At 34.9% G+C, this 72,089-nt stretch overlaps 1 protein-coding gene, 1 long non-coding RNA gene and 1 pseudogene across 2 annotated transcripts; 2 read left to right on the top strand and 1 right to left on the bottom strand.

The window, feature by feature from the left end:
* The first annotated feature begins 25,625 nt into the window (after positions 1–25,625).
* On the top strand, positions 25,626–25,728 carry LOC111764738 (U2 spliceosomal RNA; annotated as a pseudogene).
* A 9,595-nt stretch (positions 25,729–35,323) lies between these two features.
* LOC105746337 (uncharacterized) lies at positions 35,324–48,239 on the bottom strand. Its single transcript, XR_001118752.2, has 3 exons — positions 48,029–48,239; positions 39,732–39,867; positions 35,324–36,417 (listed from the first exon to the last, which is right to left on the bottom strand). It is a non-coding gene; the product is annotated as an uncharacterized lncRNA (long non-coding RNA).
* On the top strand, positions 47,569–58,785 carry GMNC (geminin coiled-coil domain containing). The gene is made up of 5 exons (XM_004460839.4): positions 47,569–48,082; positions 49,867–50,041; positions 52,516–52,604; positions 53,494–53,610; positions 54,722–58,785. Exons 1-5 carry the CDS (start codon positions 48,080–48,082, stop codon positions 55,340–55,342), a joined length of 1,005 nt encoding a protein of 334 aa, XP_004460896.1. The 5' UTR covers positions 47,569–48,079; the 3' UTR covers positions 55,343–58,785.
* The last annotated feature ends 13,304 nt before the right edge of the window (positions 58,786–72,089 follow it).

Raw genomic sequence — 72,089 nt, 5'->3', positions numbered from 1 at the left:
TTTCACAAAGGTAGCGGCTTAAAACAGCAGAAATGTATTCGCTCACAGTTCTGGAGTTCAGAATTCTGAAATCAAATTGACGGCAGGGCTGCATTAATTCCAGATGTTCTAGGATAGATTTTGTTCTTTGCCTCTTCCAGTTTCTGTTGGCTGTTGGCATACTTTGGCTTATGGCTACATCCCTCAAGTCTCTTCCTCTATCTCCATGTGGTCTTTGCCTCCTCTCTCTGTGTTGTAATCTCCCTCTGCCTTACTCTTGTAAGAATACTTTTCACTTGATTTAGTGCACACAGAGATAATCCAGAATGATTCCCACATATCAAGATCTTTAAGTTAAGTACACTTCAAAGTACTTAAAGTACACCTATTCTTCAAAAGAGGTAAAAGATCCATTCAGATGTTTGTGGAATTAGGAAATGGACATATCTTCTTTTTAGGGCCATCAGTCAAACCTCTGCAAGGAGGTAACAATACCTGATTCATTCTATGAGGCCAGTATAACCCTGATTTCAAAGCCAGGCAATGACATCACAAGAAAAGAAAACTACAGGCCATTTTATCACTCACGAACATAGAAACATAAACCTTAAACAAAATATTAGAAAATGAACCCAGCAATATAAAAATATATTATATACCACAAAAATGTAGTTTTATCCCACAAATGAAAGGTTGGTTTACTATTCAAAAATCAATTAATATAATACAATATGCCATGTAAATAGAATTAAGGACAAAAGGCACATGTTGAAAACCCTTGGGCATCCACAACAGAAATCAACTATGTCACAGGAGACAAGATGAATATATAAAATTCAATTGTGTTTCTGTATATTAGCAACAAAATATTTGAAAATTTTCATAAGAATGAGAAAATTGACTTAATAATTTAGAAGTAAAAGAAATCTTTAAAATTACAAAATAGTAAAGCTCACTCAAGGAGATTTAGATAAATTGAGTAATTTTATATACATTAAAGTGATTGTTTTTGCAGTTTAAAACTTCCAACAAAGAAAACTCCAGGCCTAGGTGGCTTCACTGGTGAATCCTATCAAACATTTCAGAAGAAATTGTACACAAAACACTTCCAGTATACTAAGAAGGAGGAAATACTTCCCAAATCATTCCATGAGGTTACTAGTATGCTACCATGAAAACCAGAAAAAGACACTGAGGAAAAGAAAACCACAGGCAAACATCACTCATGTACATAAACGCAAAAGATCTTAATAAAATTATAGCATATCAAAAGCAGCAGTATTTAGAAAGGATGACACAGATGAATAAGTAAGATTTATGTCAGTAGTGAAAGGGTTGTTTAACATTTGAAAATCAATCAATGTCATTTTACCATATTAACAGACTAGGAAAAAAGTGATTATTTTAATCAATAGAATAGAAACATTTGACGAAATCCAACACCCATTCTTGTTAAAAAATTCTTCTCTAAACTAGGAATAGAGGGGTCTTCCTTAAGCCAGTTAAGAGTATTTATGAAAAATCTATAACTAACATCATATGTAAGTGTAACAGACTAAATGCTTTTCATATATAATGAGGAACATGGAAAGAATTCCTACCCTAACCTCTTGTATTCAGCATTTTCTGGAGATTTTAGCTAGTGGAATTAGGCAAGAAAAAGAAATAAATGCTATCTAGAGTGGAAAGGAAGAATTAAAACTCTATTTATTCTCAGATGTTGTGACTGTCTTTGCAAGGAATCCTATTGAATCTGCAACAAAGCTACTAAAACTAAGTGACTTTAGCAAATTTTCAGAATACAAGTCTGAATATTTCTAGGCATTGAAATAAATTTTGACTAAGTGAAAAAACTATTGTATTTTTCTAGCATCAAACCATCATAAGTTTATAAAAGTGACACCTTTTTCAACAGCATCAAAAATGTGAAATACTTAAGGATAAATCTGAAAAAAAACATTGTGCAAAACCAGTTTAGTGAAAACTGCAAAACACTGCTAAGTTATTTAAGGAGATCTAAATAAATGGAAAGGTAAATGGAAATCATGGACTGAAAGACTGAATATTTTTAGGGTATCTGTTTTCTTCAAATGATGTATAGACTAAATACAATAAAAAAAAATTCAAAAGGCTTTTTTTTTGGTATTTTTTTGTAGAAGCTGACAAGCTGATTCAAAATTCATATGGAATGCAAAAGACTTAGAATATACTAAAAAGGAGTTCAAAAAATAAGAATAAAGTCAGAGGCCTTACGCTGTTCGATTTCAAGATTTATTCTAAACTAATCAAGGGAAGTGGATTTGGCTCAACAGATAGAGCATCTGCCTACCACACAGGAGGTCCAGGGTTCAAACCCAGGGCCTCCTGACCCATGTGATGAGCTGGCCCATGCACAGTGCTGATGCATGCAAGGAGTGCCATGCCATGTAGGGGTGTCCCCCATGTAAGGGAGCCCCACACACAAGGAGTGCGCCCCGTAGGAGTGCACCCCATAAGGAGAATCACCTAGTGCGATAGAAGTGCAGTCTGCCTGGGAGTAGCTCCACACACACAGAGAGCTGACAAAGCTAGATGATGCAACAAAAAGAGACACAGATTCCTGGTGTCACTGACAAGAATACAAGAGGACACAGAAGAACACACAGCGAATGGACAGAGAGAACAGACAACTCGGGGGAGGGGGGTGGGGAAGGGGAGAGAAATAAATAAAAAATAAATCTTTAAAAAAAAAACTAATCAAGACAGTATAGTGTTGACATAAAAACAGATAAATAGATCAAAGAAATAGAATAAACTATCCAGAAATAGATCCATACACATATAGGCAATTGATACACTCCAAAATGCAAAGGTTATTCACTGGTGAAAGACAGTTGTTGTTTTTTTTTTTGCTTTGTTTTGTTTTTAACAAACAAAGCTGTAACAAATGAATATTCATTTGCAAAACGGTGAATTTCCATCCATATCTATCAACACATAAAAAATTAACTCAAAATATATCATAGACTCAAGGATAAATATGAAACTATAAAATTTCTAGACGAATATAGAAGAGAAAATCTTTGTGACCAGGAGTTAGTTTTCTTAAAAGATCTTACAAATTAATAAGATCAATGGCCTGAGGTAGAAGAGCACAGTGCTCTAATAATGAACTAACACCAGATGTATATTTGCAGCATTATGTGAAAAGTAGACAGCCTTACCTACTTACATGAATATTGCAATACTTTAGAAAACATGAAATCAGGAAGGAGAAAAAATTTGACTGTAAGGATGCATTTTTGTTAAATAGTTTCAAAATACATGATGACTATGTATAAAAAAAAGACCCCACAAATTACACAACCTTTCATAATATTTGCTGTAGGTATCTGCAACATATCTGAGTTTTAAAACCAGCATTAATTAAGATTTGTTTTGTTATAGAAAATTTTGTAAATGGGAAAGTAAAAGAATATTTTTATTTTGGATAGAAATAAAAGGAAAACTTCATGAACACTCTACGAAATTATGTTTTGAATAACTTCTATTTATTATGCTCATAATGACAGGAATATAACACATGTGATTGCTGCCTTTATAAATTCATAAATTCGTTTCCTTCTGAATAACAGAATATAGAGAAACCATCCGTTCCCAAATGCTCTTCTCTCTTTATCCCAACAGGTGGGCTTCAAGCTTTTCTATACATGCAGTTATTGCTGTACAAATCTTTCCCCTCTCTTTAAACCATACCCCCCTCCCTTGAGCCCCAGTTCTTTATGATGAGATGACTCATTAAGCTTTCTTCCCAGCAGGGACCTGATACCCAATTAATGAGCTGACACTGTTCTGTGTCTCCTCTCACTAGTGCAATAAGGCTCTGTTTACAAACACAGGCTGTCGGGCCTGTTAGGGAGGGCAAGTTAAAATCTCCCTGCTGGGCCAGTTTGTTCAAAATCATAAGGCTTCTTTAAACAACGTCTTTGTGCCTAAACATCAGACATACTGCTTTCAGCAGAATGCAAGTCACCCTAATGGCTACATCCTGTTTGGTGGGAATGGACCAGTGGGCCAAACTCTTGGATTATATATAAAATAAATAGCAATAACATTGCAAAGTTGTTTTCGATACTGCTGAAGGGGAGGTAATTGCTTACCTTTAAGATAAAATTTTAAGTTTGCAAGGTATTATATCAGCTGAAAGGTGTGGTTAATTCTAGATTACATCTGTATCCTCCCTCTCCTCCAACCCGGCCACCAAAAATTCTATCTGCCCTCCTCCAATAGGCAAACACCTAGTTAACCTCAGGCCCCAGATGAAATATCACTTTTCCTATTATGCTGTTCTTGAATTCAGCAGGGAAGGGTAACTCCTTATTCAGTGCTCCTGTAGGAGTTTGTAAATGTCTCTGTAGTAGCACCCATCATATTAGCCCTTTTAATCCCCCTTCACTAAAGAGTAAGGTAGGGAATGACCAAGAAATAGCATAGTATATGATACATAATAGATCTGCAACCTAATAACTAGAATCTTACTACACATGGACAATAATAGACTTCGGTTTTTACTGTTTGCTTAGGCTTCCAATTTTATGAATACAGGCTTCCTGTAGCTGTGTTCTGTGCCCATTGATACCCACTATTACTTTATCTTATGCCTAAGGAACCCATTGGTTACTAAAAATATATTCTTTTCTATACCATTTGGACTCCATGTCTATCCCACTTAGCTAGTTAGTTATCCAGGTCAGTCACATCAGTAACTATGTTGGCTAGCAGATGGGTATAGTGCCAGATATGAGTCTTCTCATTCCAACTAAGTTTGGTAGAAATAAAAGAACATGATTCAATAAGTTCAAGGCTATGAATGACAACTAGATATGACCTCCAGCTAACAATGTGGCCTTGATCACATTTTGTCTCTTAATCTTTGAAGCAAGTGTGGCCAGAATTGAGAGAATGAGCAAAAGGAGAAAGCTAAGATAGATAAGTCCCAGGCCATGCTAAACCGAAAAGTTGTCTTAAGGACTTTGGATGGTCTTTATCATAAGAACAATGTGAAATCATTAAATAGTTTTAAATAGGGGTGGGCAATAAGATTATTAAATTTTTTTAGCTACATTGTGGAGTTCGGATTGCAGGAAGATATGGATATGGGAAGATCAGTTTGGAATCTATGGGAGGAGATAAGAAATCGTGGTAATATTTGGGCAAAGTTGTTAGTGGATGTGATGAGTGCCATAGAGATGGAAAGATATGATAGATTTGAGAGCTATTCAGGGGATGAAAATAAAAAAAGTTGGTGATAGATTTTATACAAAAAAAAAAGAAAGGCAGGGAAAAGGAAAGTGTCAAGAATGTCTCCTAAACCTCCAGCCTTCATACCTTGATGGAAAGTGAGCCCATTCATTGCGTGAGAACACCCTGGAAAACGTTCATAACTAAATAGGGGAAAGGTTATGCGATGCAGGAGGTGATGCAGAGAGAGGCTGTGTGGATACTTCAGGTTACATTTTTATATGTTGGATTGGAAGTGCTTTGAAGAAACCGTATTGGAGATACAAAGAAACAGTAGATTTTTGGTTCTGTAACTAAAAAAAGAGGTCTTCACAGAGATATATGTTGACATCAGTAGTTAGTAGCTGAAGCCATGAGCATTAATGAGAAAGCTTAGGCACAGAGTTAAATGAGAAGACAAGAAAATCTACAGCTCAGTTTTGAAAAATTTCAACACAAAACAGTCAGGTGAGGGAGAATAGCAATAACAGGGTGGGCAAGGAAGAGGAGTGGCTAAGAAGGAGGAAAGCAACTCTGATAGTGTGTATCAAATAACCAATGGATGAGAGAATTTCAACAAGAACAGAGTTAACAAACTCAAATGCTGCTGAGAGCTGAATTAAGAAAAGGATTGAAAATACACATTGAATTTAGCAACATGGAGTTTATCTGTAACATTAGTAGAGGCTATTTTAATGGAGTAATAGGAAAAGGAAGATTGGAATGGGTTGAAGAGTTAGTGAGAGCTGAAAAATAGTAATATTGAACATGCAAATTGTTTTAATGGTAGGAAACAGAGAATTGGCTGGAGAAAGCACCCCCCCATCTTTTTTTTTAATGAAAGAGACAAGCATGTTTAAAGGTTTATGAGAAAAATTCATTTATGAGACAATTCATAGTTCAAATTTCCTAGGAAGAGAGAATGTAATGAGATCTAACAGTGGAGCAGTGGAAGAAAGGGTCTTAGATGGGAAAAGGAGCAGTTTATTAATGAAAGAAAGGGAAAAGGAAGATAGTTAATACTACAATTATAAAAATGTGCTTTCATCAATTGTAATAAATACATCACACCAATACAAGGTGTTAATAATATGGTAGTAGATGGGAATCCTGTCTGTTAAGCATGATTGTTTGTAAACCCCTAAATTCTCTAATAAACATTTTTTAAAAAGGAAAGACAGAACAAATACAGATATAAATACATTAATGTTTGTTATCAAGAAACATGGGGATACCCTCTGTGATATTTATATTCTTTTTGTGAATTCCAAGGTAGAGATCCTTAGCCAACTATGAAGGGACTGGGAATTGTTGCAGCTTTGAAGAAAAAGGGGTTGATTTGATAAAGCTCCTATAAATGGTAACAGAAAGATTTGATCAGAGCAGGAGATGGTGCTGAGTTGAGAACAGATATTGCAGCACAAAGGCCCTCCTACATATTTGATATATATACAAACTCATGTGTAGGCAATTTTCTTATGCAACATGTTTAAATGAGCCACATTTAATGATGTACTCTGCACTAGTCACAGGGAATTGAAAAGTATACACAATAGAGCTCATTTTCTCAAGGATCTCATGATTTCAAATAAGATTAAATACTATTTATTCATTCTGTTCTGCCTCTGAATACTAATGCCAGGATCTCTGAGACATTTCTCTGTAGATAGATATGAAAAATGCAGGAAGACATGTAATTAGGTATGGTATTTCCATTGGCTAAAAAATATAAAGCCTAAATATGGGGGTTAGGGGCTTAAGATATTTCTGCAACCAAAGTAAGGACAAGTAATCTGTTTCCTTTGCAAAAATTCTGATATTGACTAGGCGTCAGACACAGTGTTAATGATTCAAACAAAGATATATCAATCATCATTGTCATTGTATTCCAAAATTCAGAATGCTTATTTAATTGGCATTCTGTGTATTATATCATATCATCCTTGCAATAGCCCTTATAAGGTAATTAATGTCTTTATTTTATCAAGAAGGAAACTGAGTGTCTTGGTTTGCCAATGGGCTGCTGATGCAAACTACCAGAAATGGATTGGCATTATAAAGGGAATTTATGTCTGTAAAAGCTTAAAGTTACAAGGTTATGAAATGTGCAAATCAAGGGACCAGCAGAAATACTTTCTCAAGGTCCTACCGTATGGTGAAGCAAAATGGCTGCTAATCTCTGCAGAGCTCTCCACTTTCTACTCCAGAATCTATTATCTCCTGGAACTCAGCTGTGGGCAGCCAAGCACTGGGCTTGTCTCTTCAGCGTTTAGCTGCTACACAAGTTCAGCCCCTCAGGGGCCTCTTTTCATGCCCCTGTGCTCTACTGGTTCTAGACCGCAGGACCTCTGTCAGCCTTTGGGGCTTCTCTATTTTCTCTCTCTTACCTGGCAGGATCAATACGGTGGCTTCCTTTTTGTGTGTGTGTCTCTCTCTGTGTCTCTGTTTATATCAAACCCAGCAAGATGGCAGTGACCTAAACTGGCTCAAACCTCACAGACATAGTCCAGTCAAAAGGCCCCTCCTGGGAGGCAGATGTGGCTCAAGCAATTAAGCTCCCACCTACCACATAGGAGGTCCTAGGTTCAGTTCCTGGTGCCTCCTAAAGAGAATGAGCAAGAGAGTGAGCTGACATGACAGACAGGTGCAGTGAGCTGATGCAACAAGATGACACAGAAAGAGACATGGGAAAAGCAAAGCAGGGTAGAGGTAGCTCAAGAAATTAGGTGCCTCCCTCCCACATCAGAGGTCCTAGGTTCAGTTCCTGGTGTCTCCTAAAAAGTAGACCAGCACAAAACAGACACAGGAAATGCAAATAATGAGAGGGTGGGGAAAAATAAATCTTTGAAAAATTGAAAAAGGCCCCTCCTCACAGGAATGGATTAGTTTTAAAAAATAATTATTTTCTCTTTGGAATTCAAAACACTGTTACATTGAGGCTTTGAAAATTGAACAATTTGGCCACGGTCATATAACTAGTCAGTGACAGAACTAAGATCAGAATAAAGGTTTTCTAAGTTTATGAGTCATGCTCCCAATCACTATAAAATATTTTCTTTCCCCATCTGAATGAAAGAACTTGCATGAATATAGATATGAACACATTTGCAACTAGTATCAAGCATTGTTTTAAATGCTCTCAGATGAAGCTAACAGAACTAATAAATTTAGAAACGTGGTGGTGTATAAGATCAACAAATAAAATTCGGTAGTGTTTCTATACACTAGTAAAGGAAAACTGAAGAAGAAATCAAGAAAAAAATCCATTTATTATGCAACTAAATAAATCAAATATCTGAGAAATAAATTTAACCAAGGATGTAAAGGACTTATACACAGAAAACTACAAAACCTTAACAAATAAAATCATATACTTAGAAGACCTAAGTATATGAAAGGACATTCCATGTTCATGGACTGGAAGACTAAATGTTAAGATGCCAATTTGATCCAAGCAATTTACAGATTCAATGCAATCACAATCAAATTTCCAACAGACTTCTTTGCAGGTTTAGAAAAGGCAATGATCAGATTCATATGGAAAGTAAGGCCCTGAATAGCCAAAACCATCTTGAAAAAGAAAATTGAAGTTGGAGGACTTACAGCTCCCAAACTTAAAACTTTTTTACAAAACCACAGTAACCAAAACAGCATGGTACTGGCAAAGGAACAAGCATATAGACCTGTGGAATCAAATTGAGAATATAGCAATAAACCCTCACATCTATGGCCAACTGATTTTTGACAAGGGTCCCAAAGTCCATTCAACTGGAAAAGAATAGTCTCTTCAACAAATGGTCCTGGGAAAACTGGATGTTTATATACTAAAGATTGAAGATGGAACTTCGTCTCATATCATATACAAAAATCAACTCAAACTGGATCATTGGTTTAAATATAAGAGTCAGGGCTATAAAAATCCTAGAACACAACATAGGGAAGCATCTTCAGGACATTTTGTTAAGCATGGTTTTTTAGACTTTATACCTAAAGCATGAGAAACAAAAGAGTGTAATAAGCCAGAAGGAAAAGGACTAATATTACTGGTGCTGGAGTAGAAGTAGGAAATGGGGAGTTAATGCTCAAACTGTACAAAGTTTCTATTTAAAGAGTTGGAAAAATTGGGCTAATGGATGATGTTGATGGTAGCATAACATTGTGATCATAATTAATAGTGCTCAATTATATTTTTGAATGTGGATGAAAGGAGATATTTAGATTGTATATATGTTTCTATAATAAAATTTATATATATATATATATATATAAAACTGTATCACATATTTAGGAAACCCAAATATAAACCATGGACTATAGTTAATAATACAGTTATAATAATATTCTTTAATTAATTATAACAAATGTACCCTGCTAATTCAAGTTCTTAATAATAGGATGGGTATATGGGAACTCTGTATTTCTGCATGATTTTTCTGTAGGCTTATTATTTCTCTAATTTAAAAAATACAATAACTCAAGTTCACATACATCTAGTCAAGTATGAAGCTGGAATTGTGAACAAACAAAAATACTCAGAGATCAGAGAGGAAGGGATGATTTTTTTAAAAATAAGAAGTTTACCAGGTAAGGTGACAAAAAAGTATTGTACATGCAAAGATGGAGAAGAGGAGAGCATGTTTAGGTGTTAGAGTACTTGGAGTGTGGATAGAGAATTGCTGAAAACTGTGAAACTCGGATATGAAAGCTAAGGCTTGAAAAGGGAAAAAAATTATGAACACTGCACAAAGGAATTGGGGTTTCATTCTTTCCTGACTATAACTATCAAAGCTGTTTAAGGAAAACTTTAGAAAATACCAAAAGTGGATTTTGGTTTTGTTTGCTAACATCTTACCTGCTCCAGCCATGACCATTTCATTCCAGCCAATCTGCTTTACTATGGCAGGCACTGATATCACCTCAAGCCATCATTCCTGTTTTTTAATTAATCTATAACATAATTAGAAAGTTACACATTCACGACATTTGAAATATGATCCTGTATGGTAGTCCCACAAATGGTACAGAAGATATATATGAACTACACTAATTCTGATGCAGGAGGGTACAAGTACTTTAAGGTTAATTGGTTGTAGAAATATGTGTAATGAAAGGTAAAGAGCATGGGCACTAGGATCAGATATAGACTCTAACTCAGTACTAGCACTCAAAATGTGTGTAATCCTGAAGAAATTGCTTAAGTTTTCGGTTTCTTAGAAGCGAAATGGCAATTACAATTAATACAATGTTTAAAATATATTAAATGATTAGTAAATGTTGGTTATGAAAAGTTCTTTTGGATAAACAAACAGTGGTATATCCATACAAAAGAATATTATTCAATGATATAGAAAAATGAATTATCAAACTACATAAAGACATGGAGGAAACTTAAATGCATATTGCTAGGTGAAAGAATCCAGTATGAAAAGACTACATACTATATGATTCCAATTATGTGATATTCTGGAAAAGGTAAATCTATAAAGACAGGAAAACTATCATTGATTTCTGAGAGGTCAAGAGAGTGTGGGAAGAATAAATAGGTGGAGGATAGGGCACTTTTAGGGGAGCGAAACTATTCTGTATGATACTCTAATGGTGTCTACATGGCATTGGGCATTTGTCAAACCCATAACCATACAACAGGAAGAATAGTGAACCCTAAAATATGTGCTTTAGCTAATAATAATTCATTAATATTGGCTCAACAGTTGTAACAAATTGTACCATATCAATGCAAGATGTTAATAATAGGATAAACTGAAGGCTGGGGGTATGGTGGATGTATTATTTGGGAGGTAGCTTCTATATAACTTATCTGTAAACCTAAATCTGCTATTAAAAATAAAGTCTATTTAAAAATATTTCTTAAAGGATGGAAAATTGGTAATAGTCATTGAGGAAGGAAGAAGGAAAAGCAGGAGATAAGACACAGAGATAGGGAAGTACAAGGCTGTGAGTAACTGGGATGGAATAGAGATGTTGGAAAACCCAGGTAGAATTAGATATGCCCAGATAAATCTGAGGCAGCATGGCACAATAGAGAGAACACTGCATTCCCCATTGGGCCACAAAGACAGATTTCTGCCTTGAGCAATTAATCATTCTTCTGAAATTTAGTTTGTTGCGTTATAAAACAGATTGTGTTCTACAAAAGCATATAGGAGTATATTAGTTTCCTTGGCTGCCAAGCAAATACCATGCAATGGGCAGGATTAAACAATGGAATTTATTAGCTCACAGTTTTGATAATGGGAAAAATTCCAAATCAAGTTGTCAATAACACAGTACTTTCTTCCCAAAGACCGGCATTCTGGGGCTGACTGCCAGTTATCCTTGTTGCTTGGCTCCTCTATCACACAGCAATGGACATGGCAGCCTCTCCTGACCTCTCCCTTCTTTTCCAGTTTCTGTTGACCTTCAGTTCTTTCTTCCCATGGTTCTTGTTTTCTTTCTGAATTTCATTCCACTTATAAAGTACTTCAGTAACAGGATTAAGACTCATCCTGTTTGATGTGGGCCACACCTTGACTGAAGTAACCTGGTCAAAAGGCCCTTCTTATAATGCATTCACACCCACAGGAATGGATTATGTTTAAGTACATGTTTTTCTGGGATACATACAGATCCAAACCACCACAGGGATAGTGTATGGCATAGGAAAAAAACACTTTGATGTGAATTATTGGAACATTCATCTTACAATTAAAAACTCTCTGTCAGTCCCATGTGTATCAATCACGTGCACATCTATAACCCTTCACTATATTGGAGGACTTACATGCTCTATCTTTTAACCATTGGGGATAATGCCTTGCCTCTTGATTAGTGATGAAGAACACTTTCCTACTAAAATCATATATAAATTCGAGACTTGAATAGAAAATACACTACCAAGCAAACAGATTGGGAGTGAGATAGCAGCAAAGTTCCTGTTAGCACCTGTTAATGCTAGAATCTATCAGAGCCACCACATGTATTTTATATTAAAGACTTTAAAAATCCTAAAGGAAAAAAGTCCTCCTACCTTTGTTTAATTCAAACTTTTGCAAACTTACTCGACCACGGAACCACTTTTATTACTAAATGCTTATTAACACTCAGTGGAACGTTAATATGGTAGCTTATGGTATGCTAGGTCCTACCTTGGTTAAAGCTATGCCCAGGTAGCAATCACCTGAAGACTTTACCCAGACTAGAAGATCTGTTTCCACATGGCTGTTGGTAGAAAACCTCAGTCCCTCATTACAAGGACCTCTCCACAAGGTTGCCTGAGTGCCCTTATGACAAGGCACTAGTTTCATCCAGAGTGATCCAAAAGAGATAACAAGGCAAATGCCACAATGTTTTTCATGACTTAGTCTTTGAAGTGACCCACTCATTTCTGCCAGATTCTATTTGTCTCAAAGCAAATCACTAAGAAGAGCCCACACTCAAGGGAAACTCTTAAAGATCATAATCCCAAATAAGTGGTGAAGATACTTCAAAATCACGATGTTGCCCTTTTTAATGTGGGTAAGAAAGATCAGAACCGTGACTACTGTCACCTGCTTGTTCGTCACTGCATTTTTTAAGTTTTGCTATGGAAGTTGAGGAGCTCTGACAAAAAGAGTTTTAAAACCATTACTAGCCTAGATAATTCTTAATTTAGAAAGCATTGCAAGTAAATATTATGTACACCTTCTTTTTTCTATTTGGTAATTTTTGTGTATTCTGGAAAAGCTTTACCAAGAAAAGCACTGCGGTCACCCCTCGGGCTGAAGTGTGGTTTGCTGGCCTGGCGGGGGAGCAGCCGCGGCAGGCCAAGCCGCTGCCCCCATAATAGCGTGGCTGGTCGGACTCACCGCCACCCCTGAAGGGAGCTCGGCATGGGCGCAGAGTGCCCTCGGGTCTCCCCTTCTCGGCAGCCGTGCTTCCGCGGCCGCCCCTCCTCCCGGATGGCGCCACACGATGCCTGTAGGGCGGCACCCTTCTTCTTCTTTCTCCCTGCGCAGGCGCAGGGCGGAAAATTCCAGTCTGCCCTTTTCCCCTCCCCCGACAGCAGCAACAGCCAGGCGTGGGCGGGAAACTCAAGTCTGCCCTCCACCCCAGCAACAGCAGCCACCAATCCCTAAACCCTGCCCCTTCCCCCAGCAACAGCGACAGCCAATCCCTAACCACCACCCCTCCCCCGTCCAGTACCGCCCACTGACCTTTCACCGGCAACCAATCAGAACAGGGCGTGGCTTCGACCAATCAGCCTTCCCCAGCCCCTATAAAACTGTTGCCTCTCCCTCAATAAAGTTGGACTTGCCTGTTTACCTTGTCTCCGCGGTAGTTCTTCTGCCGTGCGCCCTCCAGTCCTGAGAGCCCCCGACAAGGGCCTGGCCTTCCCTTGTCCCCAGTTCGTCGCCTGCTTCTCCGGGCGACCCCTTCGTCGCCGGCTTCGCCGGGCGACCCCGTCAGCCGAACCGCGCAACCCCTTGTGAGACCGATCCCTCGTCTGCTGCCGGACGGACCCCTCGTCCCAGGTGGGACCGACCCTTCATCCCAAGCGGGACCGACCTCTCGTCCAGAGCTGGACCGACCCCTCGTCCGCAGTCAGACCCCACCTCTACCGACCGAGCAAACCGTCGCAAAGCACCATTCCTTTAAGAAGCTTTGAAAATATGTGATAGTTTTGTTTTACTTCTCAATTTAATAAAAATTCTGCAAATCATGAGTTCTTGGAATTCTGAGACAATTGAGAGATATATAAAATTAGGAATTAATAGTGGCTTCTTAGGTTGAGACTTAAAATTAGGAAACAGTCTTTGGGCAAGGTTAGAGTGTCATCTTTATTGATTGCAGTAATAACATGATTTATTTTGTTTTCACAAGAATACTGAATATTTTATGTAACTCTTCTAAAAATATAAATATACATATGTAACTTTTCTTACAAGAAATGTGACAGATTTAGATATTCTGGGTCTTGGTCTCAATTGTGTGAATTTGCGCACGTCATACGATACTCATTAGTCTGTCCTTTTTTGTAAAAATAAAGAGTAAAATATGTTGTTGAATTATATATTCTAAAGACTCTCTGGTGTCAGTACTCTTTAGCTTTAAAATTTCTTCTTCTAATTCAAAGTAAATCTTGATAAAATCTCAAAATCTCAATGTCACAAGCTGTTTCTCTCTCTAAGGTAACAAATGAAAGATGCTTGAAATGAATAAAAATTAAGGAAATGATAGGAATGGATATTTTTTAACTTGTCAGTTACATGCAAGACATATAATCTAAGTATTAAATATGATACTAGGGAAAACAGATATGTAATCTTAACATTGATTAGAATGTCTTATCTTATACAAATTTCAAAAAGATGTATTTCCTCTTAAAATAAACTATGCAATAATTGAATGGCTTAATACAAAAGATCAAACAAAGAAGCAAACTATTAGAGGATAAGTGGATGATGAATGTTTATGCAAATAAGAAGAAAAAAAAAGAGCCACATAATGTATCCAGGGAATAAATAAGATACGTTACAGGTTATCATGGTTCACAATTCAGAACAAAGTCAAACAAACAAATGAAGAACTTAGGTGGTTTTAGTGGCAGTTCTGTTCCAAGGAATATGACTCTTTTATAGCTGATCCTACTATTGATTGCTCATAAAACTTCCATCAGCTGAAATGGAAAGAAAATAGAGTTCTTTTCATGGGCAAATATAAATTTAACTTCCACTGTGTGCAGGGTACCATGGCCAAGTGGCACCAGTCAGCAAATCAGACCTGAAACTCAAGTAGTCTCGAGGAGAAGCCATGCTATACTTTGGCCACATTGCTGTCAATTATTCAAGAACTTCAAGTTCTAAGGAGACACAGCTTCCACCTTTTCCACTCAATGTAGGCCGGCAGGTATAGTAGTTGAAGTGACTGACCTTCAATGAACAGACTTTACTAACACTTTGCTCTAGGTAGTTTCTTTACCTTTTGACCTAAAATAAGCTCTGTTTGTAGATTTGATAGAGCCTCATCTTCTTGATTTGGATTCACTCCTTCTGTGGAATTTACTCTGAAATGTTAGATACCTAAAAGAAGATGTTGTTTTCTCTCTCAATTTTAGCAAATATATATTTATCACATAAATTTTGCCATCCTTCTGCTATATTCTTTATGTGGATTAATTCAGTTCATTCTTACACCAACATCTTTAGTAAATTAGATCAGTCAGGTGTATGGGTTAGGACCGGGGTCTAAGGAAATCAGCAATTAGGCCTAGGTCACATTTCTGCTAAGTGTCAGAGCCTGGACCTAGAACTTTCTGGCTATAAATCTCATTCTCTGTAATGTTCCACCTATGGTCTTTCTTATCCAAGATTCCTCTGAGTGTGTTCTCAGCAAGATGTAAGGTGTTGAAAATTTCAAAAATTAATTGTAACAGCTTAAAAAAAGGAAAGTGTGCACAAACCATTTATGGAAAAATAAAACAAGCATATTGACAAACACATATTCACCACATACAAACACTGAGCATGTGTATTCTGTGCAAAAACAGAACATAGAAGGTGTGCCAACTGGGTTACATCTGAGCTAATAATTTTTTCATCTCTAAGTTAACTAATAAACATTGTGAAATTGTGAAAGTCACTACTAAGGGATGCTATATTTTTATATGATCACCAACAATATTTTAAATGATCTGTATCTATATCGTTTATACCAGTCTCAGTAATTAACATAAGAAAATCGGTAAGCAAAAGACAAGGGCCCGAAGCTATTTAGGAAACCTTTCAAGAATAAATGTTTTCTAATAGATAAAGTAGGTTTCCATATGCATTATGAAATATTGTCCATAAAATTTAGAGTTTTAGATTAAGTTTGTAAAATTCAGACAATAGATCTAAGAATCACTGAACAAAAACAAATGATATCCTCAATGATTGTGACATTGTCTTTATGGTATAGAGACAAAAGCACACTAAACATTAGGGCATAAGTTATGGGTCTTAAGAACAAGTATCATATACACATTGATGCATGATGGAAACATTTTTATTTGGCAGATGTATGCATGTGTGGATGGAAAATTCACAGGATTTTCCAAATGATCTACTGGTATTTTTTTGAAAAATTTTCCTTTCTATAAAATATAATAACCACTTCCTTCTTCATTGGACCAAGTCACAAACTAGTCTAATATTTCTCCTCCCAACCTATATAGTTTTGCCTCTTTCTCTAGGTAATATGGGCATAAATAGTATACTTGCATGGCTGTTGCTCAATGCTTTACTGCAGTTCTATTCTCAAGGCTTCTCTTATTCCTTTGATGACAATCACACCAATAAAAGATGACATCTGTGCCTCAGATCATTGTGAGCCATTTCAGGTGGGCCATGTGTTGTACCTTGGTCTAATATCTCATTTCTGTTCTCACCATTGTGGCCAATTAAATGGGGCCTTGTAAGGAGCCAGTTGACTGGTTGTGTGAGGGCTATCACCACAAGAGCTTAAGGGCCACAAATCTCTGTTATTACCAAGCTGTTGCTGCCAGAAGCATGCTGATTCTTGACAAAAAGAATAGATTAGGATCAATCAAATCTCCCCTCGGCTTATCAGTGGGACTTTTAACCACACCTTCTACCTCCAACTTTCCCCTTCACCTCCTTCCAAACACCTACACAGAGGCCAGCTAACAAGGTGTCTGTCAAACCATATGTTCATAATTAGTTAACTTCTTGCCTGTCACTAGAGGCACCACTGATTCTGCAAAAGCCCTCAAGGGTGTTGGGCATCCAATAAGACACCACCAACCAGCACTGGCCCCTCCCTTCAGCGGTAGAAGAAGCATACTTAATTCCAGCTGTGGCATTGTTAAGTGAATTAACTTTATCCTCAATTTAAAAAGCCAGCATGAAATCAAAAGAGACTCCAGAAAAGAAAAGTAGGGAAAAACGAAGAAAAAAAAAAATGCTTGTAGGTTAACTCAACAAGTCTGCTGAATGAAACTCAACTGTTGGCTCCATTTAGCCAATCACTGCAAAGCAGGTTTCTGGCACCGTTGCTACTTCTGGCATAATTCTTCCTTTTATTTCCCAGTTTTGTGGTTAGGATCTCTTGTTACTCACAGAGGGGATTGATGATATAATTGTTTATGAGCCAGTGAAACACATTTTTAGGTGGTAGTGAGGTTACGGGCAATAAGAAATTAATGTTAGAAACAACGGTGTACGATGCTGGCTAAGAAATCCCATCTCAAGGTAAGAGCACACCACATACAAAGTTAAATTTACAATGTCCTCTTTGAGCCTGTAAATGTTTTAGTGTGTGTATGTGTGTGTGTGTGTGTGTTTATGGAAAGAGGGGGCAAAACAAAGTTTTTCAAAAACTTATAGGGCAATGAGAATTCTGAAATCTTTTATTTTTTTTCCATTGGCTAAGGAAGAAATGTCTAGTATTTTGAAAATATATGTACATTTTCATTAAATATGTGTATTTTATTTAAATGAGAATCACCTATGAGTTACTATACTTTAAACAAAATTATTTGTACAGATATTCCAATAAGTTTATAACTTTGCTAAAATAAGCAAAGATTAATACTGAAAGCATATTTTATCCTGAATTTTAGTAAATACAGTTTGACGATGTCATTTGCTATTTTGAAACTTTTAAGATTTTGGGGAATACATTTCTAAAAAAGAGAAATTAAGTATGCTTTCTATAACTTTAATATTATAAACTACTTATTTTAAACTAGTATAAATTACTATAACTAAATTATAATGACAAAAATATTAGTTAAGCAAAAATATGTGTTCTTACTATATACCTTTTAAATAGAAATTTCTATAAAATTAAGAATGAAAACATGAAATTGTATAAACTATATTCATATCTTTACAAACAGAGTGCAAGAGCAAAAATATGTATTCAAGCATGCCAGAAGACACAAACATTAAATTTAAAAAATAAGATTAAGAATTTCTGTCAAAAAGTGTTAATTATAAATTAGAAGCTAGTTTATTATTTTAAACAAGGCTAATCTTACATTATTGTGACTTTGTTGCAGTTGCTAAAGTTACAAATCAGAAGAAATTTTCTTGTAAAATAATCTAAGCATTTCATACAAGGAAAAGAATAGATAGAGAACAAACTTTGCCCAGCACTAAATGTCTTCCAAGGATAGGTCACTGTTCCTTACAAGTTAAATATCAGCTTGAGATCTAATTTCATTGTCAATCACATAATCTCTGCTTTTATATTAAATGACCACTGAGGTTGGCAAGGGATTCAGGGGTCTTGAGTAACAGACATTGTCATGATGATATGTGGCTTAAAGTGAATTAGGAAACAATTGATGTGGTTTAGGACCAGGGAATTAGAAAACATAAGCCAAAGGGAAAATGCAGAAACCACAGATTGGTACAAGTTACAGGCAATTTTCTTAATAACTCCCTTTAGGGTAATGTCAGACAAGCCATGACAAGCGTCTTTCCTATCCTCTATGGAACAAACCAATTAGCAATCAGAGCCAAATGTTTGCTTTCAAAGAGAAGTTTCCTTCTTAAAAAGTAATTCTCTGTGACTTTGTTGCTATTAAGCAAATCACATCTTTTTAAAAGAAAGAATAAAATGACCTACTGGTAAAATACCCATGGATTAATAACATCTTTTTTTCAGTTTAGTCTCTTTGAATTTTTAACTTGTATATAATTTAAATAGATTAAAGCATAGTTCACCTAAAATTATCATCTTGGTTCAATAGTCAATGGTATTATTTACAATTTCATAGCAGGAGGTTTCTGTTTTAGTTTTCTATATGATTAACTTATCATGAGTATTATATTTATGAACATGAAGATATGAAGACTAGCAGAGGAAAACAAGGTTGAGTAGATATTAAGATCTAATAGTGAGAATTCCAAAAGCCTTGCAATCCTGTTGCAATAAAAATTAGTGAATCATGAACCACTGAAGAACAGATAATGATAATCTAATAAGATGAATGGTATCCTTAACAAAAAGGGACTGAGCAGTAGTAAGCAGGGCAGATTGGGTGAAACTAGTGGTTCATAGAAAACTATATTCCAAATTAGTGATGAGCACTTGGCCAAGGGTAGAAAAAATGGGAATGGATAGAAAAAGACAAAAGTGAGAGCTATTAAAGACTGAAACAGATAACTACAGTAAATAAAAGAGGGAGAATTTCAAGATGATGGTACCAAATTTGCAAGCGTGGGCAACAAGAAAGTGTGACTGAGTTAATAGTGATTTGAAGACAGGGAAAAAGGAAATCAGTTTTCTGATAGGAAAAAATGCTGAGTGTAGTTTTAGTGGTTTAAATTTGAGAAGTGATATGGACAATAGCAATATCAGAGCTCTGATGAGCAGATGGAGACAAAGATTTCATTTTGAGTTATGATATTAATGAGGATTATTAGACACCTGGGAATGGATGTGTTCTTCAAGGGAGTGGCTATAAAGCAAGAGGAGCCATGGACAGGGCCTTAATCCAAATTAAAGGGGCAGAAGTAAAAAGTCAGTAATCAGAATAGAGGAACAATGTTAGGAAAAGAATCAGCTTAGTATCCAGCAGACTTAATGAAATGCTAAAGAGCAAGAGAAGATAAAAATATCTTACAAAACATAAAAGTCAAATATTAATATAAAGAAAATCACTAAAAATAACATTGAACCCCATTAAGCATCACAGGCAATGTGCAAAATCCATTTGTAAAACACAGTGATAATGGAAGTCAAACTGTTCAGATAACATGGAGGCAGTAGCAAATAAATACAGGTAACATTTTCTAATGTATTTTTTTTTAGCGGCTTACAACTCAACTTTTATGGGAAATTGGCCAAGAATTCTCTTTTTTTGTGTCAAGGCTCAGATTCTGACCCAAGATTATGCTTTGGAGTGTTTTTCCTTTTTTTCTCTTCTCTGCAAATATTTTCATAAATTGAGATTATCTAGTCTTTGAAAGTTTGACTAAAAACTCACTTTAAAAGTCATCTGTGCCCTGCATATATTTTGGAGGGAGATTTTTTTTACTAAGCATTTAGTTTCTTTACAAGTTATCACAATATCCTGCATTATTTTGTCTTGAGTGACTTTGTTAATTCATGTTTCTGAAAGATCAATCATTTCTTTTGTTTTCAAAATTATATTTTAAAAATTATAGTATTTCTATGATCTTTTCAAAACTCAACTATTTCTAAAGTAGTGTCTCTATTCTTATTTTTAATATTTAATTTTTCCTTCATGTTTTTATAATCAGGAACCTACATGAATCTCTATTTTATTAGTTTCTTTTAAAAACTAGCAGTTGAGTTTACTCAATTTTCTTTCAGTTATCTATTTTAATAACTTTTATACTTTATTGTTTCCCTACTTGCTTCATTCTATTATTTTTCTAGTTTCTTGGATTGAAAAATTAACTAAGTAATATTTGATTTTTCTTGTTTCCCAGTATTTGTATTTAACTTATAAATCTCCTTCTAAATACATCTTTTAGCTCATAAATTTTGATAAGATTATTATATTTTATGTCATTCTAAACATTTTATATGCATTATCATTTTTTTTCTAACCCAGTAATTAGTTAGATGTGAGATTTTAATTTTTTTTCAGTAGTACTGATTTAGATTTATATTACGGATTTCTAATTTTATTAAAGATTCAGCAATTTATCAGGAGGTACTAAGCAAGGCTTTGGATTCCTAATCTCAGAGGTTAGCAAGTCTTGAGACATAGCAGTCAAAGACAAAAAATGATAGAAGCTTGGACTGTGATGGTGAAATGGGAATGGAAACAATTGGAGAATTGGGAAGACATTCAAGATCAAGACTTTATGATTGACTGGCTGTAGAAAATTAAGGTGAAAGAGGAGTTAAGTAAAATTTCACAATTGAATCTTACTTGATTGACAAGATGGATGGTGTTACCATTTCCTGAGATGGGAAAAGTTGAGGATGATGACAAAAATTTATTTCAGTTTTGGAAGTGCCTGTGTTGCCTAAGAGGTACCTAGCTGGATGAAACAGAAATGCATTGAATATGCAAACCTTGAGCTCAGGTGAAAAGTTTTAAGCTAAAAATGCAAATTTGGAAGTTATCCCAATTTAGAAAGTCATTGAAACCATGGCAGTGGATCATTTTGCCAAGTAACAATTGATAGAATAATAAAAGGGATAAGACTAAAAGCCTGAGCAATTCCAAAGTCTGCTAGAAAAGAAAGAGTTGATAATGGATACCCTGAAATCACAGGCAGAGAGTTAAGGAGAAATCCAAAGGGAATGGCATATTCTGACAAAGAGGCATTCATGAGCAAAGATGTCATTAACAATGAAGTTAAGTAGAGTTATTGAAAAATCATATTGATGCTTAATATTAATAATAGGAAATCAAATTATAAATCTATAATTTTCTAACTCAAGTTCCTTAACTCCAAGGACCAGGTAATAATTATACTAATGAGGATATCAATATTTCATGAAGTCCAGTGAATTATACATTTCATATTGATAGAAATGGACAGAGCTGCCTATATTAAGACAGGTAAACAATTTAATAACAAATCTACCATGTATTGAAGGCGTACCATGCTCCAGCAAGTGTGATAGATGCAAATTTGAAATTTTATAGTTTCCATCAGGAGCACAAAGTGGTTTAAACAAATAATGTGTCTTCTAATTAAAACATCAATAAAACCCTAAGTTTTGTTTCGTGACTTGCCCATTGAAAAAGAGGCTAGTAATTAGAATGTTCTGAGTCAGTGACTAGGTCACATTTTGATGGTAGATAAGGTTTCTTTTCTTTAAGAAGCAGGCAAATGCCCTGCTTTCTCTTGTGCTTCTTGCATCCAGGACCTCTGCACTGGAGATTCTCAGGTTAACATCCAAATTAAAACACACTCATACTTGTACAGTTTCTTTTTTCCTTGGCATATTCTTTTTGTATGTATGTTCCCTTGGCAGGTAAACTCAGAAGAGAAACAATTAATTACTGTTCCATATATTACAAATTTTAAAACAGAAGAAGCCCATAGGTCTCATATTTAACAAAGTTCAAATTAATAATAAAAAGTAGATCCAGGATTTAAATCCAGTTCTTCTGTTCATTTTTAGTGTTCTTTTACACAACCTATAATGTCCCAAACAGATATTACATAATACCTTAAATTTGCTTAAGGAAGGTATGTAGCATTTTTCCTTTGGTAAAATATTTTCATAGTTGTATATACTAATAACTCCACTAAAGATAAAGATATCTTTCTATTCTATTCAAAGTCACTAATATATGGGATATATAGATTTTAGGGGAAAAATATTGCTTGAAATTAGAGGAACAGCATTTTGAGAACAAAAGCAAGAGCAGGGGGAGAGAGAACATTATGAACATTAGGGTAGCATAACTTCCATACCTGCATATGAAATGAATATTATTACTCAAGTCAGTTGGCTTGTCATTTTTATACAAGCTTTACCTAAGTGTGGGATTCTGGCTTATATTTCTATACCAAAACTCTGAAATGTCAGAAAAGTCAAAGAAGAATAAATGCAGAGTCATACTTAGTAAATGGAATGAAACTGCAACTATCAACATTTAACAGTTATAGTCTTAACCTTATACTCTCAAGTGAATGGAAATTACTTCACAATAAAATCCTTGAGATTTCTGAGGAGTGTGAATATTGTGAGAGATAACAAATAGAATAAACCATTCTAGAGATGGTAGAGCTAATGGAACAGAAAGAGAAAGTATTTAAAACACAAATATAAATATTCTAAAAGATATAAGGGTGGATATTGAAAACAGGAAGCAAGAATCACTTGAAGGTATTGGTTGAAAATTATAATTCTGAAATAAAGAACTCAAGGGATTGGATGACTAACACAACGGATACAGTTTAAAAAATAAATTTTAAAAATCAAGGTTTAGAAAGAGACTTTCTTATACTCCTACAGTGTGGATACCAGGAATGAAGAAAAAGAACATAAGGGAGGAAATTATTTTTAAAAATAACAGAATTCCCTACAATTGATAATCCCCACAATTGCTAGGCTTATGATAACAGATTGAAAAGCTCGGTATAGTTTCAAGCCTTAAAAGAAAGACAATTGCAACATATAGAGACATCATTCTGAAAGGTAATAATATAAGAAATAATAGCTAACAGATTGTAAAAGGATAAGAAAATAATCAAGAAGCAAATAGATTTACGTCACCCTTTTTTGCTATAAAGATCTTTTGGACTCTACTTTTAAAAAGTAATAATATGAACACAAATTAAGTTCTCTTCTCAACCTATATTACTCTTAGGATAATGGATAAATCTTTGTTTTCTCAAACTTCCCAAACATGCTTTTTTTCGCAACTTAGGAAATGAGATCACAATATTTTCTAATTTAAATGGATCTGTACTAAACTGCATTTGTTTGCTTTCTAAAGAATGCTCTTTAAAAATTGCACAGGAAATCACAGGAGGAAATCAGAAAAAAAATACATTTATAATGGAACTAAAATAATCATATATTTAGGAATAAACTTAACCAATGATGTGGAAGATCTGTGTTCAGAAAACTATAAAACATAGCTAAAAGAAACTGAAGAAGACTTAAATAAATGGACAGACAGTCCCTGTTCATGGGTTGGAAGACAGTATAATCAAGATGTCAATTCTACACAAACTGACTCACAGATTCAATAAAATCCTAATAAAAATCCCAACAGACTTTTTTGCAGAAATGGAAAAACCAGTTATGAAATTTATATGGAAGAGTATGGGGCCCTGAATAGTCAAAAGAATCTTTAAAAAGAATGAGGTTGGAAGACTCTCACTTCCTGACTTTAAAGCATATTACTTAGCTACAGTGGTAAAAACAGCTTGGTACTGGCATAAACACAGAAACATTAACCAATGGAACCAAACTGAGAACTCAGAAATAGACCCTCAGTTCTATAGTTAAGGATTTTTAACAAGGCATTCAAGCCCTCCCAGCTTGGCCAGAACAGTCTATTCAACAAATGGTGCTGGGAGAATTTGATATCCATATCCAAAGGAAAGAAAGGGGACACCTATCTCACACCTTATACAAAAATTAACTCAAAATGGATGAAGGGCCTAAATATAAAAGCGACAATCCTAAAACTCCTGGAAGAAAATGTAAACAGACATCTTCAAGATCTTGTGGTAGGCGGTAGTTTCTTAAACCTTACACCCAAAACATAAGCAACAATAGAAAAAAATAGATAAATGGGACCGCCTCAAAATTCAACACTTCACCTCAAAGGACTTTGTCAAAAGAGTGAAAAGGCAGCTGACTCTATGGAAGAAAATATTTGGCAACCACATATCTGATAAGGGTTGGTATCCATGATATACAAAGAGATCATAAAATTCAACAATAAAAAGACAAACAACTTGATTAAAAAATGGGCAAAAGACTTGAAAAGACAATTGCCCAAAGAAGAAATACTAATGGCGAAGAAACACATGAAAAAATATTCAGCATCACTAGTGATTAGAGATATGCAAATCAAAACTACAATGAGATATGATTTCACGCTGATAGACTGCCACTATTAAAATGTGGGTAAACTATAAATGTTGGAAAGGATGTGGAGAGATAGGAATGCTTATGCACTATTGGTGGGAATGTAGAATGGTACAGCCACTGTGGAGGACTGTTTGAGAGTTCCTCAAAAGTTGAATGTAGACTTGTCATGTGACCCAGCAATACCATCACTAGGTATATACCCAGAAGAACTGAGGGCAGAGGCATGAATTGGCATCTGCACACCGATGTTCAAAGTGGCATTATGCATGAATGCCAAAAGGCAGAAACAACCCGGGTGTCCACCAACTAATGAATGGCTAAACAAATTATAATGTATATCCATGATGAAATATTATGCAGCTATAAGAAGAAATGAAGTCATGAAGCATATGACAACATGCATAAACCTGGAGGACATTATATTAAGTGAAGCAAGCCAGACACAAAAGGACAAATACTATATGATTGTGCTATTATGAACTAAATATATTGTATAAATTCACAGAGTAATAATTACAATATAGGTCACCAGAAAATAGAAGGAGGATAGAGAATGGAAAGCTGACAGTTATTCTTTGCAGAATTGGTAAAAATGATGTTTGTAAAACTTTGGAAATGAATAGAAATGGTCAAAGCATATCAATGGTGTTTGTAACTAGCAGAGTTATTAGATGGGTATGACAGTGGTTGAAAGTGAAAAGTCTAAGGTCATGTGTATTACTAGAATGAAAGCTAAAAACTGTAACATAGAACTGTGTAAACTAGTTAAACCTCATGTAAAACACGAATATGGATGATATTGCATTATAAGACTGTTTCTACAAAATATAAATACAAATATATTAGAGAGAAGGATCATTTCTCGACCTTTTGGCTAAGATCGAGTGTATTATCTGTTCTTATCAGTTTAATATTAGAGAAGGAAAAAGAATAAGCTATGTACAGGAGGTAAGTATAGAGAGATTGAAAGGTGAGTTCATTTTTTTTGTTTATTATTATGATGATGATGAAAGTGCTGTAAGAATGACTGAAGTGATGAATGCACAAATTTGTGATTACACTGAATAACATTTTTTGTACACTTTGGATGGATTTATGCCTTATTAATATGTATCAATAAAATTGATTTGTTAATAAAATGCAGAGAACCATTATCACTCTCCTTTTACAGTATCACCAAAGAAAGAAAGAAGTTGGGAATAATGGCTTTCAGAATTCTCTTCTCATAATTACACTTCTCTTCCATTGATTTCTAAGAGCATGTCCCTAAATCTTCATAAATTTAAAGATAGACCATAGAAAATTCTAGACTTGGTTCGCATTTAAAGCAACTTAAATTGGCCTCGGGCTAGAAAGTCATATTGACACAAATTGCTATAATTGCTGCAACATTTATTCTTTCAGACTTACCTTAAAGTAAAGTGAAATCACATTTCTCCATCAGAAAGTGGATTGTCATTAAGAGACACCTGAGTTCTCTTATTTAAACCCGGTATGTTCGAAAAGTCTTCAGGAAGCCCCCTCTAGTGTCTGAAAAATGCAACAGCTCATTGGCAAGGGATTTGTGAAAGACAATGAGGGAAGGATGTGAGTATTTTGGCTCAGGCTCAAAGGACCATGAAGATCAACAACCTCAATACCCACTTTCTGTGCAGATGGGATAACTAAAGATCCAGAGAAAAATTGCCTGTCTAAAGTCACACTGCAAGTCACTGGTAGACCAATAATGAAACTCAGGTCTCCTTAGTCCCATTCACAGCACATTCCCTATGGACTTGGATTTATGATAAGCAGGGCCAGAAAAGAATAAATGCAGGGAAATTGGAGAGTGTGGGGCTTTTTCTTTTAATGGAATGTGCATAGTGATGAGGGATAAGTCATTGGTATATAAAGGAAAGCCAAAAAGTTAGCAAAAAGAGGTAGGAATCCTTAGTTCTATATTTTAAGAACAGGAACCCAGAGATAGGGGGATTACGATGATGGTTTCAGATTAACCATACTTGAGAGTTTATTGATGGATGATTGGAAATGTTCTTAAATTGAGCATGTGCAAAAATATTAATTTTATTTGTGACTTAGAAGATTAGGTGACTAATGAAGTTCAGCTAAAGACTTCCCAGTTATTCAAATTTGTCACTTAAAGAATGTTCTGTTATTCTTGTCAGTGCCTCAATAGAGATTACCATCAACAATGCAGAACATTAAAAAGTCCTAAAAGATAATAAACCTCGATTTCCTGCTTTGCCTTAGTTTATGATAATGAAATGGCATGCATTTATTAATTAAAAGTCTTTCTGTATTATCCTTTTAAATGGGACATGCAAATTTCGGTCTCCCATGCTTCCTAAAGAATTCATAAAGATCATGACCTTTCTGGAAGAAAGAAAAAAATCCCTCCAAAGACAGCCTTTCAGGCATCCTGGTTATTTTGTCCTTAAGTGCATGACTTTTATCAGCATACTGTTATTAAGAATTATTTTATGAAAGAGTCAACTATATCTTTTAGTGAGTATTGAATGTGAGAGTATTCTATAGGGAAAGAAATGTGAATCAATGTTCTCACATGCTGGTGGGGAAAACAAAATTACAAAAAAGACGGAAATATGCTGTTCCTAGTATCTTTCAATTTTCATCCTTTTCCATGTCTTAATTATGGAATATGATGCTGGTGTAATAGAAAGGATGGGTTTACAAAATGCCGCTGGGTGCTATTGATACCTGGTACATGCTTTTTCCCTCACAATAGCAGTTTAGGAGGTGAGTGAACAAGGAAGATATGGTTTCTTTGTGGCCCTGACAGGCAGATAAAGCTATTTTAAGCAATTAGCTCCCATGTGGAGCAAACAGCATGAGCACTAAATTAAGAAAGTGTAGGGCATACTTGAGGAAATTGCAAGTTAGTGGATGAAAATCCCTGAGTTTTCATGGTACATTTCATGGGTGGAATATCAAAACTCTCCAATACTAATTTGTTTATTCCTTAATTGAGCAGTTCTGTACCAGGCAAAAATGGTAGGGATTTAGAGATAAATAAAATGTACTATCTGCCATTGAATCTGTAGTCATTCTACTCATTTGTTGAGTGGCTGTAAAGTCCCTTTTAAGAACTAAAAAGGCTACAAAGAAAACCCACTCTCGTCCTAATCTTCAAGTCTCATCACAAATGAAGGTAAAATATATTGAGAGCAAAACTTGTGCCATCCACTGTTCTTAGTGCTTTACAAGCATCATCTATTTCATTTTAACAATAAACTTTATAACAGGGGGCAGTGCTATTGGCCCACCAGCATGAACAGCCCAAAACATCAGATCCTTTCTGGGAAAGTTTCTCCTTTATTATCCTTTCCAGCAAGTGGTTGTATTTAAAATAGTAAAAATGATATTATATGAGTTCTTGTTTTTTAGTGTGAAAAAATAGTGAAACTTATTGAACTATACTTAGGGAAATAAATCTAATGGAAATATCACTAAACCTAAAATATTAGTCAAGCTCTAAAATGTCAACACATTCCAATCAGTGAACAACTCTACCCTGCTGCAAGAAAGTTGATGCCTAACAGTTCAGTACATGGATGTTTCCATTGCAGTTCTACTTCTGAATACATAAACATATGTGTGTGTGTACAGATAAGCCTGGGAAAATTATACTTCCTTGAGGATTTCATTTTCCTCCTCTGGAAAGCACAGTGATTTAACCTGTGAATCTCTTAAGCATGTTGTAGTATAGGTGCTAGTTTTCACCCTTGGCACAACTTCCCTATCTTCCTCCCATCCACTGTTCTAACCAGAAACATTCAGTCACTCTGGAGAGTGTCCCAACTCATGGAAAATTATTCTAGAAATGAGTATCCCAAAAGCATGGCTAAAATAAGTCCTGTACTGTATTCAAGAACAGGACATCTTAACCAAGTGTAATAGGTTTGAGATTCTTTCATAACTCCACTCTGTCTCATTATCTGGAAATAATCCTCTAGACTTTCAGTCTTCACTCATTTATTCTCACTATGCTATCCCTCTTCTGTCCATGTCTAATCCCCAGTTCTTCTCTTGGTGGTGAAGCCTTTCTTCTGTCTCCAAAGGTACTTGTTTTTTTTTTAATACTTTTGCTCTTGTATTCACTATATTCCATGATTGGAAGACGCAATGCTATTAAGATTTTCATTCTCCCCCAAGTGATATTCAATATAACCCCAATCAAAACCCCTGTAGGTTTTGGTGGAAGTTGACAGGCTCTTAAAAAAATATATATGAAGATGTAAATGGTGAAGAATAGCCCAGATAATCTTTTAAGAAGAATAAAGCAATAAGATTGCAAGACAATATAAAATTATAGTGATTGGGGGAAAAATTATAGTGATTGGGATATTTTGGTACTAAAGCAAAAATAAAATACAGATGAAAGAACCAGAATAGAAAATACCAAATAGACTCTCATGTATCATCACCTGATTTATGAAAATGGTGATATTGCAATTCAGTGGAAGGAAAAAAACAATCATTTCAATACACAAACTGTTCAGTTGGATATCTTTGTGGAAAAAGATTAACCTTGACTTCTACCTCACACAAGGTAAAACAATAAAAGCTTTAGAAGGGACAATATGAGACTGTCTTTGTGTCTTAGGAGTAGGCAATGATTTTTAAAATAAGATGTGAAAGAACTAATAATAAAGCAAATATTGATAAATTAAACTATTTAAAATTCAAAATTTTAGAATCTTGAAAGTAATCAGTGAAAGTACAAAGAACACACAGTGGGTGAAGATATTTATATTTATTGCAAAATAAATACTTAATAAACTTTTGATGGGATAAATGTATGATAGATAAATTTTGGATTCTCATTATATATTTAAACTTATTACTTGGAAATTATATATTAAGTGTCAGAAGCTGCACACTAGGACCTTTACATTGTTATTTCACTGACTACTTCAAAATATGCAATAATGTAGTCACTTTGCAAATAAAGAAATTGAAGCTTAAGAGAATTTAGTAATTTGCTCACTATCTCACTTCCAAACATGAAGAGCTGTGTTTTAAACCACAGTATGACTTCAAAGTCCAAATTCTCTCTCTACTCTAGTATTAGGTAACAACTCAATAACTGGATGCATGCCTATATTTTGCAATCCAATCAAGAAGTATAGTACATCTTAAACTGTGAATAGAAGAATATTTGAATATAATTTCTATATCACAGAACCCCTTAGAGGGTTCTTAAATTTGAATAATCTACTACGTAAACTACCTTTAGGCAGCGCTGAAAAGAAAGGAAAAAAAGAAAGGAAAATTTGGTGAAAAGGACAAAAAGAGAAGCCAGAAAAAGACTGATGTGAGGAGATGTGGAGACATATGGGGGACATTATATAGCCCTGAATCAGAAAAATACTGTGTAATGGAAAGACTGTGCTGGCCTAGAAAGCAGAACTGTGTCCAAGCTCAGACTCTGCCTTGTCTATAGTGTGTGCTCAGTAATTCTGTGATCCCTCAGCTACTCCAATATTCCTGTCTATAAAATGAGAGAATTGATCCAGTATCTCAAATGTTCCCTTCATCTCTGGTGTTAAATGAATCTCTGTTTCTACCAGAAAGCTAGACATAATAAGCAATATGGGCACAAGGACATACCCAGCTTTTGCCAAGTGAATACCAAATTTGTCTACGCCAATGCTTTTATTTTCCATTTATTTTCCAACATTATTGATAAATCACATTCAAATCAAATCTTTAAAGGACTGAAACTGAATTTATTTAAATTGTAATATATTTTTTGCCTTGTGAGCTTTGGATTTCAGTTCTACAGATGTTTTATATTAAATGGTAATGAGTTCAATATTTCTAGGCCATTGACACTGATTTCAGTGGCTATCTTGGAAATTCTAATGTTTAGTCATTTCACATGTACATCTTGACATACATTTCTTTGTTGTAAATAAATACCCTGTGTAACTTGTCCACTATTTAAGGGGGAAAAAACAGGTTGTGAATCACACAGAATCCCATAGAGGGCAGTATGGTTTTATTTGTCTCAGTATTAAATGCTATTTTGTTGTACAGAATATGATGACTCTTTAAAAGAACAAAAGGTTAGGAGGGAGCAGATTTCTTATTATAAAGCAATATATGCTTATTTTAAAATCCTTGGTAACTAAGTAAAATAGTTTTAAAATTACTCATAATTCTCAAATTCAGAGATAACCATTTGGTATTTATGTATATTCCATAATTACTATCAGATTGATTATATACTTTGTATTCATATTTTCTTAACATCATGTCTAAGACTTTTCTAGTGTGAGTGAATTATTTATACATTGGTTTAAATGGATGGACAAAGTTCCTCTACAGGATACATAATAATTAATTTAAAATATTCAGTTGTCAATTGAACTTTAATGCTTGCACTATTAATTAATGTCGTATTAAACAAGTTTACTCTTTTCCTTTTTTATTAGAGAATTTGTGGGTTTGCAAAACAAATCATGCATAAAATAAAGAATTCCTATATAACACCCTATTATAAGCACCTTGCATTGGTGTAGAAACTTTGCTACAATTTATGAATGCATATTTTTATAATTGTATTATTAAATATGGTACATGGTTAAACTTAGGGCTCACCGTTTGTGTAGTGCAGTTCCATGAAGTCTTTTAAAACTTTATTCTATTACCATATATACAGCCTACCACTTCCCCTTTTAACCATTTTCAGACGTATATTTCATTGTTGCTAATTACACTTACAATTTTGTGCTACCATTACCACCATCCATTTACCAAAACATAGCCATCATTTCAAATAGGAAATCTGTATATTTCAAGCCTTGGTTTTCCTTTCCCAATCCACACGCCATCTGCTGGTAACCTGTATTCGAGATTTTGACTCTATGAGTTTGTTTATTCTAATTATTTCATATCCGTGCTATCGTATAAGATTTGTCCTTTTGTGTCTAGCTTATTTCACCAAACACTGTGTCATCAAGTTTAATCCATATTATGGCATGTTTCAGAACTTCATTCTGAATAATATTCCATTGTATGCATTTACCACATTTTGTTTATCCAGTAATTAATTGTAGAACACTTGGGTTGCTTCCATCTTTTCGCGATTGTAAATAATGCCACTATAAACATCAGTGTACAAATATCTGGTTGAGTCCCTGCTTTCAATTCTTTTGGGCATATACCTAGGTATGGGATTGTTGGGTCACATGGCCATTCCATATTTAATTTTATAAGGAACCACCAGTCTTCTTCTGCAGCTGCACCATTTTATATTGCCACCAGCAGTGAATGAGTGTTTCTTTTCCTCCACATCCTCTCCAACACTTGAAATTTTCCATTTTTTAATGAAAGTCATTTTAATGTGTGTGAATGGCATGTTGTTGTTTTGATTGCATTTCTCTAATGGTTAATGATATTGAACATCTTTTCAAGTTTTTTTCTGATAATTTGTATATCTTCTTTGGAGAGATGTCTATTCAAGGCTTTTGCCCATTTTTAAATTGGCTTTTTTACCTTTTTGTTGTAAAGTTGAGGAATTTCTTTATATGTTCTAGATATTAAACCTTTATTAGATATTTGGTTTCAAAATATTTTCTCCTATACATATTTGTGTTTATATATATGTCTTAATTTATGAATATTTTCTCACCCTTTTTCTTAATGAGTAAGTGGGTATTAACATGTAATTATTATTTATATCTATCACCAAACTGCTTTACAGAAATGTCGTACCCATTTATTTTTGTGTGACTATAACTTTAAGAATATTAAAATATTCCTTAATGTTATTTTGATTAGGAAAATAATATTGCATTTTAATTTGTGATATTAAAAGTATTGGTAAGAATTATACTGAGAACTAAATTTCTAATGTATCTAAAAAATATATAGGAAAAAGTTTTTCGCAAAAAAAGTATACAGGCACTTCAAAGTTCTGGAAAGGTGCGGAGGAAAGTAAGAAGCAGGGAAGGTAAGCTATGTTTGAAATCTCATCTCATTCTCATTTTATAGAGGAAATAAAATGCTTTCCTGAGTGAAATAGCAAAGGTTATGAGAGGCAGTATGTAATTCAGAGTTACACAATTTGGCCAAAATCAGACTACCTAGTTTTAAAAAGTCTGCTTCCTCCTCTTAATGCCTATGTAAAATTGGGCAAATGTCTTAATTTCTCAGTCGTAAAAAGATTTAACTATTACGTTTACCTTACAGGGTTGTTGTGAGGACTGAATTGGATGATATAGATAAAACAGTTAGAAAAGATACCTACTATGCAGGTAGGTAAAAGACTATCTTTTAGTCGAATACTGGTAGAGAGAAATGTGTCTGACTATGAACATCCAGAAAAGAAAGGCAACCATGAAATAATGGAGAAATATGCTACAATTTCCAAATTAACAAGGTGATAAAATGTTATGAATAACAACTTGACCAAACACAAATAAGGAAATAAAAGGGGAGAAAAAGGAGCCAGCAAAGTTAAAAGTATATACCAAATAAATGAAAGCATTAAAAGGAAAGATATAAATTGTTTTATCAATTATTACATAAACAAAGACTGGACTATAATCTCCCACAAAAGAAATACAATCTTAAATTGGATTTTTTGAAAATTCAGCTCAATGCTATTAACAAGAATCATAATGAAAGAAGTGATTAAAGTCTTGAAGTAGGCGGCGGACTTTGCCCAGTGGTCTACCACATGGGAGGTCCGCGGTTCAAACCCCGGCCTCCTTGACCCTATGGAGCTGGCCCATGTGCAGTGCTGATGCGCACAAGGAGTGCCCTGCCACGCAGGGGGGCCCCCCACGTAGGGGAGCCCCAAATGCGGCCCATAAGGAGAGCCACCCAGCGCGAAATAAAGTGCAGCCTGCCCAGGAATGGCGCCACACACACGGAGAGCTGACACAACAGGATGATGCAACGAAAAGAAACACAGATTCCCGTGTCACTCACAACAACAGAAGCAGACAAAGAAGATGCAGCAAATAGACACAGAGAACAGACAACCAGGGTGGGGGGGGAGGGGAGAGAAATAAAACAAAATAAATAAATCTTAAAATATATATATATTTTTTTTAATCTCAAAGTAAATGTAAAAGAGAAGAGAGAAAGGAAGAAGAGGGGAAGAAAGGGAAAAGGAGGGAAGGTAATGGAAGAAAAAAAGAATACATTACTATTAGAAGGAAGGCTTCAGGTTGAAAGCACGAAACAGGATATAAAAAGGGTCGATATGTAATGATAGAAGACATTATTTGGTCTTTATAATTCTTTTGGAATTTGAGTAATTCTAATTCCATGAAAGCAAAATTTGTGAATTTTAACTCATTTAATCCTCACCATAATAACCCCGTGAAATGTGGATGATTATAATCCTTATTTGGTTTTGACAAAAATATATAAATATGTAAGATAAATCAAAAGCCTTTTTTGAAGAAATTCCATAAAAATGATAATTTTATAATCAGTAAACCTGATTAAGGACAATAGAAAGGGAGTAAAATATACAAGATTAGAGATAAGACTTAACTACAGAAGGTTTTTTAAAAAATGATAAAATATTATGATATGTAGTTGTATGATAACATATTTGAAATCCTAGAGAAAATGAGTGATTTTTAGCAAAATATATAATTATTTCAATGGAATGAATATTGAGTGGGAAACTTTAAATGATCAATAATTATAGAAATAATTGTAGAAAAAATGAAGGATGACATAATTTTACAGATGCTTTCTATCAAATCTTTAATCAGCAAATACATCTAAAGTTATTTAAACATTATAGGAACAGAAAATGGAGCTATCCCAAACACATTTCATGAAGGTAGCACAACTTAAGTACAAACAAAAACAAATCTATGAATCCAATTCCATTTATAAATCTAGAGGTAAATACCATCAAAATACTAAAAGAAAAGTACAATATGACCAAATTAATGTATTCAAGTAATGGATGAGTGATTCAGTATAAGTAAACCTATAGACAGAGATATTGAAAAGGCATTTCATAAAATTGAGTAACCCGTTCTAATAACAACACCAAATATATCAGAATGAAAGGAAGTGGCTGTGTGCAAATAAAACAACAAATATTGTTATAAATAGCAAAGAATTAAAGGAATTTTATTTAAAGTCACAGATTAGATAGGTATGCCGGATTTTCACATTAATATTCAATATTGGCTGAAGTATACTGAAAGCAATAGGATAAGAAAACAAACTAGTATTAATATTGGAAAAAGAGAGAGTTTCACTTCTTTCTGCTGTTGATATGATTATGTACCTAGAAAACCCAAGAGAGTCTAGAAAAATTGTGTTAGAATTAATATGAGTTTATAAGGATCCTGTATATGATAAACATATAAAATGAATAGTTTTTCCTCATCTCTGAACCATCAAGGAATAGAAATAGAAAACAAAGCTCATTCATAAGAGTGCACACACACACACACATACACACATGAAAATACTTAGAAATTAGCTAGGTAGACTAGGACCTAAATGAATATATATATATATATATATATATATATATATATATATATATACACACACACACACACACATATATATGTATATGAGGGGTGTGAAATTTTATGAACAGATGAAAAGTAGTTGTTTATTGCTAATTAAAATGTGAAGTGTTCCAACCAATTAAGAAAGAAGCAGTCTAGCAACATCTATTAAAATTATAAAATCTCTGTCCTAGCATACTCTCTCCTGGAGATCTATCCCTAAGCATAAATCACCAATATATAAGGATATATACATGAAGATATTTTATTATAGAAACTAAAAATGGGATGATCTGAATATCCATGAAGAGAGGAATTATTGAATATATAGTATGTGATATTATTTAGTCAATTTAAGAATTTAGCTAATATAGTATATTATACCTAATCAAATAGAATGCATCAAAATTACTTCATTTCTACAAGATATCACTGAACGAGAAAGAAAGATGTAGACAAGTTTATATAATATGCCCCTACATTTTTGTAAAAGGATGTAACAAATAGCCGTGTATAGTTTGTGGCTTATGCATTATTTATAAATGTTTCTGAACATAAATTATGCAAGTGGGGATGGATGGCAGGGAGGACATAGAGGACAGGAAAAGACCAGCTATCACTTTGGCTGTATAACAAATAATCTGACAATTTAGTGGCTTAAAGCAGTGATTCTAAACAGGGAGTGATTTGACTCCAAGGGACATTTTTGATTGTTACAACTAGGGGTAGTGCTGCTCCTGGCATCAGGTCAGGGATGTTGCTAAACATGCTACAATGCACAGGACAGTCCCCCACAATAAAGAATTGTGTTCAGACTGTCAGTAGTGCCAAAGTTGAGAAACCTGGTTTAAAGCAATAGCATTTATTTTGCTCACAAATCCACATTTTGGGCAGAGCAGGGTTCAGGTGGACTAGCTCATCTCTGCTCCGAGCCAGGTCAGCTGGTGTGGCTAGAAGGCTGGGCCTGCGATCGTATGAAGGCTCTCCCACTCACAGGTTTTGATACCGATCCTGACTGTGGGCTGAGACGTGAGGCTGTCGACTGGCACACCTTCATACATGTAGCTTCTTCATGTGGTCTGATCTTCCTCATAATAGGCAGCTGGGTACTGAAAGGTAAGGGCTGAGAGCCAGTGAGAGAGAGAGAGAGAGAGAATGAGAGAGAGTCCTATCAACTTTTTTAAAATATATTTTTTATTTATTTTTAAATGATACATAGATGGTATAAAATATTACATTAAAAATATAGGGGATTCCCATATGCCCCACTCCCCAGACCCCCCACTTTTCCAACATCAACAACTTCTTTCATTAGTGTGGTATATTCATTGCAATTGACAAATGCATTTTCTAGCACTGCTACACAGCACTGATGATGGTTTACATTGTAGTTTATACTCTCTCAGAGTCCATTCAGTAGGTTGTGGCAGGACATATAATGTTCTGCATCTGTCCCTGCAATGCCATTCAGGACAACTTCAGGTTCCAAAAATGCCCCAACATTACACCTCTTTTAAGAACTGACCTCAGAAGTCACACTGTTCTGCCCCACTCTTTTTGATTGAGGCAAAGTCCCACTTAGTTTCAAGAGGAAGGGAAATAGACTCCATCTCTTGATGGTAGTGGCACGGTTCTATTAGTACATGTGGGAAGGAAATAATGTTTTGTCCATTTTGAAAAGTATAATCTGCCACACAAGCAAAGGAAAAAGACTACACTAAAAAATGTAGGAAACAATTTTTTTAAATTATTACTGTAAAATTATCTATAAATGTGTGTAGACATTTCAGAATACCTGGTAAGGTTAACAAGTTTACATATTGTAATCATTTGTTTATTTTCTTCTCTGAATATCTGTGTCTGTCCTGGTTTGAGTCTTTTGTGGACCTCAGAAAATTATGTTGTTAAGCTAACCCATTTCTGTGCATGCAAACCTATTTATGTGGGACAATTTGGTTAGATCACTTTTGACAGGACCCCTTCAGTTAAGGCCCTTGGTTAGATTGCAGAACCCAGGATGAGTCCTAATCCTTTTTCTGGAGTCTTAAATAAATGGAACGTACACAGGAAGAGTGAGGAAGGACTCCAGAATCACCTACAGCCAAAGAAAGACAGAGAAACACCAAGAAGCTGAGAGAGAGGCCAGAGACTACAATCAGTGGAGTAGCTGAAGTTGAAGAGGTGAGGCCCCAGGAGAGATGGGCCATATACCTGATGGCACACAGCCGAGCCTTGGGAGAAAGTGAGTGAGCCTGGAGAAGGCAGAGATGGACCGACATTTTGCCTTGCCATGCATCTGGACTCCAGGACCACCAGCAGCCCACCTTGGTGAAACAGCATCTCTGATGATGCTTGATTTGGACGTTTTCACAGCCTTAGAACTGTAAGATTTTCCCCTAATAAATTTCCATTATAAAAGCCAAACCATTTCTGGTACTTTGCTCCCAGCAGCTTTAGCAAACTAAAACGGTGGCCATTGTCACAATTTTTTGTATTGTAATTTTAGAATTCCCTATTTATTTGTATAAGTTCTTTTATTATTTATTCCTTAATATCTCATTCTAGAAAACATTTAAAGCTTGTTTCAGGGATGGAAAAATACAAGAAGCTGTAATAGAAAAGAAAAACAGGAAAGACAGAAGAAATGAAAGAAATGCAAAGCCTAAAATTAGTACCATAAACGACTACCCTTCCTCTGGGCAGGTCACAGATTAGACTCTACATTTACACAGCCAATGGCAAGAGGGAAATATGGACCAAATTCTCAAAGTACAAATTCGTTTTGGTTTAAGAACAAAATTGGTCAGGAAATGATTGGGGAACCATGAACAAAGAGTACAGTGCTTAATAAAATACAATAATTTCAATGATATATTCATAGTAGGCACAACAAAGTTTATAGGTACTGTTACTACACAATAAAAGTTAAGCCTTTGCATGTGTTACATGCCTTTTCCCTTCTGCTTTTTCTACATGAAACTTTTTAAATCCACTTGCATTAAAAATATCTTGAAATTACCTCCTTTTTAAAAAAGGCAGAGTTCATGTTAATATTAAAATATGGTGCTTTTTATATTATAAGCTTCTTATACTGCATAATGATACTTAGGTGACACAGCATGGCTAATATAATTAATTTTCTTGCAAGATTTGATGGGAATCTTGAGACCTTCTAGTTTTAGCTTTGGATTTAACAATCAGTGTCCTTGGGCAATTTGATGAACCTCTTACATGAGTCTCAGGAGATTAGAAGAAATTAGATGGGACAATCTCTAAAGCCCATTTGTACTCTAAATTTTATGAATCCATAGATATGAATCCTTAGAAGTTATACTGAATCAATGAAAGAGATGCTTTGGTTTTGTTTTTAAATGGGATCAAGTATTTCAAAAGGGTAAATGCCCAAGGAGTATTTGATTGGAGAAAGTATCTCATTTCAGATACTCTTGGAAGGCTATTATTCTACCCAGTACTTAGTGCTTTGAAACAAATCTAATTTCACCCCCCACACGCTCACCACCCCAGTTAAAACCCTTCAAGGACTCCCCATTGCTCTTAGGATAGATGTCTGAACCCAATATTCTGTATGTCTGCCTGATGTAGTCCCAACCCATCTCTTGCTTCATTCGTCACCACTCCTCCTTTTCCCAGTGTGAGCACCAGAGCTTTTGCATGTGCTCCTCCCCCATCCCTGATACATATTTCCCCTACTCTTTTCCACTGTCCAACTCCTACTCTTTCTTCAAGTCTGGGCTAAAATGTCATCTCTTTAGGAATATATCCTTGACATCTACACTTATGCTCAGCTTCCTTCCCCCAATTCCAATGGATTAAGAACATGGGTTCAAGACTTCCACAACACCGTATAATCCCTTTCATATAGGACTTGTCACAATTTCAATTTAAATAAATATATGTGCAATATCACTATTGTCCACATTATAAATACCATGAAGAAAGAGACCATGATTGTTTTGTCCAGTGCTTTAACCCCAGTACTTACATAGGGCAGCATGAAATTTAGGTGGGATGCACATGCTTTTTGAAAGAATGCCTGCTTGCATTCACTACATAGTATCTCTGTTTCCTGGCACCTTCAGGCATGATGAGTCCACTATTTCTTAAGGAATATCATTTCTTTTTTTTTTCTTTTGACAACTCCAAAACAAGTACCTTCAATTATTGATCATAAATATGTGTTCCCACAATTTCTACCTCATTTTTCTGACTTCATCTAGAAGTGTGATTCTTGAGGGTCATTAAATATATAAGAATTTCACTGTTCCATATATTCAATGCCAACTACAGCATAGTCACATTCCCAATGCAAAAGGAGTAGCCCAAGCTGCTGCCTACACTGAAATGGCTAATTGAAGGATAGCAAAAGATGACAGGCCAAAACTTGGTTTCAAAAAAAAACAAAGGAATAATACTTACCTTGGTGTGGATTAGCCTCAATAAAAGCAAAGCTTCAGTGAGCCAGAGTCTTCATATTTTTCTTCTCCTCTTCGGATTGAACTCCTTCTTCGGCTTTGTTTTTTTTCCTTCTTGTATTCTTTATTTTAATTTATATCTGAAATAAAATGTTACCTTCCACTTTAACTGTATTTTTTACTGGTAAACCTACAGTGGGTCTCAGTTTGGAGTTCCCACAGGCATAATCAAAGCATCAGTGTAGGAGGAAGGCTCAGCTCGGTGACCTTTAAGTTTCTCTTGAACTCTTTTAAGTTATGACTCAATGTAACATGACCCATGAAGGTTTTGTGGCTCCAAATTCTCTTTGCTCTAACGCCTAAGTCCTTAAGACCTGGGCAGGATTCAGTAAACCCTCTTCACTAAATTTGTTCTTCCTAATTTCCCTACTAGCTCAAAGTACCTAGTGACTCTTAGAATAGAAAGATACTATAGAACTGGGACTTAGCAGTGATCCTACTCTATACCAACATTTTCATTCACTGCTGCTGTCTCCTCTTTCACCTTTCACTCCAATGGAAGTTCTCAGATCTCTCAGCAAAGGCAAGGAGCTCCCCTATTCCTTTCAAGGTGTATATGGAAATTAACTAAAAAGACAGACTTTAAATCTCAAAATCATGCTGAATTGGGTTCTTAGAATTGGAAATAATATTTAAAAATATTTCTTCCCGGTGTTCCCAGTGTATGGATGAGATATAAAACATCTAAGATCATGGGTAATGCAGCCTCTTTGTGAATTTCTCTAGTGACCAAGCTCTCATCACAGAGTATCAAAGTCCACCTTACATGGTACTGAGTGTTAGAAATATCTGTCATTTGACTGGAACCTGCCAACTTGTTACCTCTACCTATTGCTTCTCGTTCTATTTAATCTCTTCAGTAATTTTGTTTTAATTTGAAGGTTATAAACATACCATATTTAATTTTCATGCTGAACACTATGTTCTGTATCCAAGTAAAAATCCCAACCTTCTTGTATTTTACCATCTTTTCATCTTGGTGTCAAAATCCTACTAAATCTTTATAGTTATGGGTGTTTTGGAGCAATGTAATATTAAATAAAGTGACTTTTTTTTGTATTGATATTTATCCTTTCTGTAGATTTCCACAATTTTTAAAATAGCTTTGGTCTTTTGGGGAAGAAAAAAATTTTTTCTGCTCCTGTTCTCACTCTTCACTTTGTAAATTTGAATAGATGTTGAAACATACATACATACATACATATATATATATATATATATATTTTTTTTTTTTTTCCTTACTCCCTGGTTGATATCCAGTCCAGTTCTTCCTGGGGCTGCAGACACACATATAAAACAGTCTTCAGATTCCAAATAGATCTCAAATTGTATCCTCTATCCCCAGCCTGCTCTGCTTCTGTGAACTATCCAGGGACAACTGTCCCTACCCATTCAGGTGAAAAACCTGGCAATCTCTCAACAAATCCTGCTCATCTGCCATCTAAACATTTCTGCACTCCCTCCACCTGCCTTCACCATCCCACACCCCAATGGCTCTGCTCCCAACCTCACTCTTCACCTTGTCAATATGAATAAATATTGAAACATATGGAATTCTTGTTTTAACCAATATACACACAGATATTATCTATCAGTACTGTTCAAATTGCTTTAATATAAAATATGTTGTTATTCCACAAAGAAAAATATCACTTGCGATCATGTGTGATTTCAGATATATTTTAATAACTTCTGATTATAAAAGCAAAATTGCTCTTTATAAAAGTTCTGGAATATATAGGAGGGTGAAAAACAGAATCATAATCATAGTACTTGCCTTACAAAACTGTAAACACCATTAACATATTGTTATATTTCTTCTTTTATTTGTTGATTTATAGAAATATATTTATTTGCTTGTAATTTAATATAGATAACGTGGTTTTCCATGTCTTAATTTTTTTCAAAAATATTTTCTATGGATACACAATCCATATTATAGATATACTGTAATTTATTGGTATAGTCCTTTCTGTGGGCATTTATTAATAGATACTTTTGTACAAATGTTTTCCATACTGATATGATGAACAATGTTGTACAACATTTTTGCTTGAATTTCTTATTTTCATAAATTAATTTCTTTCATCCTTGCTGGCTTAAATGATAGGAATATTTTTAAATTCTTGAAACATTCTCATATGTCTGTACTTCATAGATTTTCTTCTTTTCGTCTGATTATTTCTACCTTATTACAAAGCATGATAGACACAAAAGACAGATAGTTCGAAATCAAAGTTAACTTATTTAAACAATGATCACAGAATACAACTTATAAGTATACTTTTAGTAGGCTTTCAGATATTTACTGTTGAATAATATATATTTACTCATCCTACTATCAGTGACACTGGGGTGGCCACCCACCACTCCAAATGGGACAGAGCCTGTTCCTGTAAGCTTTCTTTAGGTGGAGAAGAGAAAGCATGTGTCATGTAGCTGCTAGCATCAACATGGGGAAGAAAATGCTGCCTTCCTTCTCCCGATCTCACTAATCAAATAAATCTCTTCACAAGTGAATTGTTAAAAATAAGGAGAAGAAAATAATCTTTGTTGCCTAAAAACTTTGTAAATATTTCAAGGCAGTAAGTTTCATTGCTTCCTCCAGATACATTTGTATATATAAATGTAAATACATAAGCATGTACATTTATAAACAAAGAATGAGAACAAGAGATTAAAGAATACACAAAGAACAGTTTGCTAATCAGTTTTAAAAATATGCAATTTCTGTCAATATGCAACTGGTTTTTCCCAGTTGAATTTTAGGACAATATCCGTTTTGTAAAAAGAGGTTGGTCAGTTTGTTTCCTTGTCTTTTGCTGCCCTTTCACTTATAAATAAAGCTATTGAAATGTATAAGTTGTTTGAAATTTTGGCTATGATTTAGATACGCAGTGATGATACTGTTGTTAAAGAGGCAGCAGCAGCAGGAAGGCTTCTGGTTAGATAAAACAAAGAAGAATTATCTGCACTTATCTGTACTGTCATCACTATGGTTCTGTTTATTAACATTCATAGAGGATATTGAAATTTTGCTTTACTGTTAGCAGGGCCCTTTATTCATATTAGAATGATTTTGTTCATTCTAATATCATTATGCATGATTAATTTCAAAACATTTATGCTTCTCTGTATTTTTCTCAGTTTTAGAATATATAAAAGCCTCTATTAGCTGAATACTGAAGATCAGTATTTTGCTTTCATTTTGTAGGGGAAAAGAATAGTATAACTAAAACTAATTTCATTGATACTAATTTCAAATAAGGTTTTAGATTTGATTGTAAATAAAGTGATTTTGCCACAAAATACCGGGCTAACAAATCTCAGTTAATACTTTTGTAGATATATATATTTAGAATGTAGCTAAACATTCTGTATTTAAATATGCTTTTTTGTATTTATTTCATGAAACAAATCACAGTTTCTCCATTTCTCTGATAATTACAGGCCTTTAAGGAATTGGGTCTCAGTTGACCAATTTTGCTTCTATTACTTTCTGAACTAAGCTTTTTAAAGAAACCAGGCCATTACCTCCTTACTTCTGTTATCTTCAGCATATAATTGAAGATACCATGACCAGTGCAAATTCACCTTTCAGATCTTTAATGCCTAGTCAGCACCATATTGGCTAATCTCTAGATCAAAATTCTCTAAGAAAAATTTCAAGAACAATGAAGGCACTAAAGCTAAGTTTCTGAAAATACTGATGCTCCTGAAAGAAGGTGCGTTTTATTTTAAGTTATAGTTGGAATACCATATGCCTGTTTTATGGTAATGATAATAACCCATAATTTTAATTATTTTCCAGTAAAGTAATGGGGAATTGAGATGTGTTTGCTTTGTGTTGTTTGACTGGGTTTCCACATCTCTAAACTTTGAGGTGATGCAAAGTATATTTCACCATTTTATATACATCTTCATAGTAGTATTGAGATTATTTTTTTCTCATTTGGCCAGCAAAGCAAAGCTTCCCAATCAGTGACCAAGGCACAATAGGTTACAGGTATCTGGGGTACTGATCCTGTCTGCCTGCAGGGTGGCCAGGCAGGGTCTGGAGAAAATGGGAGCTCCTAAGCCTCAACTATTTATTCAAGTTTGCTCAAATATTGTGTTTAAGTAATATATTATGAGGAAGGCCACGAAACAATGCTGCTGAGCACAGAAAAGGCTTCCTTCACTTTACATAATAAATCCATGTCTGCATCCATTTGCTAGATATTCTTCAAATATCGTGTAGATAGTTGGCTTTTGAAAGAAAAATCCCTAGACTTGAGAATTCAAATTTGTGACTATCACTATAGTATATGATTTTCTTTAATAAGATGCAGTCAGGTATAATTGAAAAGTTAAGCAATCACCTAATGAGTCTATAAATGAACTAACACTAGTTATAAAGCTATTAAAATAAATTCCTGCTGAAACACCAATAAAACAGTACAACAAATCTCTTCACCCATGTCATTTCCATATAGAGATAATGTGAGTTATTCCCAAATTGGACATTTCATTATTTAATTTACCCAAGGACTTTCTCTTTTCTAGCTAATAATCTGATATAATTTTCTCTAATTTAGTTATCATTCTGTTGCCAGAATTAACAGTTGACTTTCTTTTAACAACTTTTCTTCTTGTAGAAAGTTGTTTTTTTTTAACCATAGCATAAGATATTGCCTATGTGATGGTTATTAGAAAGCTGTGTTGACATGAAAGTACTGAAGAGCAGGCAAGTCTCTATATCAACATGACTAACCATTGCACATCATTCTGGAATTGTGAAATTAAGAAGTATGCCTCAACAAACTAAATGTGTCATGGTTCTCCAGATCTGCTTTTAAAAAAATCATGTTGATCTTCCAATATATGGAATTTTCTCTGAGGATAATGATTTTGTTTATTAATAAAGGAAAGCAGAAATACTATCTTTTTCACTAGCTGGAGATTCAGCTTCTGAAGCCATGGGAAAAAGCTGTGTTTGTAAAGAGAATTCAAAAATCATTCTTTTATAATATGCTACTGAATCCACTAATGGGATAATCGAATAAAGTGTCCTCCAGGGGTGAAATGAAAGAACATTCCATATGCCAGTCTATTTACTCCCAACCCACCTCTGAACATGCTCTATCTACCCTTTTCTATCTGCTAACTTGGTTTGTGAGCAGGTCAGGTTACCTCCTACTTTGTTATATCTTTGTCCTGGCAGGAGGCACTACCTGATTCAACAACTGGGCTGTTATTAGCACCTCCCTTTTTAACACCATCCCTTCAGGCACAATACAAAGGGTAGTTTTTAACTGATCTTATTGTTCATAGGGAAAAAATATATATATACAAGGGTTTCAATCTCTAAGGAGGACATACCTCTTTCTTTCATATATATGTATATCAAACTGTCAGAGGATTTCATTTCATTGCTTACTTGATGAATTTTTCAAAAAATAATTGTCGAACAAAGAAAAATAAAGCATATGCTTATGCAGAAGATGATTTTAAAAAGATGTGCTTCAGCAAATGGACACAGAGAGCAGCCAATTGGGGGTAAGGGGAGAGAAATAAATAAAATAAACCTTTGGGAAATAAAAGATGTGCTTAAATCAGACCTTACAATTGGAAAAATTTTTCCATCTATTTATGATTTCAGAAACGCTTTAACTTCTGATATATCTTCAACTGTTAATAGTGCTTAACTTTTTAACTTCAGGGATTTTCTGCCACCATATACACTCCCATTCCTACGAGCCTAGAGTAGTTAATGATTTATGAACATTTGCATGCTTAAAATCAAAGACTTCTTAAAAAATATTTCGCACCCTCAAAATAAACGGTTTTATAAAAGTAGATTTTATTTCAGTTACTTTTAAGGCACAGTGATGTATAAGTTAATAGGCAGATTTCTTCCATCTAACAGTAATAATAGCTACTATTCATGATTTAGGCAGTGAACTAGGGATTTTACAAGCAAACCTCAGAGGTTGGCATCACTTTCATAATTTACTAGATGATTTAATAGAGGATTTAGGTACCTTGAAAATATAGTCCCAGGTGGTTGAGTCTTAGAGATGAGAGTAGGGATTTGAACCCAGGGATATTTGGCGCAAAAGTCTCTATGCTCTTTTTTTTTTCATACCACATTTGCTCAGGTACCCCTTCAGCATCATTTTTAGAGATAAAAAAAAAAACCAAAACCCCAAAAAACAAAATGTGTATCTTCCAGAGGCTCACGTCTCCTTTGTGAAAGCTTCCAAAAGCAAGACAAGTCCTTTACCTTTCAAAGCAATGATGCTCATCACAAAACTAATTAGAGGTTTGCCAAGCATACTGCAAGTTACCAGCACTCAAAGCATGCGTAGTTCTTTGTTGTGGACAAGATCATTGATTCTTAAAACCTAAACAGATTTTAATCTGCTTTCCCCATCTTCTCAGGGTCATGTTGCCAGTCCTTCCTTTCTCCGTGTGTGTTGAGAGGAGAGGGGATCACTGTCTTGTGTCTTTGACTGTAGTGTGTGACACTGTAGTAAGCCAATGTCAAGGAATGAAATTCACTATCTCCCAGGTAGTGCTTCCTAAACCGGATACTGTTCACTTAAAAGTGTTTGGAAATACATAGTATTTGAACAGGAGAAAAGCATGCCACCAAACCTGGCACATCTTCCATTCCTTTCTTCTTTCTGGACACAGAATGCTTACTGAGAATCTTCTGTGTGCTAGGCACTTTGCTAAGTGTTATAGGTGATAAGTACAGTACAAAGAATAAATAAGGATCAATTTCCTTTAGAGAAAGGGCTATGCAAGTCAAAATAGGAAGTTCCCTCAATCCCCACACCATACCTCTCACGTAAATGGTTGTAATATACAATGGAATGAAGGCAAAGCTAGCCAAAGGCATTATGTGTGGTAGTTAGAACAGAAGTATGGATACTGGAGTTGAACTCTTTAGTCAAATCCTGGCCCTGCCACTTCTTACTTCTGCTTCACCAGTGTTAACAGAATGTTGCATTGACATTGTCACGCCTTAACATTGGTCAATTTTCTTATCCTCCTCGGTGCTTCATTTGCTACGCTGCCAAACAGGCACAACAAGAGCACTGCTTCCTGGGGTTACTGTCAACTGCTTTATATTCATTTAGTTGGTAAGCTGAAATAAGAGTTGGCTATTCTTACTAGGAGACGAATGGCTTTAAACATGGTGTTGCAGGTCTTTCTTCTCTTGTGATAAAACCATAGAAACTTATGTGAAAATGAAACTTAAGAGGAAAAATGGCAGAAAAGAAATATTTCAGTTGAGGAGTACTAATATACACTATTTTCTTATACATAATAGTTATAATAAATTATAAGTTATTATAAATTATCCTTATATATAGTCATGAAGACAGGACCATCACAGAGAAAGACACTTTAGATACTTAAATTTGTAGCTTGAACACAGATTTCATTAATTCATACATTCAACAAATATTTATTGAGCACCTATTCCATGTTGGAAATTGTGCCAGGCACTTGGCAAACAGCAGCAAACGAAATGGACAGAAACAACTGCTCTGGTGAAGTTTACATTTTAGAAAGGGTATAGGTCACCGCCACAAGCCACTTTATAGTTGAGGAAAATGCGACACAGCCAAAAAAAGCAAAAAAAACAAAAACAAAAAAGCAACACAAAAATAATACATTTGTAACATCATAGAGCCAGGTGATATTAATTTGTTAACGAGTGGTCAGAAAACACACAGGCGCAATCCTGACTCTGGGGTGTCAACGCTTCTTGGGCTTCCAGTGCGTTTGCATTCCTGAGCCGCTCCGGGCTTGCTGACCCGACGCCTGCAAGCAGGGCCGCTCGCCCCTCGCCCCGCAGGCCGCCCGCGCCCCGCCCGCGCCGGGGCCGCCCTGCGCCCGCACCCGCAGCCCCGACGCGCTCGCCTCGTCGGCGGCGGCCCTCGCCCGCGCCGGTTTTGAAGCGGCGCCGGGCACCTGGAGGCGGACCTCGCGGGCCCTGCCCCTGACCCGTGGCCCGGGTCCCGACCCGGACGTCCCCGGTCCCTGCACGGCAGACGCCAGGGGTGCGAGTGACTGGGCTTAGGCTGGTAGTCTCCCGACCCACGTCACCAGTTTGACAGCCTCGCACCAAATCAGAGGGCGGTGCTGGCCAAGAGCCCCGGGGCGTCACCGCAAACTCCCGCAGATTAGAACTCGCCTCTCCTAGCTCCTCCCCTCAGTCCCATTTAAAGCGCCAAAGGGCTTTACCGAAAAATTAAGAGTGGGCTCAGTTTCTGCAGCGCCTTCTTCCACTGCAAGATGGTAAGTGAGGCGATGGCGTTAGCTAGTCCGCCGACAGAACCTGGGGTTTTACAAGCTAGTAAGCTTCCTATTCAGGACTTCCTCCACCCTGGGAGCAAGATTTCTCTACTACCTGCCCTTTAAAACGGGTCCTCTCTGCACCTCCCAGATCTCCCTTTCCCCCTTATCTTATTCTGTCTTTCCCTTATCATACCCGCTTCTCCCTCCCTCCCACTTTCTTTCTCTCCCTCCCTCACAACCCCCCTTCCCTCCTCCTCCCTCTCCTTTTGCCCTCTGCTATTTCTGTTCTCTGTACCGATCTCCCTGCCCACCTGCACTCACTTTTCATTCCACCTCTTCCTCTAGATTATGCACATATTTGCAAACACTTGGCCTTGAACTTCTCTAGGGGTATTCGGGTTTGTTTTCTTCTCAGGTGTCAGTTGCATAATAGTTCAGCTCTGATTCCAATAATAACCCCAGGGAAGGAGCCTGCAAACAAGCTTTTAGAATAAAAGAAAATACTGCTTGATAACCTTTTGGCTGGATTTCTTTGGTCTGTACTCCTCAAGCTGGACTTATTTCAGAACGGAACTTTTTTCAAATTAACTTGCTGGGAACATTAACAAAGTGTGCAACGTGCAACGTGTGACTTAATTCACTTAACTTTTTTTTTTTTTCCGTCTTCTTATTTGTTTTCTCTCTGCTTATGCTATGCCCAAGAAAGTCCTCAAGTCAACAAAAGGCTTGTAGTGGTCAAAAAGAATTTATCCAAAGCTGGACTCTGCTGAAATGAATGGCTTTTACTTGATTAAACATTGACAAATAATTAGGAATGGGCTGTTGTACAAATTAACCCAGGAAGGCTGCATACCTGCCCCAGCTTGAAAATTTGGAAAGATTGTGTTTGAGGTTGAGGAGTGTGTGTGTATTGGGGGGTTGGGAGGCCGGGGCATGTAGAAGGGTGTTCACTGGATCAGAATGTAATGGAGAATACCTGGAAGATAACTTTGGAAGGGCATTTGAGACCTAATGATGGAGGGAACTAGAGCTTGCTCTTTGCTGACTAATTTCAGTTCTGATTATGCATAGACTTAGAGTGACTTTATGGCCCTGGGGTTGGATTGAGATGGAGTTGGGGAAAAATTTTAATTACCTCTGGGATATGTGTAGATGTGTATCGTGTGTGTGCATGCATGAAACAAACCATTCAGATCACTATACGATTCAGCAGCATGTCATGCCAGAAGAAGGGAAGAAAAGAGACAGCAAATATCTAATTCAAAAATTAACATAAAATTGATGTAAGGAGGTTCAACTATATGATGTCAGGTCTTACCCATTTAAGCCTTAGCATTTTGGGCTTCACATTCTTAACATTAAAGGTTATTAGAAATATAATTAAGATACTTTTTAGAATTAGTTTTTAATGTCTGATTCGTTACATAGAATGTTTTTTACTTAGATCCTGGGCAGCCTGTTAGATGGGCCAGGCATTGCAATAGTACATAATACTGGATTTTTACAAATTTGATTCATTCAATAGTAACTAGTCTGGTCTTTGCTCAGAGGGCCTGAGGAAAATACAGGGTTAAGCAAGGAGCTGAGTCCCTTTTAGTAATTATAGTAATTATATCTTGACTCTCAAAAATTAATGATGTGATATCCATACTTAATACTTTTAGGGTTTTTGATTCACTGCATCTAATTTCTGCATCTTTCTCCTGCCTTTTACCCCTCCAAATCATCATCACCCCATCTCCTGTGTCCCCTACTCTTCCACCCCCCTGTACTGAATTTTACAGAACACCATTCTGCCTTGCCAAGACCAGTACTTTGTAGGAGGCCAGAGCTATAATTGCCCGTATTCCACTACAACGTCAGAATCTAGTGTTGACGTTTCCAGGGAGACTTGGGTCTCTTTCTGGGCTGCTGGTCTCCTGGACAACAGAGAGACCCAACAAGCACCACAGGCACAGGGTAAGTTCTGCTTTTCCTGGTATAGCGGGGGCCCTTTCACAGCACCCATGGCTGCAAAGCATCATGGCAGGAACCCTGGAGAAGAGGGGGTAATATAGGAAGTTAAAGTAAGTCCAAAGACGCCTGCATTTTACAGCCTATATAACCTACTATTTTGTATTTGCTGAATAGTGAAAATGGGAGTCTTTCTCTAGCCTGCTGGACATGTATTTCTCCCTATAGCTTACAGTTCTTAGAGCTAGAGATTTCCAAGTCACTGAGGGAACATGAGTCTGTGTCAAAGTTTTATAAATACCTCTCTAGAGGAACACTTTTGGAGTCAAAATATGAGTTCAAGCATTTCTTTTGAAATTCAGGAATGCAGAGAAATATTAACTTAATAATTTTTATTAAAAGAATTTGTTAGAGAAGTTGTGCGTTTACAAAACAATCATGCATAAAATACAGGATTCCCATATACCACCCAACCACCAACACTTTGCGTTGGTGTGGAACATTGGTTACAATTGACAATAGCACTTTTTTATAACTGTATTATTTTGTAAACAGTAGTAACCAGCATTTATTGAGGGATTCTATGTTTTAGGCACTATAGGAAGCAATTTACTTGAATTACCTCACTTAAAATACCTAATATTCAGTCCTGTGAAATCTATCTTATATTTTTTAAATTTTTTATTAGAGAAGTTGTGAATTTACAAAATAATCACAATCATGCATAACATATAGGATTCCCATATCACCCCACCACCAACACCTTGTGTTGTTTTGGAACATTTGTTACAAATGATGAAAGACCATTATCGAAATATTACTGATAACTATAGTCCATAGTTCACATTTGGTATATTTTTCCCATAAATCACCCTATTGTTAACACCATGTATTTGTATTGCTTATTTGTTAGAGTTCATGAGAGAATATTCTCATATTTGTACTGTTCACTACAGTCCATCATCTACCATGGGGTTCACTGTGTTATATGGTCCTATGCCTTGTAAAATGCAGCTAAAGTGTATACTCAGAGATTCTCAGTTTCATCACAGCCAGAGGAAAATCTATGCACAGTATTTCTTATAAGTGGAAAAGAATTCTTTTTTTTATCCAAAGAATACTTTAACTTTGGAGGGAAGTATAACAATGATGGAAATTAAATATTAATTTTAACCTGTCTTAGTTCACAGTATTTATAAATATTAAAGGAATTTTCTGTATTAACACTAAAGTTCCTGGGGAAAACCTCTTGGACTGCCTAAGAATTAAATCTGTACTCTTGATTCCACCACATGATTTGGGGGGGGGGGGGATTTAAGAAAATATACACACACAAAAGAAAAACCCAAAACATTGAAATACATTTATATGTTAGGGAGAAGTTGTTGATTTTAATTTTCCACCCTAAGCACCAGAGAAAATAGAATGTCTAAGGATATGGAATCACTGTTTCCAAAGTATTATAACTGTCCCCTTATTCATCATACCACTTCAATTAAAATAATATTTTAGTAACCACTGCTAAAGTTAAGGAGAGCAAGAGTCAGTCCTGTATTACATGAGGCAAGTCAAGTAAAAGGAAACCCATCCGGTATGCCCTAGCATAGTTTTTATTGCCAAGTGTAATCTTCCATCAAATATGAAAAAAAAATTCTTTAAAGAAGCACACATAACAGAAGGATGATAACTACTGATACAAATGAGGTTTGAGTACAATTTTGAGACATTTCATCTTAAATTTTCAGAGAACCAAAGTGCAAAATGTTACCATGTAGAATTCTGAATAAATAGTCTCTATCAGATTTAACTGGCAAGCTGACAGACAGAGATATTCATCTAGGGAAAATACTTAATGCAAAATAAGATTTGATTTCAGAGCCAAACATTATATTATCAAGTGGTAAAGCTTTTAACATAAGAGAAAAATCAGAAAAACAGTGGAATTGCAATGCTATGTCAAATGGAGGGAGGTTCATTAAATATATATTTTTAATATTTGAATATTTTATTGAAGTATATCGTTCATATGTGAACATACACATAAACAAGTGTATAGCAAAATTTGTGAACTTAGAATACAAACATGCATGTCATCATACAGGGCTCCCATATGCTACCCCACCGCTTCCTTGCATTATTGTGAAATAATTGTTACAAACTATATTTGAATGAATTAATAATGCAGAAGGGACAGTTTTTATAAATTTAGCCAATGGGAATCTAAATTTTGGGGAAGAATATGACACCTCTTAACTCCTAATAGTCACCTCTTTAGTGTAGCATATAGTCTATAAATGTCTTTCATAGCTTACTTGCCTCTTCTGAGTGCTTTAAATATTTTACTTGACTGTGCAGAGGCAAAGCTATGTTTTAGAAAGCAATTGAACTTATTCAATGTTTGAAGGCCTTTGATTAATTTCTCTATCGCACATGAGTTGCATGTGGGTTTTGTCAGTTGTCCATTTGGTACGTTTACACAGAATCATCCAGTGACTCCAATTATTCTATTCTGGACTCATGTTCCTGGGAAGAAGACCAGCTTTCCTCTCAACTCTACCGAAATAAACAGGTGTGTACAGATAATTGAGAGTGGTCATGTTCGATGCAGTCCATTTTCCAGCGAGTCTACCCTTAATATCACAATTCTTCTTTTCTCTCTTTACATTCATATGTTGACTTTCGGTTTAGAACCGAATTGGGTATATGTTCACAAGGTGATCAAAAGTAGGTGATCAATGCAACAGAAAACAAAATACTCCTGTAGGGAGACATACAGCCAAGCTCTGACTTAAGACATATTTTGTTCTATGAACTCTTCAGTCTTCCTTTTCTTCTTCTATAAAATTGGAATATTTGTGCTACCTTTCTCAGAGGGCTTTTGGAAAGGCAAAATGATTTATTGAATGTGATAATATTTTTATATCATAAAATTAGCTACTTGGGCAAGGGATGATGTTTATAAAAGTTGTTCTAAAGATTGCTTCATTTCCATGTTTTTTTGTTGTTGTTCCTGAGAGAGTAATTTAATCTAATAGACATAAAATCAGATAAATGTGTGACTGAGGGAAACCAACCCATTCATTTTTCCATTTAATTTGCAAGAAAGGAATTCAGCAAAAACTTTTTCAATACCCTTTTATATATTTAAACAGTTGCAGGAAGCTTATTTTCCTGCATACCTCTCTTATTCCCTTGTGGTTACAGTTCTAAAAGTTCTATAATCTTGTCAAACATTTTGCAAAGAATTTTTTAAAAAATCAGAACAGGAAAATGAACAATCAAGTGTGTGGGGGTGATGTGGATTCAGTTTAGGTCTCTGCGGACAAGGACCCCTAAGTTTGCGTTTATAAAACAAACAATAATAATCAAGCTTAAGCAGGTTAAGGAGCAATGGCATTATTATAAGGTTTCAAAATCAATATAGTGGAGTAGCCTTAACTGTTGTCTGTTGTCTACAGCTCCAAGATACCCTGGTACAGAAGGAAGAAGAACTCGCTAGGTTACATGAAGAGAATAATCACCTCAGACGATATCTGAATTCTGCTTTGGTTAAATGTCTTGAAGAAAAGGCCAAGGTATGCTTTTAAAAACAGAGAAGTGAATCTTAGAAAGGAAACTATTTGGGTAAAACGCCTTGATTAAATATAAGAAGTATAATAAACAATGGACCTTGAAATCCATTAAAAGGATAGATGGATTTTTCTCAGGGAAATATAGCACTTTCCCAAGAATTTTTTTGTATCATTTCACTGAAGTAGCTAGGTGGCAGATTTTAGTCATACAATTACAGGAGCAGTTGGTTAGGAATCAAAAGTCAGTCAAGGAAATTGCTGAGATAACAGAGGTGAATCCAAAGACAGAGTTAGATGGATAGAACATTAGTGTGGCTATCATGTCTAAGAGACATCCAATTCTTTTACTTTCCTATTTGACTTTAGATAATTCACTCTTGCTTAGAGCTGTTAGCCTGGGCTCCTAAGTCTAGCCCCCATTCCATCAAAAAGGACAGTTATTACAGTATTAAGTGATATTAATTAGGCAACTTTATTTCTCTTGGTTTCAGTTTTCCAAGACCTAATAAAATAGAATATATATCACATGGGAGGTTTATGAAAGTCAATAAAATACGAAGCAACCAAGGTGCATAGTGTTCCAGTCGTGAGTTCCAGACAACAGTCAGACAGCTTAGGTTAAATCTAGGCTGTGTGATGCTCAGCAAGTTACTAATACATCTGTGCCTAGTTTCTTCCTTAATGGAGATTTTAGTAGTATCTATATGAAATGAGATAGTGCATGTAATCAATGCTCAATTCATGTTGCTATTATTGTCACTGTAATAAGTTACCTCCATGAGTGAAATTTTCAAGACAGCTAGCTGTTCCTTTCAACTTTCAAATGACTAATAAGAATATGAATTAGAGTTCTAGGTAGAAACTTGTCATCTTTTGTTTACTTTAGGAACAGAAGTTTATCTAATCAGTTTTGCTTTATATATGCATAAGTATATACATATAATATGCAAATACATATAGTCATGTGTAAAAAATCATAAATTACAAATTCAATCAGTTTTACTAAGGAATTAAGGTGACTACTAATAGTCATAGGAAATGTAACTAGACAACAAAAGAAAGTGATCTTAGTTGATTACCTAACTGTGTGTATTTTCAAATATTAATTCTCCAGAAATTATTGTCATCAGATGAGTTATCCAAAGTATGTGGAAAATTCAGAAGTGGGAAGAGGAAGCCAAGAGAGCAGAGATACTGTTCTACTGAGATTCCCCATCACAAAAATGTCAAGAGAAACCTCTCCAGTGAATTTGCTACCTGTGAAGAGCAACCTGGGCCCCCTGTGGACCCCTGGGTGCTTCAAACACTTGGGTTAAAAGACCTCAACACTATTGATGACACCTTGTCAGCTAACTACAGTGCCTTCTCCTCACATCCCACAAGAATCACCAGCACATTTCCCCAGTTTCTGGATGGCACACTTGATTATGAAAATGTTCCCAGGGAGGACCTACAGATTGCCTGTGGAGGTGAGAGAACAACTCCCATGCACAGCACTGCCCGCCACCAGGAAGATACTGACTTCTTTTATCAACTTTCGAATCCCCCAGGAGGGCTGCAAACTCTTCCTTACTATACTGCTGATGTGTCACCCAACAAGACAGAGATGGCCTTTTCCACATCCCTGAGCCCTCACTGTAATGTGAAAACTCATTCCTTCCATCAGGGACAAGCCTTTGTGCGTCGAGATGAGGAGGGAGGCTGGAAGTTTACCTGGGTCCCTAAGCACTCTTAGTGACCACTCTTCTATCACAAAACACTGCCACGAACTCTGTTTACAAAGACCTTTGTTGCACTTGAACCTGACTGTGTGGAACACGGAAGTTATTGCCTAAACTGCCTCCTGCCACTTTAAATGTCACTCTCAATTTACCCACTTAAATCTGCAGGGAATGGCTTCCAAGAATCCATAATGAAACATGCCTGCTTTTCTTTCACCTAAGTTTGACTTGTTTACACACCAACACCTGCTGTTGACTTCCTCCCTTTGTCCTGTACTTGAAAAGGTATTTTCCAATTGCCTGTATATTCCTTTGAGACATAGATATACTGTTCCAATTATAACCAGTCTAACAGCTTTTCTTCTTTCATCAGTTTAAATGTTCACAACTTTCTCCTTTTCACTTTTCTCCCCTCCTTGCCCCTCTTCATTTCTGAAAACCACTGTGTTACAATGAGCTGTATTATCCTTTACATTCCTGCTATTGAGTGTTCACATAGTTTGTAGTTGGGCTATAAATAAGTATCTTTGCCCATCACCACCACTAGGGACATAATGTAGATGTGAATAATGTTATATCCAAAGTGATTCAGAAAGTTGAGTATACCATGGTGGAATAGGTACAACTCTACTGATAAGTAATACCCCTGAAAATTTAAAGATGATTACAATCACTTCAAAATGCCCCAAGGTATACAGGCTTAAATAGGTACTTGGCATTGTCTCCTCAGGCAACATGATTCAAACATTTTTGAGACTGTAGTAACAAAGAACTCATCAACCTAAACTACCCAGAAGCTGATAAACTCCTGTTCCTGAAAGTGTAGTCTTGCCTAGCTCAGTCACCTTCTCACTCATTCATTCCTTCATGTATACATTCTTTTATTTATCTATCCACACAACTTATTTATAGAATACCTGCTATATGCCAGGCACTGTGCTAAGGGATGGTGATAAATGTGAGGAAATTAGAGAGTGTGGCCACCTCCAGAACTTAGAGTCTAACCACTCATCTCCTGTGACCTTGAGAAAGGTAGTTCCCTGGTAAGGAGGTTCAGTTCCCCAGCTGCAGAATACAAAGGTTGAGCTAGATAATTGATAACATTCCTTGAATCTAGACTGGGTCCTGTCATTTACACTCCAACATGGCCATCCTGGGGATTCTTTTTATTTCTCTGCCATTCTCTTTGGTTTTGACATAACTACATATATTATGCTGAGTGAACTTGAAATATAATTTTTAAAAGATCGAATGTGAGCCATTTTTGGTTAACAAGAAATCGTTGCTCTGATCACAGTATTCTTTTTCCTGGTTTCAACTCATTTTGTGGGTTAATTCAGACTAATAGTATGAGAATAATTTGCATCTAATAAATAGAGACAACAATTTTAAATTGGTGTGCATAGATTGAATGCAACTATTGAAATAAATGATTTCTCCTTAAAAAAAAAACAAACACAAAAATGTACTCTTAATGCTCATGCTAGTTCTCCTTTCCTATTCCCCAAACTCCCTATCCTTTCCAAAATAACTTACATATGAAAGATGGGTACATATATTTGTTGAACCAAATTTCAGTTAATGATGAAATCTGCCATATTGAACCCCTCTTATTTTTCTCTTTCTACCCTTCCATAAGTTACCTTGCACAATAGATGCCTGAAAGCAAGAAAGTGCTATTTGGAATTCTTTGTAATGGGGATATGCTTTATGTTGTGGTTGCAGTTTTTTTTTTTTTTTTTGTCTTCTTTGTTGATATAAGCAAATAATCTAAATAATCTCTTTTATAAAGTTTTGTTGGCATCAGTTTTCTTTAGAATCCATGGAGTAAATCCAAAATATTAATATTATTCTCTGGAATATTTTCATGACTTATAAAAAAGTAGAACACATTCTATTTTCTAAAAGAAAGTGCTTTTTATATTCCAGTATCTGTACTCCTGGTGGGTGAAATTTATATCATTTTACAATAACAAATTTAAGAATAAGAGTCAATTGTACTTTAACACACTAGGAAGCAAGAAAGTAAATATAACTATTTTACTAAATGATGAAACTGAGGTTGACCAGCAAATATTTATTGTGCATTCTTTGTGTGCCTTATCTTGCGTTATATATGATGAAGAAAGACCCAGGTATAGCACAATGCATTTGGCACAGAAAGGAAAACCACATGAAATATCATAGCTTTTGATTATTTTTGAATGAAACTTGGTCTCAGCCTGATTTAAAGAAATGACAGAAAATTTGTGGGAAATTATGATAACTTGCTCTGGCTTATGTTATAAATGGTAGTGGAGAAGAACATTACCACGTTTTCTTGCAACTGTGACTACAGAGATTTGATACACATTTTATAGAAGATTGTTTTGCTGATGTTTTAAAAATCAGAAATTTTTCTCATCTGAGTATATGTTCTAACTTTAATGACTTCACATTCCCTACCAGTGAACCACAGTTAATATTTTGCTATGATAAAGTGGAAAATATAGACTAAAATAAGCAAGTTATTGTGGTGAATATTTTTATATCATGCAGAGAATTTTACAATGTTACATTTTCTTCTCCTAAATTTATTTGTACTTTTCTTGTTCAGTGTATATGACCAGACTAATATCTTCAGCATTTAGCAGTTAATGGTCCTTTCCCTTATCCAGGATTCATTAATAGACTTTCAGATGTTACATGACCTTGGGGGTACAGCACTCTCTTATCTAATCTTACTTAAAATTAGAATCCATTATCAATTTTTAAAATTTTATCACATTTCCAGTATCCTCTGATCATCCAAAAAGAAATAATTCATGTATCTCACTAGTATCTGTAAAATAAGAACAAATATAATGCCTCCATATGCAGGGGATATTGAAAGAAAGAGATTTTTTTAAGACTGCAGTGATGATGCAAATTTGAAAACTATCAATGGAAAGAATTGCTCTATTTGATTTAATCCAAGAAACTTAAATAAGAAAATAACTGTAACAAAACAGTTTCAACAACTGACCTATCATCACAGGGACAGAAGAAAGTATAGAGTTAATACATCCAGTGCTAATTTTTTGATAAGTATTACTTCTTGTCTGTAAAGTTGAGATCCACAATTCTACATTTGTTCTGGTTTATGAAAAGACTTATCTATGGTAATTAGAAGATAGAATATTTTTTCTTTATTTCTCACTAAACCAAGTAGAAGTGGTTCACAAGCTACAAATAAATGGTGTAAGTGTATTTTAACATCTTTGTCTTCTTTTTATCAACATTTTTGTTATATAGACATAATCAGACATCCAGCTATAATTTCTTACAGATATTCCACAAATATAAAATATAATGTAACACTTAATATTTTAATTGGTTATGATTTGTTTGTGATTTAAAACATTTCTAATTATATGTAAGAGTCAATTTGTAATGAATTTATGGCTAATTAAAAAATAATAAAATTTATTTAATCCCACATTTTGCCCTTCTTTTCAAAACCTTTTTCAGATCAAGAATAAGCTTTCTTTACCATTTTTTTCATAAATCTTATGTCATAGAAAATATTTATCTCAATTTACAAATGTATAAAATAGTAATATGAATAATATTTGAGGCACTTATTCAACAGATATAGCCTGCATCAGTCTCTGCAAAGCATTTAAAGATGAATTTTGTGTTAAATCTCATTGGTTATTAATAATAGAAACATAAGCTAGGCACACTTAATGAAAGTCAGGGAATTATTGCTCCCATATTTGAAAAATCTATGTATAAATGGCTTCAGGTGTGGCTGGGTCTAGGTGCTCAAGCAATTTTGTCAGGAATATGGGCTGAGATTTCAAAAAAGGCTGATGATTAGGAATAGGTTTTTGAATGCATTTCAGTAGTGCTCACCACATAAAAGCATGACAGGGTGGGAATGGAACAAGCTCTGTGAACATGAAGAACAAGCTGTGTCTCATAAAATAGTTTTGTGATATTCACCTTCTTCTTCCTATTTGTAATCCCTAAAAAAAAAATATAATAATAATAAAACCTTGGATACATGTTCCAGGCTGGTCTCAGTGGCACCATGAGAATTATAAAAAGAACAGGATGTCTGCATAAGAAAATTATGAGCAGGTTTTCCCTGAGACCACAATATAGATCATGCATATATGCCTAAGGAGGAGATTAAAATCACGAGAAAATAGTTTGGGACTTGCATATCAGGCCAGTAATCTATATGTTAATTCAAATTTTCCTGTTACTAGTCATGAGTAACCTTGATATAATTTTATTTTGTTTCCTTACAATGATATATAAATATTTTTTTCTCCTGGAGAAAACAATACCTAAACTTCATTCACTCTAAATTACCTTTGCGTATGGAGGTACATTGGATTTGGAAAGGTCTTATCAGAGTGAAAGAGGACTCTTGATTCCCATTTTACAAATGAGAAACAAGTCACATTATAAAAAGGAGTTGAGGTCTGAAGTCAAACTTGACATTGATTTTAAGTTCAGAATTATTGCCACTATTTCACACAATGATAATATTTGGGATCAGTGGATGTACTCACAGTCCACTGCCTGTTACATAAATTATGAGCCTCAGAGTTAAAGACCAAGAAGTATGAAGGGACTCTTAAGTTTTTACTTACATTCATAGTAGGTCTATTCTGGACCTCAACCCTTTCTTCTTTCCATCATTGTTAACAAAGATTGCTCATAAGGAACCTACTTCATCCTCTATCATTTCAGAAAATTATGGTGTATAAATGGAAAACTGTAGCAGAAATTTGGGAGAGTAAGATGGAAAAGTAGAACAATTCATGGTCAAAATAATAATATGCTTCTTATATGAAAAAATCCAGATAAGTTAACAGGGAAGTAAATCTCCTTCTCCTAATTGTTGCGGCTAAGATGAACGTCTCAAGTAGCAGTTTATTAAAAATGCTAATGAAAGTTTCTCTTCTTCTTCCATTTGTACAAGAAATAGATTTTATACCTGTTCAAATAATGACATTATTCACTTTAATGACAATCCTTTTGGGTATAAATCTAAGGGAAAACAAAATAGATGAAGAAAGTTATTTACAATGCTGAGACCATTCATTTTAGCACACTGGGAACATTCTATTCTCTCACTTTGGAAATCAGGGGTTAATGATACATTTTCAGGGACACAACATCTCATCCTTCTGCCAGTTTTATAATCTGAAATAATAAGGCATAGAAATAGTGTTTCAAGGTAATTTCTAATTAGAAGAGAGTCCATAATACCAAATGGCTGGTTCCTCTGGGATAGGGTCCAGAGATTTCAGATCCTTAACCAGAAGTTTTCTAAAGGTAATGTTCCCTCAGGGCCCTACAATTTCTGGGAAGCTGATATCAGGAAAATCTCTTTAATGAGTGTGCAGAAAGTCAGAACCCCTCCTTACAATCAGGCAAAGGGCCAAAACACACCCTCCTTTCATTTTGATCTCCTCAAATTTTCTACCTCAGGAGCCACAGAGTCACTTTTCTCCCATTTCTGGCTCACCAAGGAGTACTTCTGGGTGGAACCTGCTAGTGCCATCTGCACAGTGCAGCCCATGGTCCTACAGGTCAGGACAGCAGAGCAAGCACCCCAGGAATCTCAGCCTTCCTTGCGAATTACATCACCACATTGCCAGCGACTTGGCCTTTTCTTCCATGCTTTAAAGCACCATGAGTAGTCCATCTAGCTCATCCTATTTTCCCTATTCCAATTTTCTGTAATAGGATTCATTAATATGCTGCTTTCTGTTGAAATGATAAAGGACGCATTAGGTTTTTGTGAAGCTTCCTTTCAGCAGTGATGGAAGTAAAAAGCACATGGAACCCAAAAGAGTACTCTGATAAACATAAATAATATCATTCTAAAAACCTTGGCCATGAGCTTCCAGAAGATAGTTTATTATCTATAATCATTACTATGATTTATTCATGTCAGTAGATCAGAATAATCTGAATAAAGACAAAATGCAGATTTTCCCTTAGCTATGGTACAGTGATACAATGGACTATGATGCCCAGCATTTTTCAAGGCAAGGGATTCCTGTGGTTGAGCAAGTATACAATGAGAAAAGACTTTGGAATCAAAAGAGTGAGTACTTCCACTCACAGCTGTCTGACCTCAGGAAGTAATTTACCCTTTTAGCTGCATTTTAGTTCCCTGTCAAATGGAGGTAATGTTTTCCCTATTTACGTCATGGGTTTCTGAGATTATCTTATAATATTATAATCTTTAAGTACCATATGTAAATTAAGATTCCATCATCAACCATAAATTTACACACATAATGTAAAAATCTATTTCAATTTTAGTCTACTGTTAAAAGCTGCATACTTCAACAAATACATTTAAAATCAACTATATAAATCTGATGATTCAATTCAATAAATGTCCATTGTTTTCCTATTATAGTCAAAGTGTAATTTTATGCTATAGGACCTATAACCCATTTCTTAGAGAGTTTAAAATTTGGTGAGTGAGAAAAAAGGAAGAATCTAGGAAAGGTGTCTTCGTTTCTTAGCTACTTAAATAACATATTAATGGGTTGGTTTAACAGGAATTTACCGACTCACAGTTTCAGAGGTTAGTAGGCTTCCTTCCTCCCAGGTCAGTGTCTTCCGGCTGGTTGGCAATCTTTGGGATTACTTGTCACATGGCAACGTCTACTCCTTTCTCTTTCAGGTTCCATTGACTTCCAATTTCTGGCTGCTTCCTGTGAAATTTTCTTCCATGTTCAATTTCTTTTGCTTATAATGACTTCACTCACATTGGCTTAAGACTTACCCTCATTCAACTTGGTCTAATTAATAACATCTTCAAAGGTCCTTTTTATAAATGTGTTCATACCCACAATACAGGGTTTGGGGACCTGAACATGCCTTTTGTGGGGAACATGATTCATTTTTTCACAGAAAGTAGGATGTTAGGCACAATCATAGGACACAAAGTTAGAATTGAGACAGGTAAAATTAGGAAGGAAAGTAAGAAGGAGAAGGAAAGCTCAACAGGGCAAAGTTCAGGGCCCACTCACTGAATGATAATTGATCCAATTGGATTCAGGGTAGGCTTTTATAAAATAATGAAACTTTTCTTGGAATGCAGCAGAATTTTCTATACAATGAGTCATCCAACAACCTCTATAAATGCTCTACCATAATAAAAAGAAGGTAACAAATATAGAATCCAAAAGAGTAAAGACAGTATCTTTATCATTATCTTTAAAATAAATCAACTCAGTCATCACCTTTTGTGCCTACTTCCATTGGTATTATTACAGTAATTAGAAATGGAGCCAAATTTTATAGATTTCTCTTAAAATGCTCTGACATTCTTAAGATTAAGAGCCAAATGGGTCCTCCACAGACAAAGATATTGAATGGGTGATAGTGAAAGTTTTCAGTAGGTCTTGCTTCATTTCCACCTGCTTTTGTTTCAAAATCCTAGTTTCTTTTTAAAGCATGCTGTTTAACATTTCTTTTAAGATCGTAAATGTATTATACATATAACATGAGAGCTAGGGAAAGTATATGGTGGTAATCATCATCTTTCTGAAGTATACAATAAGAAGAAATCCTTATTCCTATCTGGGGAAGAAGGGTGAGAAAATCTTCCTCTTATAGCTAAATAGAGGAATCCAAGAGAGTCATTTGTGAAGACTGAAGGTGATTGCATGAATTGTATCCCTTAGCTAGACATTATCTGCATGACTCTGTATGGCAGGGCTATGTAAGAGAAGGCAGAAGAGAAACCTGGATGCCCAACATTTTTCAAGGCAAGGGATTCCTGTAGTTGCGCAATCACTGCAGGAGTTTCTGGGTTTGAGATATCATAATCTTACTCTACCTATCTCTCAGGCAATGTGTAGACATCTGGTGGTATGATCTGGGGGTTTGGGTAGAGGGGCAGCCTCTTAGAAATAGTCAAGCCAGAGCTTTGCAGCAACAGTCCCTCAGGATCCTAGGAAACCCCTCAAATGTATCCCATGGCGGGGGCGGGGGGGGAAGTCACATAATTTATTGTCTAAACTGTGACATCTTGTAGAGTGACAATGATAAATTGGAAGTAATATTGGGACAATTGATATATTAATAGACTACTACAGTCAAACCAGAATATATGTCCATCATGTATAGGAAAATCAGCATTGGATATCTTCCACAAAAAGAGCACCAACATTCAGTGGGGCTATTCAGGGAGGCAGTAAATACAAATAAAAAGAGGCTAAGCCTCATCTAGTTAGGTAGACATGTACCGTAATTAACGAAGAGGGACAAGAAATGTGCAGGAGTGCTTCTTCCTTAAACCACAGTCTATCCTGCAGTGAAAGGGGAGAATCAGTTTTAAGATTATCAGTTCAGTTTAAGATTATCAGTTCAGTTATAGGATTAAATTTTAAATCTCACTTGAACTTAGTTTCATGAACAAAAATGAGCTAAAATGTATGAGATTTGTCTCAAAATGTAAAGAGTAATTCAGTATAGCAAAGATGAAATCAGTAGAAGGGATAAATAAAGTCAGCTCCCAAGAAACACCTTGTAAGTGGTTATGGGAAGTGGAAAATAAATGAAAGAGAGAAATGGATTAAGCATTTTGAGAAGAACTGGGGTTCATTTGTAGCTGATAGTAAAAATTTATAGTAAAACAGATTAGAATTGCTATTCATCTTTCTTCAGTAGTGAGCACATGCTTATGAGCAAGTCATAAATTATGAAATAAACAAATCCTAAAGAAGAAGAATATTTAAATGGTCACAATGTACACCAGCTAGCAAATTTGTATATGCATTTACATAGTTTGTATTGGAAATAAATGCACAGAAAAATTTGTAATAAAATTTTTATAATATATAACATAGATTAGTTTATAGATAGCTAGGCAACTAGCTAGCTAACAATAAAGATTGCAATTTTATAACCAGTTTTCATAAGACACTAAGATATTTTTATATTTATTAAATTTTCTTCTACAACGTGATTATCATTCAATATAGTATTCTTATTATATGAATACACCACAGTATATTTAACCAATCATCTACCTGAAATATGAAGGTTGCTTCTATTTCTCCTTATTATATATAATGTAATAGTAGATTTTCTTGTGCATGCATATTTTCCCTATTTATTTCACAGAACTGTAGTTTCATGAAAAGATATTTATACTTCTAAGGATTTGGGCACAACCAAAAAAACTCAGCCTTATCTTCCTCAATGCTCTATTTAGACAAATAATCAAGAATTATGCTACATTGGAACTACAATAACTAAGAAAGCCTCTATCTGATCTGTCAACAGAATCTAGTTTTGAGTAACCAGAAAAAAAAATTTTATGGGATCCTATCCATGAGGAATCTTTTGCCTCACGATTGGAGGGATGCAAAGTCTGGCATCGAATATTAAAAATTGGAAAATTTGCATATGTTACGTTTTCATGTATTGAAAAAAAATACTCAGGAAAATCATGATGAACATAGAAATTCTCAGCTTCTGTTTTGAAAGTTGAACCTCATAAAATTACTGCAATTAGGGAGAAGATGTGACTCGAGTAATTGAGCACCCCTTCCTACATGGGAGGTCCTGGGCACTGTTCTGTGTGTCTCCTAAAAAAAGCAGACAAACAACAAGTAGACAATGAGCAAAAACAATGAGCATATGAGTAAAAATGAGTAGATAATAAGCAAAAACCAATTCGCAGACAATGAGGAAAAACAATGAGCAAGCAGAGGAGCGGCCATGGGGGTGAGGAGCGCGGGATTACTGCAATCGACAACACTAAAACTTAATTTTGTTTTTTGCTAAAAATTGCCACTGAGATCCCTGAATTCTCTCACTTATATTATATATATAAGGTTAATTGATAAGAATCTCAAATTTTGAGTTCTGAGTGGTTAATTTTGTACGTACATTCTTTTTGGATTATAGATGCAGTATATGCTAACTTTCTTCCAGAAGCTTATATATGGAGTAATTTATTATCAACAGAAAGTGGTGAGTTTCCAATATTTTGTAGTTAACAAAGTAAATTAAACCCTAATTTTTCCTCCTTTTTTAAAAAAAAATTGAAAAGTATATAGTGATTTTTGCTATTTTAAGTGTTTTCAAATTTTTCTTATATTTGTGAATATTTTAATGTTTCCCTTCAAGCTTTCACTGTTTTCTTAACATAGTAAAAATTATTGCATATCTAGAAATCTGATGCAATGTCAATTTGGGTTTATTTTTAGATGTTTTTCCTGTTGTCACTTACAGATTTTTAAAAAAATTAATTTGGTGAAAGATGTATATTTTTGAAAACATCATTTCCAGCCCATGGTGGAAATATTTATGAATAGTTTTTCTAGTGCTATTAATTAATCATCCTCAAATTATAGTTTTACAAAAGTTTCTCCAATTGCATATTGTATTTTTTATGTAGTAGCATGCATTTATGAACTTTACATTTTATTATTTTTATATACAAAGGAAAAATAAGTTTTGAAATATGTTAAATGATAAAAGCAAACAATTTAATAAAATATGTAACAGGCAAAGCTAGAAACTAAACTCAGATAAATAATAAAAGTGTTTTGAGTGAGCAGCAGTGAAAGAAAAGAGGACTTTGGATGGCATTTTCCCTCTCATTTATATTTCTGTTAATGTCCAAACTGAAACAATTTACAGAAAAGATAAAGAGGGATAATAACCAAGGATAATGAATTGAGGTCATGGTGATGAACATGTGATGGATTTCTATCCTCCCAAAGCAATGAATCATCAAGCACATGTAATGGAAAGAGAAAAGTGTTACGTGACTGAGTTAGACATGTAGGAAACAAATGCTTGAGCCATTTTTTTCCTAGATGAGATGACACTTTTTAAACTATAGAAAGTAGTAATTTCAAATCTTTGGTTACTTAGGTCATTCTATAGTTGTTCAATTATGTATTTGTAACTCTTCATCATTTTTAAATAAAATGACTATTTTAAATAACATTAAAAGCTTTATTTATTAAAATTCAAATATTACTTTTCACAAAATTAAGAAGCCAAATTTAAGAAGAAAGGTAAGATAAAGGAATATGGAGAACGGTTGGCAAGAAACGTGGAGATACTGTTGTAGGAAACGCAGTATGGTACAACATATTTGGAAAGACTCTGTTAATATCTAGATCTATGAAAAACAAACCACATATCTTACGAATTGAATTCCTATTCTGGGGAAATTAGACCTTTAAATAAAAGCATCAACAAATGGACCAGATTATTTATAGTAGCACTAGTTTTAAGGGCAAAATGAGTAAATACATAGTGGTGTGTATATCCTTAGCATAGAACATGAAACGGTCATTTTTAAAAGTTAGAGCATATAAATTGACTTGCAGAAGCCTCTATAATATACTGGTAGTTAATTAAAGCACAAAGCACCAGTGTTTATAGTATAAAATGATCAAAAACCTGTATGTACTTGTATACATATAATTTGACATGGGAAAAAATGTAGAATGAGATACAATGCTCGGAAGGGAGAAGTTAATCTAATTTGATGTGGTTTCCTCAATTAGATGCAGAAGGCATCTAGGACACATTTTCCTAGATTTTCAAAGGATAAGCAGTAACATTTAGGTCATTGCCATTCACCTCAATCAATTTAATATGTTTCCATCTCCAAGACTTCAATGAAAAGAGAGATTTTAATAAATATTTGATCACCTGTTTTCCCTCCCCTTTTCCCCTACCCTCTTTTTCTTCCAGCCTATCTATGATCAATTCCTTCTTATATTATTAAATTAAATTAAATTAAATTACAGGAAATAATTTTATCTCACTGAAGTGTGCCTTTTAACATTACCATTCTGCAATACTAATTTCAGTGTCAAAGCTGAACTTGAGCATTTTATTTCCTTTATATTGCAACCTTAACAGTTCTAAACCACCTACCAAGCCAGAAATGGATGGCTCAGTTCATCTTGAGATAAAGTGTTGTGAATAAAATATGAAACAAAATACAAAATATTACTACATATTAGTATATCTAAAATAATATTAATTTTGTTAAGTATGAAAGATCAAAGACAGTGCTCGTTCCACACTTCTTTCCCATAGATTTTCTATTCTGATCAATTACCTTTGGGGTCTGTTATAAACAACATTTTGAGGAATCTTGACATATTGGATGATTTCATGAACCCAAGTCTCCAACTTACAAAGGCAAGTTGAAGTAATGTTCTCACTGTGTCTACACTCAATCCAAACTTAAACTCAATTGAGAAATTTCCAAGGTTTATTTCTACACAACTTAGAATGGATTATCACTTTCCATTTTATAATTATGTGCTCTTAGGCAGTTCCATAACCTCCTTTTGGATTTTGCCTTATTTACAATTTTGGCAAATTATACTGCCTAACTCAAGTTATGAGTCAAAATTGTAAGAACTATATTTAAATATTTAGAAATGGTCCTGACATATAGTAAGTATACCAACAGTATATAGCTGCAGTAACAGGTACAAAGAGAAGGTATACAGGTTAGCAATGGACAGACTCTATGAGTAATGAGGGGTGGTTAACCAAGTTGCTCTGACTCTAATCCATGGTATCATTATAAAGAAACTAATTGGGGTAGTCTCTCCTCTATTATTACTGTTGCCATTGATATATATTGAATCCATAAAATATGCACTCCACTTTAATGCTCTAGTCTCTGATAAAGCACTTGTTTTACCTAAGCATTGTAAGGGCATGCTAAAGATTCACTTTTACGGATCATTTGTATTACTCTTCAATTGCACATGCTTACAGGAGAAACTTTAGAACACAAAGATAAGCAAAAACACCATTCATAACCCCAAAGTCACTATGTACATTTCTATGTTCTTGTTTTTTTATCTACACATAAATGTGTACATTTTAGAAAAAAATCAGACCTTTGTTTTTCATTACTTTTATTACATAACTTTTCAAACATATCTAAAATTTGAGATAATCCTTAATAAGCCTTCATGTACTTCAACAATTATCAACATTTTCACATCTTTTTATTAATCTATTTACTACTACTACAGTAACTACTGCTACCATGATTACCATTTTGGGCATTTTAAAACAAATACCAAGACATCATGCCATTTTACCCCAAAACTATAATATATAATTTTAATCAGTAAGGTTTAAAAAAGATAACCGCCAAACACTTTTCACAATAAATTAATCCCTACTATCATGTAAAACTCTGTGAAATATTCCCCATCACTCTGTTCAAATCAGCATCCAAACAAGGTTCACGCATTTATTTATTTTTATATTTTTTCATATAATAAACTTTATTTTTAAAGATGTTTTAAAGAAAAGTTACATTGAGAGTACAGGGGATTCCCCCACCCCTTCCCTTCCCACATTTTCCCCTAGTAATAACATCTTACATTAGTGTGGTGCATTTTTACCATTGATAAACAAAAAATTGCAGCAATACCACTAACCAAAATCTATAGTTTACATGATGGTTTACACTTTGCACCATACAATTTTATTGGTTTTGACAAAATGTACAATGGCCTGTAGCTCTCCTTGCAATATCATGCAGAGCTATTACAATGTTGTAAAACTGCCCTTTCTTCCATCTATTCTTCCCTCCCTCTCTCCTTAGACCCTCTGGTAACCAAAATCTTTATATAAATGTTACAATTCTCCCATCACTACAATCATAAGTCTACTTTGGTCTATGGTTGCATTGCCCCCTTAGGTTTGTTCATTCCTCAGTCTTAAGGATTTTGGGTTGGTGATGCTCATTCTGCTTCAGATTGAGAGTGGGCTTAGATCTTCTGGAGCAAATGGAAGGAACTTTTCACTAGCAGTTGTAGATGCTCTTTGTATTTTGGGATGGGGGTTATCAATCATCATTCTGTTCGTTGTCTTGGGTGAATCTGATGAACTTCAGAGTACGTGCTGGCCACAACTCTGCTGAGATTCAGGGCTTAATTGGCATATGAACAGATCAGAGATTTATGTTTCCAGTACATATATTTAATAGACATAGTGTTAATCATGGGTTCAAAAAAAGGGGTAGAAGAATCATGTGTAGGGAAGTTATAAATGAGCTTAACTCTGTTACATTGGGGAAATAGGTTACCACATATTCCAAGCTAAAGCCTACCAAAGAGGTGGAACACACAACCACATTTATTTGTTTATGTTTGTTAAGAACACTTTTATTATATAACAGTCAACCTTCCCTTTTTTATATGGCTTTAATTTGTTGGATAAACTGGTCATTTGTTCCACAGTATTGAGTAGATTTTTGAATGCATGAATTCATTGTGATTGTGTGTGTTGATTGATGATTTTAACATCAGCATAGGTAACTATTGTCATTTCATGGTTGCATTGTATGCCATTTCATTTTAAATTGAAACTCTTAAAAAGTATTGACAGTCCTAAGAGAGAACAAAAGAAAAACAGAAAGAAAAGTAAAATAACTTGGCTTACACCATACATGCTTCTTACCTATTATGCGTTGAATTGTGTTTCCCAAAAGGATACATTGAAGTCCTAATCCCTGGTATCTCAGAATGTGACCTTATTTGGAAACAGGGCCATTACAGATAGAATTATTTACATTACAGTGATGTCATCTCCAGCAGGGTAGACCCCTAATCCAATATGACTGATGTCCTTTTAAGAGTAGAAGAGACAGACCGGGGAAGATGGTCATGCAAGGATGGAAGCAAAGATTGAAGTGCTACAGTTGCAAGCCAAGGAACACTGGTTGTTGGTAAACCAGAAGTCAGGAAGAGCAAGGAAGAATTCTTCCCCACAGGTTTCAGAGGCAGTATGGTCCTACTGAAACCTTGAATTTGGACTTCCAGCTTCCCGAATTGTGAGACTGCACGTTTCTGTTGTTTTAAACCACTTAGCTTTTGGTACTTCATTACAGCTGCCTTAAGAAACTAATATGTTAACTTCCTGTGGTTATTATTTTCCAATACTTTGAGCTCCTGTTGCATTCCAGTCTGTTCTCAAGATAGAAAATCTGGAAGAAAAGGAGAGAAGAAGGATAGATGAATGAGAGAAAGAGGGAGGAAGGGAGAGGGGCATGGAAAGAAAGGTCATCTGTCTGAAATTTTTTACCCCGACAGGACTGCTTAATCTCAGCACTACCTGGAAAGCACCACAATAGCATTTATAACTCAGAAATTGTCTCCGTAATTTTTTGACCCTTATATGAGTAAGAACAAGACTTTACTTCTGTATGCAAACTCAGATGCATTATGGCAATGATTCTGAAGAGGCATATCTCTTCCCTCTTTTATTAACACTAGGGAAGATTACTCTTTCAGGTGAAATCTGAAATAATTTATATAAGGATATGCTTTTGTAAGTAGCTCAGTTCTTTTCTTAAAAACATAACCAGATGTGATGTGCAAACATTTAAAAACTGGCACATCCTGTGCATCATGCATTAAGCAGATGCCAGACACTGTGCCAGCTGATTATCAGTCCTGATCATACCATCTCATTTTTTATAAAAGAATAATATACATGCAATAATATCACCAACCTTCTTAAAACTTTCTTCCTTCAGTTTAAAGATGAAAAATTTATATATAGAATCTTAGTATTATTTCAGTTTATGTGGCAGAACACTAGCCATCTGATAACTTTCACTAAATGATTCTTTGCAGCACAATATGATATTTTAAGATATTTAGATTTATTTACAATAAAAAAATATTAATTTATGGGCAAGTATGAATCAAGAAAAAATAACTTAAGAATAATTTTCTTTGTCCAAGTATAATGAGAAATAGGAAGTTAATATTAGATGAACTTTAAGGTTTTTTTAACCCCAGGGCTCTATGATTGATCAGCTTTTTAAATGGATGTTCTTAAGGAAAATTAGCTGAAGACATTAGAGGACACTCACAGAATGATTATAGTTGGCTTTAACTGTCTTTGTCAATCAGGATTTAACATATATATTGGTATGGAAAAGCAATAATTTCCCCTTTTGAATCTAAGGTGTAAATATACATATAATGTTCTTGTTCTTATTGCTCTGGCCAAGGTGCTGAAATCACCTCCTAAAATGTTATAACTGTCAAGAAAAGAGGTAATTGTTTTCAATTGTATTTCTAACATCACATCTAAATGAAATATATGGCATGAAACTTAATAATTTCAACATCCCCCCCAAAGAAAACCAGGTTACTGCAACCAAATTTAAAAATACCAAATGTCTGGACAACAGTTAAACATGTAGAACACATTTAAGAAATCATAATATAAAGATATACACACAAGAGCAATTAAGGTGAGATATTTTCAGGATGTAAGTTATAATATTTTAATTTCATTATTTGAAAGAAGACTATAGTCAATTTGTGAAAATACATCACATCTTCTCACTTTTATATCTGAATTTAAGTCACATTTATGCAAGACGAAAGGATTCACTTCTGTATCAATGCTGTTGCTTAACCTGGAATTTCCCTTTTCTCAATTCCTGTTGAAATAATTTCTATCCCTAAAGGCTCCCCTCAGGCACAAACTTTTTCATTATTTACATCATTTATCATCCAAGTGTCATAAAGGCATTCAATACATCTAATATATTAGCTTATATATTTATCTTAAGGAAGATCAATCAGTTCCATGACTGGCCATTCAACTATTACGATGTCAACATTCATCTGTACCTCATTCACTCAGTAAAAATTACTTAAATAACCATCATGTACCAAACTATGCATTGAAGGGAATAGAAAAAACATGAGCATGGGGAATAAG

The sequence above is a fragment of the Dasypus novemcinctus genome, chromosome 4 (genome assembly GCF_030445035.2).
Source record: "Dasypus novemcinctus isolate mDasNov1 chromosome 4, mDasNov1.1.hap2, whole genome shotgun sequence".
In the NCBI taxonomy this organism is placed as follows: Eukaryota; Metazoa; Chordata; class Mammalia; order Cingulata; family Dasypodidae; genus Dasypus; species Dasypus novemcinctus.
The sequence above is the reverse complement of the archived record's forward strand: the minus strand, read 5'-3'. Positions and strand labels throughout refer to the sequence as shown.

Excerpts from the sequence above, each read along its gene's own strand:
- GMNC (XM_004460839.4), top strand. Across the intron at positions 52,605-53,493 it reads AACTCTACCGAAATAAACAG|CTCCAAGATACCCTGGTACA; the intron begins GTGTGTACAGAT and ends TGTTGTCTACAG. Across the intron at positions 53,611-54,721 it reads GTCTTGAAGAAAAGGCCAAG|AAATTATTGTCATCAGATGA; the intron begins GTATGCTTTTAA and ends TTAATTCTCCAG.